This window comes from Prionailurus viverrinus, chromosome X, assembly GCF_022837055.1.
Source record: "Prionailurus viverrinus isolate Anna chromosome X, UM_Priviv_1.0, whole genome shotgun sequence".
NCBI classification, from domain to species: domain Eukaryota; kingdom Metazoa; phylum Chordata; class Mammalia; order Carnivora; family Felidae; genus Prionailurus; species Prionailurus viverrinus.
The window spans coordinates 51,157,637-51,229,725 of NC_062579.1; the positions used below are offsets into that span (position 1 = coordinate 51,157,637).

The 72,089-nt window shown below is 45.3% G+C and overlaps 1 protein-coding gene across 1 annotated transcript; it reads left to right on the forward strand.

Moving 5' to 3' along the window:
- The first annotated feature begins 25,164 nt into the window (after positions 1-25,164).
- On the forward strand, positions 25,165-52,757 carry NALF2 (NALCN channel auxiliary factor 2). Its single transcript, XM_047845071.1, has 3 exons — positions 25,165-26,980; positions 51,661-51,832; positions 52,232-52,757. Exons 1-3 carry the CDS (start codon positions 26,120-26,122, stop codon positions 52,615-52,617), a joined length of 1,419 nt encoding a protein of 472 aa, XP_047701027.1. The 5' UTR covers positions 25,165-26,119; the 3' UTR covers positions 52,618-52,757.
- The last annotated feature ends 19,332 nt before the right edge of the window (positions 52,758-72,089 follow it).

Consider the following 72,089-nt stretch of genomic DNA (forward strand, 5'->3'; position numbering starts at 1 on the left):
ATGAATGGATAAGAAAAACGGAAAATGTGGTATGTATACACACAGACACAGACACAGACACACACACACACACACACACACACTGGAATTTTACACAGCCATAAAAAAAGGACGAGATCATACCATTTGAGACAACATGGGTAGACCTAGAAGGTATGATAAATGAAATAAGTCATACTGAGAAACAAAAATACCATATGATTTCACTCATAAGTGAACTCTAAAAAACAAATGAATAAACAAAAAGCAGAATCAGACCTATAAATACAGGAACAAACTGATGGTTGCTAGAGGGGAAAGAGGTAGAAGGTTGGGCAAAATGAGCAAAGAAAAGTGGGAGATACAGGCTTCCAGTTATTGAGTGAATATTGAGTTAACTATTAACTATTAACTATTGAGTTAATAGTGATATATTGGGACAGATGGTAGCTACAATTGTGGTAATAATGTATAAACTTGATTCACTATGTTGTACACCTGAAACTAATGTAACATTGTGTGTGAACTATACTGAAGAGAAAGAGAGAGAGAGAAAATACATGGGGCTTATTTGGATCTTGATTTGAATACACTAATGGTAAAATAAATTTTACTAGACAATCAAGGAAATTTGAACACTGGAAATTAATTTTTAGGTGCCATATGGTATATTTCTTTTGCTTTTTTAAAGCCATATCTTTTAGGGCTAATATTAAAATACATATGAACGAAATTATATGATGCCCCAGATTTGCTTCAAAGTAATCCAGTGTTGGTAATGTTGGAGGCAATGGGTAGAGAATATAGATGAAATGGTTTTGGTCCAAAGTTAATCATTGTTGAGTCCCCAAGAATATATCACCAAGCTTCATTAAAATATTCCAATTTTGTTTTAAATTCTCTATAATAAAAAGTAAAAAAAAAAGGTATCTAGTCTTTCATACCAGACATGACAGTATTGACTCATTTATCCCTGCTCTCCTTGCTGTAATTATAAATCCTAGAAACAGCACAAAATGAAAACAAAAGTGAATTCTGAAAAGTGGAAATAAGAGAGCAATCTGGTTAAAGACCCAAGGACTTGAGGAAAGGTACATCACCAACACATTCCCCACCCAACACTTAACTCAGGCCTATCAATAACTGACCCCCAACCTAGCAACACAAGGTGGTCCAGGTAGGTTCATTTCTCTCCCAGATGGAACAAGAATCCCAATGACAACCCCAGGTGAGCTTGCTGCCAAGCATTGGCAGCAATGGCAAGGGGGATCAATGAAGATCACTTCTGAAAATAAGTGACCAGAGCAAGCCTTCTCTTTTCATACCAGGTCCAAGACTCTCTGCCCACCCCTAACACAGAGAGATACTAGGTGGCCAGAAAGAAACAGCTAGGGGTATTCCACCATAACAAGTGACCTAGACCTGGAAACTCTTTTGCCTCCTTTGTGCTGAGACTCCTCTGTCTCAACCAGAGACATGGGGCATGGCAGTTCAGGGGCAACAAGGAGGAAAATCCCATTGCAACAAGCTGTCTGGGCCTAAAAGCACTCTTACTCTCCCACAGGCAGGGATATCTTGCCACAGGTAGCATCTTGTCAGAAATCAATCTTCTTCCCCAACAGAACCAGAGACTTCCCTCTACAATAAGCAGTAGGAAGCACCAGTGGCAAGGGGGATCCCACCACAACAAGTGGTTAGACCAGGAAGCTTTCTTCATCCCTGTGGGTAGAGAATTCCTTTGCCCATCTAGATGAACCAGGAAGTCTGACATGGGAAAATACTTCTACCTGCTCAGAGTCCATGAGAACCCAAGAAACACCAGGTAAACCAAGCAGATGAAAAGAGAATAACAAGGCAATGAAAATTAAATTACTGTTGGAACCAGAGCCTACAAAAGTAGGCCAGAACCTGTGTGCTATACCTAAACAGGATGACTGCCTGCTAAAATAGAAGATGTAAAGAGGACCCAGAGTCTCTTAACATAATAGCCAAAATGTCCACGATGTAATAAAAAAATGATTTGGCCTTTATGAAAGAGTATACACAAGTGGCAAATAAGCACATCAAAAGATGTTCAACTTTATCAGTCATTAAAGAAATACTAATTAAAAGCAAAATGCAATATCACTACACACCCATCAGAATGGCAAAAAATAGTGACCAAATCAAATGCAAGAATGCAGAGAAACTGGATCACTCATATATTGCTGGTGGGAATGTAAAATAATAAAAAAAACCACTCTGGAAAGTACATCAGCAATTTCTTTAAAAAAAATCATACAATGGCCATATGACCCAGCAATTGTCCTCTTGGGCATTTATCCAAGACAAATAAATTACATTTATACAAAAACCTACACACATATGTTCACAGCATGTTTACTCACAGTAGCCAAAACTAGAAACAATTCAGATATACTTCATCAAGTAATGGTTAAACAAACTGTGATACATCTATACCATGAATTACTATTCAACAATAAGAAGGAACAAACTATTGATAAACACAACTACTTCAATGACTCCAGGGAATTAGGTTGGATGACAACAGCTAACCCTGCAAGTTTAAACACCGTGTGATTTCATTTATACAGCATTTTTGAAATGACACAATTATAGAGATAGAAAACAGATTAGCAGTTGCCAGGAATTAGGAAGAGGTATGGAAGCAGGAGGGAGGTGGGTATGGTTATAAAAGGGCAAATAAGGGGTACCTGGGTGGCTCAGTTGGTTTAAGTGTCAGACTCTTGGTTTTGGCTCAGGTCATGATCTCACAGTTTGTGGGTTTGAGCCCCATATTGGGCTCTGTGCTGAAAGTATGGACCCTGCGTGGGATTCTCTGTCTGCTTTTCTCTCTACCTCTCCTTGTGCACAGATGCCCTTTCTCTCTATCTCAAAAATAAATAAATAGACATTTTCTTAAAGGGAAAATGAGGGATCTTGTGTTGATGGAATTGTTGTGTCTTACCTATGGTGCTGGATACATGAACTTACATATGCACTAAAACTACCTAGAATTAAACACATACACACACATACAGATAGTCAAACAGGTAGACACAGATGAGTACAAGTAAAACTGGGGATCTGAATAAATTAGTGGATTATAGCAATGCTAATATCTGGGTTATGATATTGTATTGTAGTTTATCAAGCTGACACCCTTGGGGGAAACTGGGTAGAAGGTACATGAAATCTTTCTGTATTTCTTACAATCGTATGTTAACCTACAATTATCTCAAAATAAGCTTAATTTTAAAATAACCATAATTAATGTGGTATATTCATACAATGGAATATTACTCAGCAATAAAAATGAACGAGGAGATCAATTTCCAGAATGACAGTGTGAGGAATGTTATGAGCCCTCTTCTCAGGGAAACCATTTCACTGCTGAAAAGTATTTTAAAAACAATCATTTAAGTCACTGGAAATTGTTCTAAGGGTATACACCAAATGGAGAAATATCTATTTTTTAAAAGTTGTAACAGTGAAAGTCTGTGGCATTTCAGCCATATTGAGTACTCCCTTATCAACATCCCAGCTCCTATACGAGTCATGTGCAGCCAAGACAAGCCTTCCTCTCCATATGGTTCCCAGTCTGGCACTGTAGTTTCACCTTTGGAGGAACAGACCACAAACATCTCTCATCCCTCCAAGATTCATGATGCAGAAGCTCTATTTGGGGCAAACACTGCCAAGAGGATGAGTATCCCTTCCCCAACCCAACCTCTACTGATAAGGCAGAGTCTTTACTCCAGATATGCTATGCTGAGAAATTTGGAATTCAAATATCCCTGTTTTAGCTTGTTTATAGGGTAAATGGTAAAGTTAGAATGAGCTACTGTCCCATCTGTAAGCCCTACTCATAGAGCAATAGTGCCACTCTGGAAAAATCAGACCACTGCCCCCGCCCCCAATTCCTGTATAATGGTACAGAGGTTTTGCCCAGGGGAGAGACATACCACAAGAACATAGAAGTCCATAGCTCTCTCCAAGGAAACTGACATTTGGAACAGAGTGTGGGGAAGTTCATGTCTGACAGTGTTGTTGAAAACAATGGGAATCTTGATGGTGAGCAACTAAAAGAAGGCTAGTAGCTGCGGAATACTAAAAGCAACAAGCCAAATGATATACCATCTAGAAGTTTAACAGAGATACACAAGGAAAGAAACAGCTAAGAAGAGTATACCCGGCAATTGGTAGCCACAAAGATTGATAACACCTTGCTCCTGCAAAGGGAGTCTACATTTATTAGACCAGACCATGGATCAATTTATGCCCTAGGGCATCATCAAAATAGCAGAGCAATCAGATAGCAATTTGTTGAGGCTAACAACTCTTTGGGATACCAATAGAGGCAGACCAGCCCAGGCACTTGAGGAGACTGTGAACTTGCCCAAGGCTATGCCTCTGAAGAGTAACATAACAGGTGGCATACTGCCAGGGAAATAGATGCTACTGAAACAGTCCAGTCAAGTCACTAAACCATAACCAATAAAACAAGCAAAAATAATAATAAAATAGTGAGCCCCAGGAGAAGAGGGCAATCAGTATCCAGGACTGCTACCATATATTATCTAAAATATCCATTTTTCAAAAATATTATAAGATGTGCAAACAACAAGAAAGTATGACCCATAAACGAGAAATAAAGCAGGCTATACAAATTGCCTTTAGGGAGGCCCAGATGTCAGATTTAGTAGACATTTCAAAACAGCTATTATAGGTATGTTCAAAGAACTAAAGGAAACTATGATTTAAAAAGTAAGGTAAGCTATGATGACAATGTCCCATCAAATAGAAAATATCAACAGAGATAGGAATTTTTTTTAAAGAACCAATGGGCATTCTGGGGTTTAAAAATATAATGAATGGAATACAAAAATTCACTATAGGGGTTCAAGAGTAATTGGAGCTGGTAGTAAAACGAATTTATGAACTGGAGATAAATCATTAGAGATTATACAATCTGTAAAACAGAGAGAAAAAAGAAAGAATAAAAGTTAACAGAACCCAAGGGTAATGTGAGATACCATTAAGTGTGCCAACATACATATAATGGGAGTACAAGAAGGAGAGCAAAGAAAGAAGCAGAAATATACCCAGACAGAGACAATGACTGAGAACTTTCCAAATTTGACTAAAAACATTGACCTACACATTCAAGAATCTCTACAAAGTTCAAGTAGGATAAAGACAAAGAGATCTACACCACACTCATCAGACTCAAAATGTTGAATGACAACGTCTAGGAGAAAATCTTAAAAGCAACAAGAGAAAAACAAATCATCACATGCAAGGGGCCCCTTGTATCTGACTTCTAATAAATAACAATGAAGACTAGAAGGCAGTGACATGACATATTCAAAGTACTGAAAGCAAAGGTAAATATCAATCAAGAAATTTATATCCAGCAAAACTATTTTTTAATGAAGAAAAAAATAAGACATCCTCAGTTTGTCAGTTACTCTAAATGTAAACTTGAAGTTATTGTATGAGAGCAATTCCACTGTTAGGTATATATCCAAGAGAAATTTTTTTAAAATGTGTCTACACAAAGATTTATACATGAATATTCATAGAAACATTATTCATATTATCTAAAAGGTGGAAACAACCCCAACCTCCATCAACAGATGAAAGGTTAAACAAATGTTCTAGGGGCGCCTGGGTGGCTCAGTCAGTTAAGCGTCCGACTTCGGCTCAGGTCATGATCTTGCAGCCCGTGAGTTCGAGCCCCACATTGGGCTCTGTGCTGACAGCTCAGAGCATGGAGCCTTCCTCAGATTCTGTGTCTCCCTCTCTCTCTGACCCTCCTCTGTTCATGCTCTGTCTCTCTCTGTCTCAAAAATAAATAAACATTTAAAAAAATGTTCTATAACCATACAACGGAATACTATTTAGCCATAAAAAGGAATGAAGTACTGATACATCCTACAACATGGATGAACCTTGAAAACATTATACTAAGTGGAAAAATTCAGTCACAATAAAAACACACATTTTATATTTCCATTTATATGAAAGATCCCCAATAGGCAAATCTATAAACATATAAACTAGATTAATGGTTTAGTGCTGGGGGGAAGGGGCAGTGGGGACCTGAAGTGTGGCAGCTATGGGGTGCAGTGTTTCTTTTTGGGCTAATGAAAATGCCCTAACATCAGTTGTGGTGATGGTTGTACAACTCTGTGAGAAGACTAAAAGCCAGTGAATTATACACTTATATGAGTAAATTGTATGGTAAGTGAGTTATATCTCCATTAAGCTCTTACTAAAAAAGGGAATAAAATATCTGATACACATAGCAACATACAGAATATAGAGTACATTATATAAACAAAAGAAGTAGAACCTCAAAGAGTATATACTGTGTTACTCCATTTATATAAGATTCTAGAACAAGAAAACTAATCTATAGTAACAGAAAACATATTCATGGTTGCCTGTAGGAGCCAAAGATTAATTGAAAGTGGAAATGAAAAATCATTCAAAGTGATGGAAATGTTTTCTATCTCAATGGTGGTGGTGGTCAAAATATGGTATATACATTCACAAAAATTCATTGAGTTGGATATTTAGGACAGGTGCATTTCACTGTATCTAAATTTTATTTCAATAAAGAGAGACAGTATAGGAAACAGGAGAAAGAAATAGAGGAGGGACAGAAAGAGAGAGTGGAGAGAGCAGATATAGGAGCTTTTTATAAATTAGTATCTATAGATTTGACATATGGTAGAATATAAAGATCAGGAAGAGGAAGAGATCCAAAACAACAAAAGGTGATATTCTGCAAGAGTATCACTGACTTTAAAGCCAGATATATGTGTAAAAGGTTCCTCCAAGATCTACCTGTGGGAACCTGTAGCAATCATCTCACCTCTCAGAGACTTGGTTTATTCATCATAAAAAACAATAATAGTGATCCCTCTTTCACAAGGTTTTTATGAGGATTAATGAAATAATACATGTAAAATACCTAGAGGGCTTGATTATTATAACTCTAGATTTCTAACTTTGCCCCTGGATAGGTCAAGCTCTGCCTCTAAAATAAGATAAAGGTCTCAGATACAGGAAGGAGTTGTACAAGGGATACCCAAAGAAAGAATCCAAAAAGTGAGGATGAGCAGCATCTTTCCAGAGTAATGAGGGATGAACTTGGAGCCTAGGATAAACGTTGCTAGATTTACTTCTAGGAACCCTCTCCTCACCCAATTCTGAAGCTGGGAGGTGGGATGCTGGTTGTATCTTTACACTGCCAGCTCATACTCAGAGAGGCATAAACGCTCCAAACCGGTCTTCTTATCTCTGCCTAGATGGTCAGGCTAGGCCTTGCACTGGTTTTATGGCTCTGTAGGTAAAGTGGTACTCTCTCAGACAGCAATGTGACATTTCCCTGAGGTCTGCGGGGGAGCTATATCTTTTACATCAGATAAAGGGCCTGCTTCCTTTTCCATCCATGCCCTAATGCCCAAAGGTGTGTAGAGCCCAGAGTGTGGGAGATAAGCTAATACACATTTCTCTCAACTCATGCCTGAGAAGCCCTAGGCCACCTCTGGGCCAGAGCTACCTAGCAAAAAACAATAGAGGTTGAGCCATGGCTTCTGGGTTAACTTTAAAGCACACTTGGGAAGGATCATATTCAGAGACTTTGAGATGCGTGCTTGGGGACCTTAGGGGCCTTCAGGCTGGTGATTATAAGGCTGAGCATGCTCTGAGAGAAATCATTCCATTCCCAGTGTCTTAAACACGTTTCTTTCCTGTTATGTTTCCACCTCCCTAGAAGAGCTCTGAGGTGGGGAGTCTGGATACAAGCTAAAGTGGGTGGCAGCCCCTTCCATTCATGGCCTAAACCACTCCAGTACCAGGATTTGGCCAAGTTGTGTCCTGCCCCTGTCCAAAGAGACATCCATGTTCCCAGAAGCACTGCAGAGAAGGCTAGGGGTGGCTCTAAAATACTATGGGAAGTGGCCAGTAATTTGGAGGTCTGATAGCCTTTTTTTCACAAGTCACCTCAGGTGAGGAAAAATAACCTCAGTTATCTTTGTGGGGGCAGCAGAGGCCAATTTACAAAACACTTATCCTACACTCCTGGGATAGAATCTGTTTGTGTTTGTGCATGGAGTCATATCCAGGGTCAGCTCGATCCCAGGCAGCATCACATCCCTGCAGGCCAGTATAGACCTGACTCAATGTAGGGAGTAAAGGAAGTCCAAAAAGCAAAAGTCAAAGATGAGGAAAGGCTCCAGGGCAGTGGGACAGCCTTGGAAACCCCAAATGCCAAAATAAGTAAGTCCAAAGCATGGTAAGGGAGGAGGGCAGATATTTGTACATAATTTAGTTCAGTTTTTACTATGTGCACAGATATCTCTCTTTCCCTAACTGACTTTTACATGGAAACAGTCTTCCCGCACTTTTCATATGCTACTCTCAGCTCTCATAACCTAGAACTCCTGCTCAGAAATACTGCCTCAAATTATCTCCCAGATCATTCTGGCAATGGCTTTTCCCCATGTCCACCATACTGGCCTCTCTGGCCTGGAAGAACTACCTTCTTACTTTTATAGTCCATAAATTGAGGGTACCAAATTCAGGGATTCTAGGGAGAGTTTCACCCTTCTCCTGGGTATACCAAAAAGGATAAGTCATTGGTCATTTCTTGGGGAAGAGGGCAAGTATGGTAACCAGTGCTCGCTTGGTTAGTTACTAAACTCAGAAGACGTTGGCCATCTATATTCCACAAATGAACTGAAAGTCAGAGCACTCCTAAAAGGTCATTACTGGGGGATTCCAGAAGCAAGCTCAGACTTCAGAACAGAAAGGAATAATCTGTTAATTGACATATCAAAGCCCAAGATAGCAACCACTCAGGAGGACACCGAGATAATAAAATAAACAGACCCACTTATGAATCTAGACCAACCTGTGAAGGTGCTGAACTTCCCTAAGGTATACCCTAGGCAAGCCTCGTGCTTTTCCTCCTAAACAGCCAGACCATGAGTCAGACTCAGACCAACCTCAAGAGATCTACTGGCTTCTTTACTAAAGGCCTAGGTATTCAGCCTCCTTTCCTTTCCTCTCTAAAGCTGTCCTTGGCATTCATCCCTTTGGGTGGGGCACAGCTGTTCTTTGGGCTGGCTAAAGACTGAGATAAAGTCATCATGGCACTCCTCCAAAAATAAATCTAATGACAATCCTCTATTGATGACCACCAAAGCAAAACAAAACAGAAGTAACAATAGCAACACATTGCTCTTACTAGATTTGGCAAATTGTTACAGTGAAATGAACATAAAATATCAGACTCTATCTCCTAAAGTCTCCAGGTAGAGGAGACTGAGATTGAAGAGAAGACTGAGATTGGAGAGGTTGTGCTCTATCTCCTGACTCCCTTCTGAGATGACCACTAGAAGCTCTGTGAGGCTTTTTCCCTCTATATTCCTTTTTTAATGTTTATTTATTGGGGGGGGGAGGGGCAGAGAGAGACATAGAGAGAATCCCAAGCAGGCTCCACACTGTCAGCACAGAGCCCAAACTCACAAACCATGAGATCATGACCTGAGCCAAAATCAGGAGTTAGATGGTCAACTGACTGAGCCACCCAGGCACCCCTCCCTCTGTCTTCCTTATCTAGAGGGTGGAGATCACTTCCTCCCAACACTCTACCCACTCACAAATACATTTCTCCCAACTCATGCCTAAGATGCCCGCTTTCTCCGCAGGGGTGATCTGTATCTCAGGATATTTGCCCCTGGACCACAAGTCTCTGCTATACACAGAAATTGTCCCCTCTGGGAATTTCTTACGAGCAGAGAACCAGACTTAATAATCTGCTAACAAATGTGTTTCAAACAACTGAACAGAATAGAAAGACACCATGAAAGAAGAAAAGGAGAATGCTTACCTTGTCCTACAAAGCATAGTTCAGGGTGGGCTAAAATGTACTGAGGACCAGGTATGAGGCACTTTAGAGCCATCATGACATTTTATCTACACAACAGACAATGAAGTAGCTACTTTTCCCATTTCACTGACAGGAAAACTGAGAGGTTCTAACCACTTGTGCTCACTAGGCTAGGATGCAAACCCAGGCCTGCCTGACTCCAAAGTCTGTGCTGTTATCACTACCAATGTCCTGCTTCCTGAAGAGGGTGGGAGCCATAGACTAGAGTCCATAAAGTCAGCTAAAAGAGGCAACTTCTAGATCATTGCAGCATGTCCCAAACCTCAGGAAATGAACCATAATCTCTCCAGGGTATAGGACAGCTACAGAGCCAAAGTGCAGCATATGCCAGGGTGTGGGCCCCCACCCAGAAGCAGTGCAGAAAGAAGTTGAGGGAGGGACTGAGGAAGAAGCCCAAGTCTAGGCAACCCAGGCTTTCCTTGGGTCAAAGTCTCAGGTCATGCATGGACCAGCATTCAAAGTGACTGAGACTCTACTGCTCAGTTGGTTCTGCTGCTTTAAGACCTCCACTTGGTTCCCTTCTATATCCAGCTCTGCAGTGGCAGAGAATGAGGCAGACAGTGACTTGATATTAAGCTGTGGAGGGTGGAGGCCCTCCCTTCCTTGTCCCCTGGTCCTACCTTTTACCTTTCACTAGGCAACTCCCTGTGGCAGATGAGGCAGGAAGCTGCAGAGAGGGGCTTTCTGGCCTTCACAAGCAATCTGCACCAGATCCCAGACCAGTAGCCTTTTGGCCAAGGCGTTTCCCAGCCTAGGGGGTGGCTCCAAAGAGGATCTGAAGAGCAGTCCTGAAGGGGCCCATCTGCCCACTGGCAAATGGAAAATCTACCTTTGTCTCTATAGGTAGGTCTCTTGTTGACCCATAAGAAAAGTACCTAGTGAATAAAGAAACCACTTCCCTTGTTAGGAGAAACCAATTGCACTAAAAAGAGAGTCTTCATGGGAGAAGCTCTGATCAACTCCCAACTCTGGCCCATTGAATCTTCCTTTCCCCTTAAGATCCTAGGTCTCACTCTAACCTTACCACTGTCACTCCCTTGGTAAAACAGAACACAGAGTCTGCCAGATTGGAGCAAAGAAGACCTTGGGAAGGAAGGCATCTCACTCCTAGGACCTCCACAGAGGGCCACAGAGTAGGGCTGTGCCTCTTTCTCATCACCCGTTGTCACAGTATTTGCACAAAGAACTTCCTGAAACACTCTGGGGGAAGCACAAGTCAACACCAGAAACCCAAATAGCCCAGATTCCACAACACACATCTCTGAGCCAATAATGGCTAACTCTTCACTGGGACTCACTCATGTCTGTACTACATCCGGGCTCCAAAATGGCATAGGCCTGGCTCCTTCCCTCTCTGGTTCTGGTCTGTGTTCACAGAGAGGGCACTTCGTATCTCCAACCTCAGTGAGCAAGTGTTTGAGGGCTGGGTTCCCTCCCCAGACAATACTGCAGAAACCTGAATCCCAGACTTGCTAGAGGCCTCCTTTTCAGCCATGGTTTCCTCTCTGATTAATATATTTCTTGTGGGGAGCCTGGGTGGCTCAGGCAGGTAAGCCCGGCTCTTGGCTTTCCCTCAGGTCATGATCTCATGGTTTGTGGATTCAAGCCCTGCATCAGGCCCCCCACAGACAGTGTGAAGCCCGCTTGGAATTCTCTCTTTCTCTATGTCTCTCTCTGTCTCTCTCTGTCTCTCTGTCTCTCTCTCTCCCTCTCTCCCTCTCTCCCTCTCTCCCCCTCTCCCTCTCCCTCTCTCCTCCCCCCACTCATGCTCTCTCACACTCTCTTAAAATAAAATAAACTTAAGAAAAATAAATTTCTTTCTCAGGTGATTCTCAGAACTCCATTGTGATTGATATCATTTACTATCACACAGTTCAGGTGAAAGCAAACCCCATACATTGAGAGGCATGGCTTTGACCTATACAGACTCCACAGTCTGACGCTTCAGTTTTAGCAGACTCTTAATATCCAAATACCAAGAGTAGCCCACATACAGTATAACAGATGGCACCTCAATTCTCTATATTGTGAAATGTGGGGACTAGCACTTAGCCCAAAATAATAACCTTTAGAACTCTTTGGATAGAGCTATGGCAGCATATTTTTATCCTTGCTATGAGAAGCATGAGGAAATCGGTTTTGGTTTCATTTTGGCTTGTTTTTGGGTTTTTTTGTTTATTTTTTTAACTCTAAAGACAATTTATTTTAATTAAACCAACAGCCTTAAATTAGCTTTAGTACCAAATATTATCCCAGATTCACATGAACTTGAAAAAAACATTTAGGTTAGCTTCTGAGTTTTGGAATGCCCAATTCTTACAAGTTTGAAGTCTTGCCTTCAAACTAACAAAATAGAGTTCTTACACAAATGAATTTTAATGGAGGAGGAGCCAAGATGGCATAACAGCAGGAAGCTTTTTGTGTGTCTTATGTCCATGAAATACAGCCAGACCAACACTAAACCATCCTGCACACCTAGAAAACTGATTTGAGGATTAACACAACAATCTGTACAACTTGAACCACAGAATTCAGCAGGTACGTGGCAAAGAAAGGTGAACTTGGGAGAGAGAAGCAGCAGCAGGCAGGGAGCCGCTTTTGCGGGTGGTCAGAGAACAGAGACCGGGGGGAGAATATGGGAAAAAAAACCCTCCCCAAAAGCAACTGGAGAGAAAGTGGAAAATTAGAAACAGCCACAGGGACTAAACTAAAAAGGAAGAAAGGAGAAAGGAGAGGGTTTAAGTTCCATTAAGACTGTAAACAAGGAGAGCACAGAGTCTGCAACTCCACAGCTCGATACCTGGTGGCACTCTGGTAGGAAGGGCAAATCCCCAGAAGCAGAGTGGGGTCCGGGAGGTTCTTGGGCCACATGGGGAAAAGCGGTTCCACTGCTGGAAGGACATTTGGTAGAAACTGTTGAGGCCACCTGGTCCCAGCAGACCCCAGAGAACGGCCACATTCGCTGGTACTGGAACAAGGTCTGACTGGTGTCAGATGTGTGTTGTGATTTTCCATAATCCTGAAACGCTGCTGCTACACTATCTCATGAACTTTTTCTGGGGTGGGCTGGCACCTGGCCGCAGTCTCGGGGCACTGGCAGCAGCAGGATCCAGCAAGTATTCCTGGGTGCAGCCAACATTTGGTCATTGCTTGGTGAGACTCTCCTGCAGAGGGGTTGGAACAGGCCAAAGCCACAGTCCTTCAGAAGTAAGGGGCTTGGGAAAACAGCCGCATCTGAGACAAAACTCAGGACAGAGGTACTGCCTGGGGCTTGGTCACAGACAGGAAAATGCGGGGAGTGGACAAAAGCTGAAGACAGAGGACAGGTGTGCGATTGCTGACCAGGAAGAACAGAGTTCCTATACTAGAGACTGGGTAGCTGGATGACGCCATTTTCACCACTCCCACGCATGCGAAGACACACCTACAAGCGCCTAAGCAGCGCCATCTAGTGGCGAACGAAGCCATTACACTAAGCCCCACCCAACTGAACCAACCTCGCTCTTCAAGAAGACAAGTCTTACCACCCGCTTAGTTCATGGACTATAAAGCGATCCACAGTCTGACTTCTAGGGGAAAACGGAGTAATTTCAGTCCTATTTCAATCTGTTACCAGGTCCATCTATTCAATTTTCTTTCTTTTTTTCCTCTTTTTCACTTCTTTTCTTTTTCTTAAATACAAAAGGAAAATATTCATTTTATTTTCAATTTTTCTTAAAAATAATTTTCCTTACTTTTTTATTATATTTTTTACTTTTGTGTAAATTTTTTCAAATTCTATTTTACTTCCATCATTTTGTTTTAGTCTACTTCAGTGTATATACTTTTTCAAATTTTCAATTTCCTTTTTTTCTTTTTCTTTTTTCTCTTTTTCGTTTCTTTTCTTTTTCTAGAATAAAGATAAAAACTTCATTTTTATTTTCAATTTCTATTAAAATTATTTTTTGTTATTTTTCTTACTACGTTTTTTACTTTTATGTATTTTTTTTCAAATTCTATTTTACTTCCATCATTTTATTTTAGTCCACTATGGTGTATTGACTTTTTCAAATTTTCAAACGATTTCCTTTTTTTTTCTTTTGTCTCCTTTTTCCTTCTTTTCATTTTCTTGAATACAGAAAGAGAAAAAATTCATTTTTATTTTTAATTTTTATTAACAATATTTTTCTTTAATGTTTTCTACTATACTTTTTACTTTTGTGTAAATTTTTTCAAATTCTATTTTACTCCCATCATTTCATTTTAGTCTACTTCAATGTATTTATTTTTCCAAATTCTCAAACGATTCCCTCTGTTTTTCCCTTTTTTCTCTAATCTATCAAACCACTTTCAACACCCAGACAAAAACACACCTAGAATCTAGCATCATCTATTCTATTTGTGTGTGTATGTGTTTTTAATTTTTAATATTTTTTTAAACTTAATTTTTTTAATTTCAATTTTTCTACCTCGTTAATTCCTTTTCTCCCTTGAAAATGACTAAATGAAGGCATTCACCCCAAAAGAAAGAGCATGAAGAAACGACAGCCAGGGATTTAACCAACACAGATAAAAGCAAGATGTCTGAACCAGAATTTAGAGTCATGATAATAAGAATACTAACTGGAGTCGAAAATAGATTAGAATCCCTCTCTGTGGAGATAAAAGAAGTAAAAACTATTCAGGATGAAATAAAAATGCTATAACTGAGCTGCAATCATGGATGGATGCTGCGGTGGCAAGGATGGATGAGGCAGAACAGAGAACCAGTGATATAGAGGACAAACTTATGGAGAATAATGAAGCAGAAAAAAAGAGGGGGATTAAGGCAAAAGAGCGCAATTTAAGAATTAGAGAAATCAGTGACTCATTAAAAAGGAACAATATCAGAATCACAAGGGTCCCAGAAGAGGAAGAGAGAGAAATAGGGGTAGAAGGGTTATGTGAGAAAATCATAGTGGATAGTCACAGACATCAAAATCCAGGAAGCACAGAGGACCCCCATTAGATTCAACAAAAACCTACCATCAACAAGGCATATCATAGTCAAATTCACAAAATACTCAGGCAAGGAGAGAATCATGAAAGCAGCAAGGGAAAAAAAGTCCCTAACACACAAGGGAAGACAGATCAGGTTTTCAGCAGACCTATCCACAGAAACTTGGCAGGCCTGAAAGGAGTGGTGGGATATATTCAATGTGCTGAATCAGAAAAATATGCAGCTAAGAATTATTTATCCAGCATGGCTATCATTCAAAATAGAAGGAGAAATAAAAAAGTTTCCCAGAAAAACAAAAATTAAAGGAGTTTGTGACCACTAAACCAGCCCTGCAAGAAATTTTAAGGGGGATTTTCTGAGGGGAGAAAAGATAAAAATATAAATACATACATACATACATACATACCAAAAGCAATAAAGATTAGAAGGGACCAGAGAACACCACCAGAAACTCCAACTCTACAAGCATCATAATGGCAAAAAATTCATATCTTTCAGTACTCACTCTAAATGGCAATGGACTCAATGCTCCAATCAAAAGACATAGGCTAACAGAATGGATAAGAAAACCAGATCCATCTATATGCTGTTTACAAGAGACCCACTTTAGACCTAAAGACACCTTCAGATTGAAAATTAAGGGGATGTAGAACCATCTATCATGCTAGTGGTCAAAAAAGAAAGCCAGAGTAGCCATACTTATATCAGACAATCTAGACTTTAAAATAAAGACTGTATAAAGAGATGCAGAAGGGCACTATATCATAATCAAGGGGTCTATCCACCAAGAAGACCTAACAATGGTAAACATTTATGTGTCAAATATGGAAGCACCCAAATATATAAATCAATTAATCATAAACATAAGGAAGTTCATGAATACCATAATAGTAGGAGACTTCAACACCCCACTCACAGCAATGGACAGATCATCTCATCAAAAAATCGACAAGGAAACAATGGCTTTGAGTGAGACACTGGACCAGATGGACTTAGATATATTTAGAACATTTCATCCTAAAGCAGCAGAATATACATTCTTCTCCAGTGCACATGGAATGTTCTCCAGAATAGACCATATACTGGAACACAAATCAGCCATAAGCAAGCACAAAAAGATCAAGATCATGCCGTGCTTATTTTCAGACCACAACTCCATGAAACTCAAAATCAACCACAAGAAAAAATTTGGAAAGGTAACAAATACCTGGAGACTGAAGAACATCCTACTAAAGAATAAATGGGCTAACCAAGCAGTTAAAGAGGAAATTAAAAAGTATATGGAAGTCAATGAAAATGACAACACTACAACCCAAAACCTCTGAGATGCAGCAAAGGCAGTCATAAGAGGAAAGTATATAGCAATCCAGGCATTTCAAAGAGGGAAGAAAGATCTCAGATAGACAACCTACCCTTACACCTTAAGGTGCTGGAAAAAGAACAGCAAATAAAACCCCAAATCAGCAGAAGACAGGAAATAATAAAAATTAGAGCAGAAATCAATGCTATCAAAACCAAAAAAAAAAAAAAAAAACCAGTAGAACAGATCAATGAAACCAGAAGCTGGTTCTTTGAAGAATTAACAAAATTGATAAACCACTAGCCAGTTTGATCAAAAAGAAAGAGGAAAGGACCCAAATAAATAAAATCAAGAATGAAAGAGGAGAGATCACAACCAACACAGCAGAAATAAAAACAATAACAAGAGAATATTATGAGCAATTATATGCCAATAAAATGGGCAATCTGGAAGAAATAGACAAATTCCTAGAAACAAACACACAACCAAAACCGAAACAGGAAGAGATAGAAAATTTGAACAGACCCATAACCAGTAAAGAAATCAAACTAGTAATCAAAAATCTCCCAAAAAACAAGATTCCAGGGCCAGGCGGCTTTCCAGGGGAATTCTACCAAATATTTAAGGAAGAGTTCACACCTATTCTCTTGAAACTGTTCCAAAACATAGAAATGGAAAGAAAACTTCCAAACTCTTTCTATGAAGCCAGCATTACCTTGATTCCAAAACCAGATAGAGACCCCACTAAAAAGGAAACCCCACTAAAAAGGAGAACTATAGACCAATTTCCCTGATGAACATGGATGCAAAAATCCTTAACAAGATATTAGCCAACCAGATACAACAATACATTACAAAAATTATTCACCACAACCAAGTAGGATTTATATCTGGGATGCGGGGCTGGTTCAATATCCTCAAAACAATTAACATGATTCATCACATCAATAAAAGAAAGGACAAGGACCATATGATCCTCTCAATAGATGCAGAGAAAGCATTTGACAAAATACAACATCATTCCTTGATAAAAAAAAAGTCTTTAAGAAAGTAGGGATAGAAGGATCATACCTTGAGATCATAAAAGCCATGTAGGAAAGACCCAACGCTAATACCATCCTCAATGGGGAAAATCTGAGAGCTTTGCCCCTAAGGTCAGGAACACGACAGAGATGTCCACTCTTGCCACTGTTATTCAACATAGTATTAGAAGTCTTAGCCTCAGCAATCAGACAACACAAAGAAATAACAAGCATCCAAATTGGCCAGGAGCAGATCAAACTTTCACTCTTCGCAGATGACATGATACTCTGTATGGAAAACCCAAAAGATTCCACCAAAAAACTTCTAGAACTGATCCATGAATTCAGCAATGTTGCAGGATATAAAATCAACGCACAGAAATCGGTTTCATTCCTATACACCAATAATGAAGCAACAGAAAGAAATCAAGGAATCAATCCCATTCACAGTTGCACCAAAAACCATAAAATACCTAGGAATAAATCTAGCCAAAGAGGTGAAAAATGTAGGCACTGAAAACTATAAAAAGCTTATGAAAGAAATTGAAGAAGACACAAAAAAAAAATGGAAAAAAAAAGTCCATGCTCCTGTATAGGAAGAACAAATACTGCTAAAATGTCAATAGTACCCAAAGCAATCTACATATTCAATGCAATCCCTATCAAAGTAACACCAGCATTCTTCACAGAGCTAGAACAAATAATCCTAAAATTTGTATGGAAACAGAAAAGACCCCGAATAGCCAAAGCAATCTTGAAAAAGAAAACCAAAGCAGGAGGCATCACAATCCCGGACTTCAAGCTATACTACAAAGCTGTAATCATCAAGACCGTATGGTACTGGCACAAGAATAGACACTGAGATCAATGGAACAGAATAGAGAACCCAGAAATGGACCCACCAACGTATGGCCAACTAATCTTTGACAAAGCAGGAAAGAATATCCGATGGAATAAAGACAGTCTCTTCAGCAAGTGGTGCTGGGAAAACTGGACAGCAACATGCAGAAGAATGAACCTGGACCACTTTCTTAAACCATACACAAAAATAAACTCAAAATGGATGAAAGACCTAAATGTGAGACAAGCAGCCATCAAAATCCTCGAGGAGAAAGCAGGCAAAAACCCCTTTGATTCTTGGCGGCAGCAACTTCTCACTCAACACATCTCCAGAGGCAAGGGCAACAAAAGCAAAAATGAACTACTGGGACCTCATCAAAATAAAAAGCTTCTGCACAGCAAAGGAAACAATTAGAAACACTAAAAGGCAACTGACAGAATGGGAGAAGATATCTGAAAACGACATATCAGATAAAGGGTTAGTATCCAAAATCTATAAAGAACTTAGCAAATTCAACACCCAAAAAACAAATAATCCAGTGAAGAAATGGGCAAAAGACATGAATAGACACTTCTCCAAAGAAGACATCCAGATGGCCAACTGACACATGAAAAAATGCTCAACTTCACTCATCATCAGGGAAATACAAATCAAAACCACAATGAGATACCACCTCACACCTGTTAGAATGGCTAACATTAACAACTCAGGCAACAACAGATGTTGGCAAGGATGCAGAGAAAGAGTATCTCTTTTGCATTGTTGGTGGGAATGCAAGCTGGTGCAGCCACTCTGGAAAACAGTATGGAGGTTCGTCAAGAAACTAAAAATAGAACTACCCTACAACCCAGCAATTGCACCACTAGGCATTTATGCAAGGGATACAGGTGTGCTGTTTCAAAAGGACACATGCACCCCATGTTTATAGCAGCACTATCAACAATAGCCAAAGTATGGAAAGAGCCCAAATGTCCATCGATGGATGAATGGATAAAGAAGATGGGGTATGCATATATAATGGAGTATTACTCGGCAATCAGAAAGAATGAAGTCTTGCTATTCACAACTACGTGGATGGAATTAGAGGGTATTATGCTAAGCAAAATTAGTCAGAGAAGGACAAATATCATATAACATCACTCATATGAGGACTTTAAGAAACAAAACAGATGAGCATAAGGGAAGGGAAGCAAAAATAATAAAAAACAGGGAGGGGGACAAAAACATAAGAGACTCTTAAATATGGGAAACAAACAGAGGGTTACTAGAGGGGTTGTGGGAGGGGGAATTGGCTAAATATGTAAGGAGCATTAAGGAATCTACTCCTGAAATCATTGTTGCACTATATGCTAACTAACTTCGATGTAAATTAAAAAATAAATAAAATAGGGCCCTCTATCTCTCTGCCCTATTTGCCAACTCATCCACCACTGACAAATAATCAAGCAAGCTGCAAATGCTATCTGATGCTCAAATCTAAGTAATTACCCATAATCACTAATGCTGTTCTAAGGTGAGCATGAACTCTTGTATTCAAATTCTGCTTTAGCCACTTGCTAGCTGTGTGGCTTTAGATAAATGCCTTAATCTGTCTGTCCCTCACTTTCTTCATCTGGAAGATGGAGAAAATAACATTTCGTACCTCACAGAATTGTTGCATAGACAATTAATGGACTTAATATATGTCAATGCTTAGAACAGTACCTGGTACATACTAAGCACTATGTAAGCATTTTTATTGTTATTGATTCTCTCTCCCATCCCCCAACTTAATCACTTGACACCACCCTGCTTGCTATAATCTTCTTGGCTCTAAACCCTAACTTCAATGACTACTTCTGATCCTTCCACTCTGGGGGCTCTTTCCTGGGTCTCTTTACCTCTAGACCAATTAAGCCTAGGTCCTTCAGCTGTTCCTCATATGATATGGCTTCAGGTGCACCAGCCTAGTGACCTACCTTTGGACACTCTGTACTTAGCCAATGTATCCCTGTTTAAATGGGTTGTCCAGAATGGAGCACAGAGCTCTAGGTAGGATGTGACAAGTATAGAGAAGGGCATAACCATCTTTTCTCTTGTTCTAGTTCTATACTTCTCTTAATGCAGCCTAAAATCTAATTACCTCTTTTGGCAGCATCATCACTCTGTTGGCTTGTATTGACTTTGCAATCAAATCAAGGTCTTTTTCACATGTGCTGTTGTTAAACCAGGCAGGTCTCTTCTATCCTGTGCTAGAGGAACAAACCAGCTGTAGTTGCTTAGAGGAAGTCAAGTGTAGCAGTCAAAGCCCGGTACATTAGTGGTTTAGTATAAAGGAAAAGTAGTCCAGGCAAGCAGTTGGTGGTTGGGGTTCATGGTAGATGCTACCAGTTGTTTGCCCTATAAGGATTTCCTTCTTCCTTACTCAAAGAATCCCAAGTTTGCTCAGAGCATTAGTGTGCCCAGCTAAAAGTAGTGGACTTTCTGGCTTCCTTTGCAGTTGGGAGTGTCTCTATGACACAGTTCTAGTCAAAGAGATGTAGGTAGATGTCACTGGGGAGAGTGTTCATCCTGAACAAAAAGCCAAAGCCTCTCTAGAATGTTTTTTGTCCTTAGTCTTCTTTCCCTGTGGCTCTTTCCCCTTCTTCCTGTCTATGATACAGACATGAGACCCAGAGCTATAGCAGGTGTCTTGTGACCATGAGACAAAAAGCAAGCCTATCCTAAGGACAGTGGAGATGAAAAGCCAGGGCCTTGATGGCATTGTTGAACTGCCATACTAGCCCTGGACCATGTATTCAGGGAATTTTTGTTGCATAAGACAAATAAACCTCTATCTTAAATAGCCATTAATGTAGAGTTGTCTATTATCTGCAGTGAAAAGCACACCTAACTGACATAGTGTTACAATATTGGAAAACTTGGGATCCAAATGGAGGGCTAACATGAATACAAGAACTTAGACATTTAGAAATAAAAGTGTGCAGTTGGGGTCAGAGGAGTCCATCAGTAGGCCATCAGGTCTTAGCCACTGAACGGGGGCTTGGGGTCAGGACCTTCTCCCTCGATGGTGGACTAAAAGAACATACTGGGCCTAGGACTTGATAGGGAACTGGTGGTCAGGCAGGGTCTCTGACTGGAGTACTCAGACACAGGACATGAGACAGAAGGCCAGGGATCAGAACTGCACAATGAGACAGAGGCTCCGTGGAAACTTGAGATAAGACTCAGATTGGTGGCAAAGGGGCTACTTGATACAAGGTGAGGTTACTTCAATCCTTCCTGTCTTAAGACAGGTGTAGCCTGCAGGTCAGAGGAAAAGTACTCCAACTATAAAGGGAGAAGGGGGAAAGAGGATGGGATCCAGGCAGAGCCTGACAAGTTTTAGTTCAAGCTGTGCTTTAGCCATCCTGGCACTCTTCTTATAGGTTATTAGATTTAGCTTTAATTACGAGTCCTTGTTTCCATCTTTTTCCCATGAACTTTTAAGATCTGAGCTTAACAGCATATTCTCTGTGTAACCATATTCGTCTCTTTAAGTGGCTGTCACTTTTTCTTCTTCCTAATTGTCAGAATTTCACTGTGGAAAACCTTCCCTTCCTTCTTCTACTCCAAGTCGTCTTCCCCCTACCAGGTTTGGGGACACTGTATCACTCTTCCTGGGCAGTCTGGGTCCCATCAGAAGTGACCCACCCTTATCCTCTGGCTCTGCTAACCTGGAGCAGGTGGAGAAAAAGGACTGGGAGGAGGAAGGCTGGCCAGGGCTCACCAGTTCTGGGGAGCAGCAGTCCCCCTCCACACCTGGCTTTTCTACTCCAGGGGCCTGATTAGAAGCCACAATCCCAATTTCTTGTGTCATCTAGAGGGAGAAAATGAGAGCTTCCTCTGACCGCTGGTATGCTACTACTTCTCCTTTGTGTGCAGCAGGTACTGTGTAGGTAAGTTATTGTTACATTGTGCTCCTGTGATAATGGACCTTTGTGAGACACTTTTGGCCCTGTGTGCGCTGGGAGAGGGCGGGAGTCTTGCCTGAGTGACTTCTCACAGAAAGCTCCAGAGGTGCTCAGAGCTGATAGCCTAAACCTGGCAAGCTGCTCTTTCATTGGCATTCAAGGGTGTCCATCACTGTGGCCCTGCCAATCAGCTCAGAACCAGGCATCTGTAAGCGATTAGCCTTCTTTGTTAAACAGAACACTGAACCCTCCAAGGACTAAACAAAGAATGGCTCTGGAAAGACAGTTCTTAGGGAGGCAGGGGCAGTCGTGCCCATGGCACTAACTCAAACCCTTTGGTTTCATCTTCCTTCAGGCCCTACTTTCGTCCTTATATCTAGGCCAGTCCTAGGTCCTTTAATTTCTGTCATTTCCCTCCTATGTGTATTTCTTCTTTACTCCTACTGCTGGTGTCTTTGTTTAGCCCTTAATACCTCTCATCTGAACCATTAACCAGTCTGCTAACCAGTTTACCTGTCTCAAGTCTCCCCCTGCCCCAACCCAATGTCTATCCTACAGCCAAATGAATCTTCTAAAAATACAAATCTTACTGTGTCACCTCCTGCTGAAAACCTTTCAGCCTCTTCTGTGGCTCTTAGTACCCTTGGGATAAAGTCCAAACTACTTAGCATGGCACCCAGGGCTCTTCATGATTTGTCTCCTGCCAAATCCTCAGCCTCGTTTTTGGCAGTGCTCCCATTTCACACCTATTCACAATGAACTACTTTGCAGATTTCTGAACATGCCATTCTTGGCTTTGCTCCTGGGCCTTTACACATGACATTCCCTCTGCCTGGGACATCCTTCACACACCACTTTCTGTCCTATCTGTCCAGCCAATTCCTACTCATCTCTTAAGACTTCAACTAAACTCCTTCAGCCCAAGACACATATTTTACTCATGCCCATATCTCTGATGCCTAGTACAGCATCTGTAACATAACAGATCCTCAAAAGATGTTTGCCAAATGAATGAATGAATGAATGGCCTCAACTCATATGCCCGTGTGCAAAGTTGTCTCTGAGGGAAGTTGACAGAGTGAATCAGTCCTTTCCCTTATGGGATCGAAACTTCTCCTTCCTCCCACTCATATTTATCTTTATTGCACTCAGTTGCAATTTCTTCTTTAAAATGTCTGTATCCCAGGACACCTGGGTGCTCAGTCAGTTAAGCGTCTGACTCTTGATTTCAGCTCAAGTCATGATCTCATGGTTGGTGTGTTTGAGCCCCACATTGGGCTCCAAGCTGGCAGTACAGAGCCTGCTTGGGATATTCTCTCTCTCTTTCAAAATAAATAAACTTAAAAAAAAACTAAATAAATAAAATGTCTGCTCTCTAATTCAACTGTGAGAGCATCTCAAGGATGGGGACATGTCTGATCCACTAGTCTCCTGCCTAGTCCCCAACATAGTACTTGGAACATTATGAATGAATAGGCTTCCCAAATGCCTGATAGTTTTGTCCTTTGTCTCTCATATGCCTCTATTCTCTTCCTCACAAGCTCTCACCACCAATACAGCCAAACTGTCACACTATGGCTTCACAACCATACAGGGTCCCTTCTCATCCCTGAAACAGTCCTCTTAAATGGAATGCCCTTCCCACCCAGCCAAATCCTGCTACTTCTTTAGAACAAGCTCAAATTTTCACTCTTCTGGAAACCTTTCATGCATCCACCCCAGCCCACCCTGAGTAGTGCTAATGATTCCCACCTATCTCATTTAGCCCTTGGCATTTCCTCATGTTACTCAGGAGAAAACCAAGACTCAGAGAAAGAAAAGATTCTCTCAAGGACACACCTCATGTTCAGTGGTAGAACTATTACTTGAACCCAAGTCTCCAGTCCATGAATCCTTCCACTAACCAACATACATTGTTTCCTCATGTAGACTGTAATTTCCTTTAAGGTAGGACTGTGTCTTCCACTCCTTCATATTTCCAGGGATTTACTTGAATGTTAAGAGAGCTCTAGAGCCAGACTGCCTGGGTTTCTGTCTTGGCTTCATCAGTTACTAACTATGTGGCCTTAGGCAACTGACCCTCTCTAAACTTCAGCTTCCCCCATAGGTAAATGAAGATAACAGTAGTGCCTATCTTATTAAGATTGTTGTGAAGATTAAATGAAATAATTCATCTAAGGTACTTTGAGCAGTGACCTAGCACCTAGTATACGCTCAATAAAGGCAATTTTCTTTATTGTTGTTATTCTTTATATTAACACAAATTTACTGGCAATGGCTGATTAAAATTTTGAATGGGGGAGTTACTGGGAGTGGAAGGTTGTGAGAAAAGGAAGTAGACAATAGGACCAGTCTGTGATTTGGTGGAATCCAAACAAGGTTAGTGGCGCGGCAGGACGTTTGTACGTCTGAGTTCCTAGTGCCATGTGACTCTGTGAGGGCCCCAAGCACATGGTTCCATCCGGGAGGCGCAGCTTCTCTAACTCTCTCTCAAGCTTTTCTCAGCAGCCTGTAGGGGGAGCCAGGAAGCTAGGAAGGGGGAGAGGCTGCTGTAAATCTTAGTAAGGGCAGAAACGACACCCTATCTCTACTACCCATCTTAGCCCACCGTCTTGCCCCCTCCAGGGCGCTCTCCCAGACCTGTCCTCTGTGGCGGCAGAGCTGGGAGCTGTCCTTCAGCACCAGGGGCCGCCTCGGGCAGGGAGTTAGGGACACGGGACTGGTTCGATCCGCAGCCGCCTCCAGCATCGCCTAGTCACGGGGACGGGAGACGCGACCCAGGAAGGCAGCGAGACGCTAAGGAGAAGCCTCTAGCCTCCTGCCACCAAGAATCACCCTCAGAAGTCCCCTAGCCCTCGGGGGTTGGGGGGGGGGTGGCGGAGAGTGAGCAGCCGCCCTGGGGAGGGAGGCTGGCGCCCAGGTGGGCGGGGGAGGGAGAGCGCCGGGGCCTGGGACTCAGCGTGTGGCGTGTGCACGCGGGGAGCGGGCGGATGAACGGAGGCGCTGAAGTGAATGGAGTTGGGGGTGGACTGGAAACATCCCCAAACAGCACAGGCTGCGGCCGGCGGGGGCTGGGGAGCGGGGGGGGGCGGTGAGTCCTGAGGCGCAGGCGCAGTCGGGGCCCCAGTCCCGCTCCCTCCTCCTCTCAGTGCCTCTTTCTCCGCCCCGCTCCCCCGCACCCCCAACACACTCGCACTCTGGCTCTCAAGGTGTTCTCCGCACAGCGGAAGATGGCGACAGACTGAGGGGGCATGGCCAGCGGGAGCCACGGGGCCGTGCCGCTTGGCGGCCGCCACAGCGGTGCTAACGGGAGACGGAAGCGAGAGGCGCACTAAGTGAAGCCCCGTGTCGGCGTCCGGTGCCTGTGGCGCCGCCAGGAGCCAGGTGGCCCGCCCGAGCCAGAACTCTGGGAGCAGCAGGCGCGGAGCCGGAGCGGAGCCGGCCCGGGACCGGCCCGGGCGAACGGCCAGAGCGCGAGCGAAGCCCGAAGGGCCGGGCAGTGGGCCGGCCGGCAGGCCTAGGAGGGCGCAAGCGAGGCAGGGAGCGGCGCGGAGCAGGCAGCAGGCGGGCGGGCGGACGAGCGGGCGGGAGCGGCGCGGCGCGGCGCGGGGCGAGCGAGCGGAGCGCGGTGGCTGGGCCCGCACGGCGGCGCTGAGGGGCGCAGAGCTGCGCTGAGCGGAGACGGCCAGAACAGAGTGCGAGCCGGGCGGCCGCCGGCGCGGAGTGGAGTGGCGCGGAGCCGAGGGCAGCTGAGGGGCCCGACACTATGAGGAGTGCGGCGCCGCCGCCGCAGCCGCCACCGCCCCAGTGCCCCGCACCGCCCCCCGCCGGGACACCGGGCAGTGCCTAGCGGGCCGGGCGGCGGCGCCCAGACTGCGAGCGAGGGAGCACGGGAGGAGCGCGGGGACGGCACGAGAGCACCCCGCGACTCTGGCCTTGAGCGGGGCCCCGGGCCGGTGGCCTGCCTCACCATGCAACCTCCGAGGTAGAACCTGGACGGCGCCAAGGAGCGCGAAGCGGCGCGCAGCCCGCTCGCCCGCCAGTGACGGCCGTCCGGCCGCGCGCCTACCTGATCCCTCCAGCCCGGACCCCCCTGAAATATGTTCAGGGGCGCTTGGATGTGGCCCGGGAAAGACGCCGCCGCGCTGACTATCTGCTGCTGCTGCTGCTGCTGGGCTCCCAGGCCAAGCGACAAACCTTGCGCTGACTCTGAGCGGGCGCAGCGATGGCGACTGTCCCTGGCGTCCCTGCTCTTCTTCACCGTGCTGCTCGCTGACCATCTGTGGCTGTGCGCGGGGGCCCGGCCCCGGGCCAGGGAGCTGAGCAGCGCCATGCGGCCGCCCTGGGGGACCGGCCGGGAGCGGCAGCCGATGCCTCCTCGCGCGGTGCTGCCCCTGCGGCCGCCGCCGCCCGGCGAGCCCAGCGCATCCCCGGGCACTTGCGGCCCCCAATACAGCAACCTGACCAAAGCTGCCCCCGCTGCCGGTCCCAGGCCGGACTGCGGTGGCGTCCCAGAGCCCACGGGGCTGGACGCAGCTTGCACCAAATTGCAATCTTTGCAGAGACTTTTTGAACCGACTACTCCAGCCCCCCCACTGCGGCCCCCTGACTCCCCTTCCCGTGCCCCGGCCGAGTTCCCCTCCGCCAAAAAAAACTTGCTCAAAGGCCACTTTCGGAACTTCACTCTCTCCTTTTGCGACACCTACACGGTCTGGGACTTGCTGCTGGGCATGGACCGCCCCGACAGCCTGGACTGCAGCCTGGACACCCTGCTGGGGGACCTTCTGGCCGTGGTGGCCAGCCCAGGCTCCGGGGCCTGGGAGGTGTGTAGCAACTGTATCGAGGCGTACCAGCGGCTCGACCGACATGCTCAGGAAAAATATGACGAGTTCGACCTCGTGCTGCATAAATACTTACAGGCAGAAGAGTACTCAATCCGGTCCTGCACGAAAGGCTGTAAGGTAGGGACTGGCGTCCGCGGGCACACCACCTACCTCGGCGGCGGGAGCGGTGGCGGTGGGACCCGGAGAAAAAAGGAGGTCTCCGCCTTCACCTCTTCCCATCACCCCCACCGTTCACAGTAGAGCACTAAGAATGCTACCTTGGGACCCTCCCCAGAGAAGGGGCCTCAGGGATTCAGGTCAGTTAACCACCTGGCCAACTTCTATTAATTCCGGGTTTGGGCACCTTCGGATTGGGGCTTCCTGGTGCCCCGCCCCCGCATGAGGAGGGAGGGGTCACAGACAAAGGGGTGGAAAGAGGGATCTGGCTCCCCAGTCTTCATTCTCAGCCAGTGGTGTCCCCTTCCTTACCTCGGCCGGAATTGAATGTCCTGGGACTGACTGGTGCAGGGGGAAGGCCAAAAGTGGAAGGAGAAATATTTGCCAACCTAAACCTCACCCTCTGGCCCCTGCCAATGGGTGAGAGGAGAGGCATTCCTGCTGGTGGGGCACCAGGCTCTATTGACCTTATATGACCTGAGGTGGAGCCCAGGGTTGCCTGTCTTGTCCCAAGGAGGGAACCTGCCAGGTCCTTGTCCCTGATAAAAGGAGTTGGGAACAGGGCACAGCAGCTTGTGGGAAGGCCACTGGAGGCTGGTGCATTACAAAACTCCTAGTGCCTTCCCAGTACACTGGGGTAGCAGTGGAGGGGAAGCTGGCTGTCTGGCTGCTAGGAACAGGCATCCAGAGGAGAGGGGAGGCCGCAGCAGAATGGGCCTGCCTAGGGCAGAGCTGGGTATGGAGAAACTTCTTGACCCTCAGCAGGGTCATTCTGGACAAGAGGTGCATGGCGGCTGTAAGCATTTTGGGATGTGGTGCTACTGCCCTGTTTGCTCAGCCTGGCCAGGTGGCCTGCCTTGGGGAGAGAAGAGAGCAGCAAGGTCAAAGGGTCAAGTGAGGAGGAGACCAGGTGGGGTGGTGGCCTCACTCATCCTGGAGCTAGGGGCCAAGAGCTGGAGAGGGAGACAGTGACTCCTATCCTCACTTGTCTCCCTCTGAGGCCTTGGGGAGGGGCAGAAAGTGCCCCCTTTCCATGAAATGTGACCCCCATGGACTTCTTCAGGGTTCCATGCTCTTCGTGAGCTTCTTAAGGATTGGGCAGGGGATTGGGGAGAAAAGGGGCAGCTCCTTGCTCCTGACTTCACTTTCTCCTCCTTTTTCCTGTTCTCGTAACCTAGCAGTCTCCCTCCCGCCTCCCTCTGCCTCAGCTGACTCACTGCCTCACTCACACTACCAAATGAGATATTCCACTTCTTAAAGGTGTACAGACAGATAGACAAACACACACTTCCATACACCACCACCACCACCCCAGGCAAAGTCATACAGAGATATAGAGAGATTGTCGCACCCACAAACAGTGCCATAGAAGCAGACACCGTGTCCCCCACAGGCGTGTCTCCCCACGATGTCAGAGACACACAGGTGGAAGAACTGTCATATGAAGAAGGACATGTTTTGTCATGTAGACACACACCCTCGATGTCAGTAACAGATATACACTCGGTGAGAGCAGAGGGATGTGGTCCACTAGCAGACAGAATAATAAAGGATGTTTATCTTTGTGGCCCTCCCTCCAATCCCATGGCCCCAATCATTTTTCTTCTCTTCTGTCACCAGGATGCCTGAGAGACCACACCACAACTTTCCCATGGGTTTATTTTTCCTATATTATAGTTGCCTTCAAGCTCTGTCTGATGCCACACTAAATAATGATCCCTCATATTACTTATTTTTACCAAGCAGTTTGATGTAGGAGAAAGGATGTTCTGGATTCAGGAGGCCTTATCACCTCCGCCACTTGTTAGCAGTGTGACCTTGGGCATGTCACTTCACTTCTCTGAGCTTCCATTTCCTCATGTGTAAAACGGGGACCCTAATCCTCACTCTGCCTACATCCTCAGTCTTTTGTGAGATTTAAGTGGGAAGAGATAGCTGATAGTGTTTTGTAATAATAATGTAACATCTGACATTGATGTTGTGCTTAGGGTTTTACCCTCACTCGCATATATTATGAGATCACAACTGCCCAGGAGGATGGCAATACCAGCACCATTATCCCCATTTCACAGATGAGGAAACTGAGGTGCAGGGGGAATCCAGCAGTTTGTGTGAGGTCACTTAGCTGATGCGTAGGAGTGCCAAGCCTCCAACCTACATGTTCTGCAGAGGAGCACAGGCATGCTTTTGCCGTAGCCTCCCATCAGGTTCCCCTTGGCTGAAGCCCTCCCTGCTCTCCTTTGTCTCCTTGTCACTGTCACTCTCTTGCTCTCCCTCTCAAGTGAACTCTGCCTGCTCTCCTGCTGCCAGATGTGCTGGGAGAAGGGCAGTGCCAGCTTTATCCTAGTCTTTCCCCCTCGTCTTCAGCGCTGTCTCCCTCAGCTGAGGCATAGGCCCCCAGGACTCTGGATTGCAGCTGCATTATGGGCACTGAGGGAGAAGGCAGCCCTGCTCTGCTCCTACCTGCAGCCCCTCTCTCTTCACCCCACCATTCCACCTCTATCCCAGTCCTTTTTGCCAATTCCCAAGCCTGCCCCTAGGCTCCAAGCCCTCCTGTCCAGCCCCTGCCCCAAAGGGGATCCTTTGGAGATGATGCCCCATCCTCAAAGCTTCTCCTGGGTAGAGAGCCTGTAGCCCAGGCCAGGGTGAAGAAGCTTCCTCTACTTCTGGAAACCAAGCTTGGAACCCCTGGTCCAGGGCCAGGTAACCGCCCCATTCCTGGGGCCCTGTCCTGAGTGTCTCAGTCAGATCTTTCCGGGGCAGCCCCAGAAACCCTGTTCTCTTTTTCGGCAACATTCTGCCCCTGTTTTGGGCCATGCAGGCCCCCACGAATCATACCTGTCCTCACTGCTGCCTGTGACACCTCCCAATTTAGTACCAGCTGGAACATTTCCTTAATGTGCGACTGACTTCCTCTCGCACAGTAGGGGATGTTAACTTAGGCAGGCCGCTGCCCACCCCCACCCCGACCTCTCCCAACCTCAGGCCGGTGCTCCACCCCTCCCTCATCTCCTTGTGCACACACCCTCCCCCTAAGCTCTTAGCTCCCCCTCCCCTTGGCCCTCACTCCCAGCCCTTCCCGTGGTTACTGGACAGCCACCTCACTCCCCCATAGGTCTCCCCCGTCCCAACCCTGCCAGGCCGCTGCCTGCTGCTGATTGCCTTTTCCCCCACCTCTGCCCCTTTCCTACTCAAAATTCAGGACGTTGCGACTACGGGGAGTGGTGGAAATGAAAACAAAACCCTGGCTTCTTCTTTCATAATTCTCATCCAAGAAGGGAAAGAATCCCAAGAGGACAATTAGCTCTCTTACAAGCCATAGGGCCACATAAGTAAAGGTTGGTGCCAAGGAAGGATGTGATAGTTCTACTCTATTCTGGATAGGCTTGAACCCACCTGGCAAACTGTGTGTGTTTCATTCTGGATCTCACACTGAGCAGGTCGGGAGGGGGCTGGAACCTGAGTTCTCCTGGACAGAGTTGAAGCAGCTGTTTCAACAGGCGAAAAGGAGACTCAGGAGGATATGGTCTCTGACTTCCAACCTCAGAAGAGCTGTCACGGTGCAAAGGAGGCATGTCCTGCTTAGCACCCCCCCCCCCCCCCCCCCGCCAGGGACTTTGTAGTGAGAAAGTCCTGGGTTCCAACTCAGCTCTTTTACTTATTACCTGTGTGACCTTGAGCTAGGGACTTCAACTCTCTGAGCCTCACTCATCTCATCTGTAAAATGGAGTGAATTCATCATAACAGCCCTGTGAGGTCATCATTAATGAGAAGTCTGCACAGTACCTAGGCCTGGCACATCAGAGTTGCCCAGTTAACAGCTTTTTTCCTTCCAAAGAGGGAACAGACTGCCTTCGAAGGAAATGACCTCCTGCTCCCAGTAAATGTCTGGCCTGATTCAGGCAGACTCCTGGAGGAAATGCCATGGAGATGACTCTAACTCCAGATTATGGGGGGGAGTTGGACAGGTGACCTCTGAGGTCTGTTTCAGTCCAGAGTTTAGGCCCGTGAGCAGATCCTGCTCCCTGAACAGGAGCCTCGGATGGGAAGGGCCAGAGAGAGGGGCCTGACACACAGAGGAGGGGACTGCCAGAGCCAGCACCTTGCCTTCTGCCCATACCCATTGGGGCCTTGCTCTTCCTCCACTCTGGCTGGCAGCTGTTTCTGCCTCACTGCCTTCCTTTCTCCTCCCACCTGCCACAGCTTTCCTGCCAAGCAGGACTCCTGGGCTGACACTGATACTGAGAGCAGAGAGCTCAGGTCACTGGGCAAAGGGCAGATGCCCCAAGTTGGCCAGTGGTCCCTGTTGTCACTCGAGGTTACATGCTAGGAGTGCCCCACAGTCGGCCTCCCTGACCCAGGGTTCTTGAAGGCAGAGAGGAATCCCTGGTCCATGCTGGGGGTGGGGGGAGGGAGAGACAGTTAAGAAGGGGCCTCCTGGGAACCATGGGAAAGCCTCCGCTGGGGAGGAGTCTCTAAATCCACAGAAGCTCATTGCCCAGGAATGTGAGCATTGGGCTTCTGGGAAGAGAAGGGCCAGAGAAGAGGCAATGTGCATAGCTCAGACAGGGATATAGTGGATTCGACGTGGGAGTAGGAAAGTGACCTCATGCTGCCCACACCTCTCCAGACCCCTTCACCCCCATCCTGACCTACCCCCACCCCCACATTCTTCTCAAATTTTAGCCCACACCCAACCCACATACCAATGGCCACACAACCTTTCCAATCTCTTAGAAGATCATGCCAGAGCATTCACAAGCTGCACCCACACCTCACTTTCTTATCCCTACCCCTACACCTACACTCATCCAACCCCCACTTCTCCCAGCAGTTACGTCCATCCCCTCACCCCATCTCCCCTCCCACCCCACTCCCCTCATCACCCACCTCTACCACACACCCCTCCCAACTTTTACCCCATGTTCTTCCCCTCTCTGGCTCCTTGCCCTAACCACTCCCTCCTGCCACCCTGCACTGTACCTCTTTCCCTTGATAACCTCCATGCCCCCTCACCCCTTGCATCTCTCACACCCCATTCACACTTCACCTCCCTTATCCCCATCCGCTCTCCTGCACCCCCTTCCATCTTCTGGCCCCCTCTTCTGTCTTCTCCCTCCCTCCTCCTCTCCCTTTCTGCTTTCATGTCCTCCCTGCCTTCCTGCTCCCTGCTCAGGGTAGACATGTGTATGTGTGACATGCACACACACTTAGACACACACTCACTTGGACACACAATCTTCTTCATGGATACTTCCCATCCTTCCCACAGGCTGGTGCCTGACTACTATAGTCACCATAGCAACGGGAACCTCCAGGAAGGATTCGCTGGTATCTCCTGAAGGTGGGGGTGGGGGGAGCTAGGTGGAGGAAGGGAGCCCAGCAGCCTCCCACCTAGTCTCATGGTCTGCTGGAAAAGTCTGCTGAACACAGTGGAGGTGGGGTGAGGAAAGGGAAGACGGTGGGCGGGACTGAGGATAAAGGAGGGTCAAGGACCTCAGAACACATCACTAGCCTGAGAGGGTGCTTCTAAGTCATATAGGTGCCTGTCGTCTCCTCCCTAGGCATTGGTACCTCAGGGAAAGGACACACCCACCCCTCCGTGTGTAGGTGGGTATGTAGGAGGACATCTCAGGCTCAAGGGTGGGAGTTTGCCCTAGAAAATCTTCTCCCTCAGGGCAGTTCTTTTGTGTTCCCACCCTCTGAGGCTGTTTACCTGCTGTCTGCCCAGGCAGACTGGGCATCAAACGTGCCTTCCACCCCCACCTCAGCTCTTGTCTCAGTTTCATGCACATCCCAGCTGCAGGTGTTTGCTAGAAAGCCAGGGGCACCTTCTGATGGGGTCTAGACAAATATGGGCTTCCAGAAGTACCATTCTCCAATGCTGACCCGGGAGGTCTCTGGAGAATGGGTATGTTGTGTTCCTGTGATTAGAGGCACGTACACCAAAGCTTATGCCAGTGGCCAGGGATGTGGGATCAGACTTTTCTCCCTAGGCATAAGAGGGGGTTCAGAACAGCCTGAATTTTTGACACCTTGAGCCAGGTAGGTGCTTAGAGGGGAGAGCAGGGGCACAGGCAAGCTGCAGCTGGCCCTGGGGAGGGAAGGAGTTACTACAGACTAATAGGGGCTGCCAGGACCAAAGCTCCTGCTCAAATGGATTCTGGAGAAGGGAGCTGGAACCTGAGCCACAAGTCTCTGGGCTAGAAGGCTAGGCAGACTGGTGCCAAAGCAGAAAGGGATAAGAAAGGGAAAGGGGGCTTTTGAGTGCCTGGGAGATTACAGGGGCTTTATAGGTGTCCATAAACACATTTAAATCCTGACAGTCATCCTAGCTGGTGGGTACTATCATTATCCCTACTTTACAAATGAGACAACTGAGGCTCAGTGAAGGGAAGTGACCCACCCATGCCACACAGCCCAAAGGTGGGGGGACTGGGATACATAATCAGGTCTGTCTGTTCTTTCCCCAGAGCACACAAGTATAAAGAAAATGTTAATGGTGTCCTTCAGCTGTCAGATACAATGCCCAGCTGGCTACTGAGAGTCTGGGCTGCAAAGCCACACTGACCTCAGAGGAAGTCCAACAAGGCCTCTTGGCAGCTTGGGGTACCCTGGAGTCACTCAAATGCAAAGTGGGGATCCACCAAAATCCTCTTGGCTTGGTACCCCAGTCTCTTGTCCTTGGGACCCAGCAACAATCACCAGTACCCTCTTGGGATAGTGACAGAGGATGGGTGCCAGGAAGGGAGGTGTTTGCTGCCTTCTTTTTCCGTGGGCTCTACAAAAGAGGTGGGAAGCACTGGGCTCCCCTTGCCTGGAGGGAAGGTATTCCCTACATTCTCAGCCTCACCCACTAGAAAGACCAACCAGTGCAGGAGAGGAGAAGGTCCTCCTCAACAGGCCTGGTGCAGGCCTGAGCCCCACCCAGCACCTGCTGGGAGAGCTGGTAGGGGAAACAGTGAGACCTTGTCACCCCAGAGCCTGATGACGCCTGTCCTGAGCTTTGGACACCTAGTTCCCTTGCCAGTGTTTTGGTGAGCCCTGGCCTGGGATGGCTAGGCTTCTCTGGGGGAGTAGAAGGAAGTGCCAACTCACCAAGTGCTGCTGCAGAGAGACATGTAGTGGTATGGGGGTTACCATTGTTTCCTGTCTTCTTATTTGGTTTTCAGCAGATAGCATGGCCACCTGGCAGATCTGTAAAAGGTGAATGTATCTGCTTAGGGTTAAACTCAACTAGAACTTCTAACACCAAGTGAAGCTTCCAGAATTATAGACTCAGAGTCTTGCAAAAATACCCCTTTTTCCAATTACCAAAGACATGCTCTTTGAGAAATTTTGAAAATAGAAGTACAATAGGTAAAAGGACCCAGAGACACTCCTAATGTTATAGTGTATCTCCTCCTAATAGGTCTTTTTCTGGCATATATATTTTTTTAGTTTTTCCATTATAGTAAAATATACATAAGATAAAATTTACCATATTAACCACTTTTAAGTGTACAATCCAGTGACATTAATTACATTTGCAATGTTGTACAATAATCACCACTACCCATTTCTAAAACATTTTTATTCTCCTAAGCAGAAGCTCTATAGCCATTAAACAATAACTTTCCATACCTCCCTTCCCCAGCCCCCAGTAGCCTCTATCCTATGTTCTGGCTCTGTGAATTTGACTATTCTCAGTACCTCATCTACGTGGAATCATACACTATTTGTCCTTTTGTGTCTGGCTTATTTCATTTAACATAATGTTTTCAAGGTTCATCCATGTTGTAGCATGTGTCATTCCTTTTTATAGTCAAATAATATTTTATTCTCTGGATATACCATATTTTGTTTATCCATTCATGTCTATGAGTACTTGGGTTGTTTCCACCTTTGGGTAATTATGAATAAAGCTGCCATGGACACTCATGGACAAGTGTTTGTGTGGACATATGTTTTCATTTCCTTTCATCTTTTGGCTACTGTGACTAATGTTGTTAAGAACATTGGTGTACAAGTATCTGTTTGAATCCTTGCTTGCAATTCTTTGGGGTATATACCTAGATGTGGACCTGTTGGATCACATAATTCTATATTTACCTTTTTGAGGAATCACCACACTGTTTTCCACAGCAGCTGCACCATTTTACATTCTTCTCAGCCGTGCACAAAGGTTCTAATTTCTCCACATCCTTCCCAGCGCCTATTATTTTCCATTTTTTGAGAATAGCCATCCTAATAGATAGAAGTATCTATTTTTACATAGTTGAAATCATAGTTGTTCACCCTGCTCTTTTAAAGTTACTGTTAAAGTTATGCCAAGTATCTTTCCATGTAATTAAATATTGGAAAACATCATTCTTGATGTTTTCAATATTCTATCACAGGAATATAGTGCAACTTATTTAACTAGGCTCCTATTGTGAGATATTTACTTTACTTCCAACTTTTACTATTACAATTAATGCTGTGATGAATATCTTTGTTCACAAATCCCTGTCAGATCTATGATTCCTTTTTTTAATAAATGCTATGTCAATCATTTCTTTATTTCTCTACTTTGCTGAGTTTCTTAAATCACAAAATAATGCATACTCATGGACCAAATCTAAAAATACAGAGGTTTATGCCCTGAGGTCATTGATGTTAACAATTCCGTGTGTATCCTTCTGCCCCTCTCTCTGAGCTTACATAAACATTTGCACACCAAATGACTTTTTCTTTCCTTTGTTTTGCATACAAATGGGAGCATAAACATTAATTCTGCAGGATGAACATTTGGGACTAGTCTAACACAATCAAAGAGTCCTACTCTTTTCAAGGCTCTTGACATACAAAATTTCTGTCTTACCAATTTCTTTCCAGAAGGGTTATATCCATATCTAGTTTATATCCTTGCCACAAGTGTGGGACTAATTTACCACCCTTTTCCAGTATTGAGTATCATATTTTTAAAGCTTTACTAAGTTGGGGTTGAAAAAATGGCAGAGCATTGGCTTTTAATTTGCATTCCTTAGGTCAAAAATTTGTTTTTCTTCTTTGTAGGCCATTTGTATTGCCCATTTTGTGAATTGTCTGTTTATATCTTGTGTGTTTCTTTTATTGATTTATATGTACTCTTTTATATGTATGAATAGTTTTAACCTTTTTCTGATCACATTTGTGTCAGTTGTTTTTTTCATTTGTTATTTCAATCTTAGAGCTGAAAGGAGGGAATGGAAAGAAAAGAACTATCCCAGGCCCTTAATTCTTACATCTACCTTGGGAAGTGCAAAAATATGTATCCCTGTTTTACATAGGAGAAGACAGGTTCAGAGAGGTTAAGTAAACTAGCTCAAGGTCATTCAGCTAGTAAGAGTTGGAGCTGGGATTTGAGTCCAGGTCAAATCCAGGGATTTGATTGCCAGAAGGCAATGGTACTGCCCAATCTGTGCCAGTACAATTAAACTATAGGTAAAGCTTTGTGCTAGTTGCCTTGCCAACATAATTTATAGAAAGGTAAGGATAGGTGCTTTTATTATCTCCATTTTGCAGGTGAGGAAAATGTAGATCAGGGAATTTAAGTCACTTGCTTGAGGTTTCATAACTGGTAAGAGCAGACCTGGGATTTGACTGCAGGACTGAGTTTAAAGATGTTTGACCCTGTCTTCTCCTCATACATGCTGCCTCCCTAGGGATCATCATCTTGGATCCAAACTAAGGCCCAGAGAGGGAAAGTACTTTGCTCATAGCCACATAGCAAATTAGTGGCTGAGTCCCTGCCTCCTTGCAGGTGACTTGTCCAAGTTCACAAAGCTAGTACTGGCAGAGCCAGAGTCTGAACCTAGCTTTAGCTAACTCTCCATCTGACTTAAGCAAAGGCTTTGCAGTGAAGAACATTTATGGGGCAACCTGGGTAGGAGAGATTAGGTAGAGTGCCCTGAGGCCTTTCTGAAGGAATGGACTCTTGCATTGGAATCTTCCAAGGCAAAACTGTTCCAGAAGCCCCTAAATGATAGGACCCGTGACAGGACAGCTAGTGTCCATAGCCAAGAAAACCTTTCTACAAGGAGACAGCCTTCCCTTCACCTGCTGCCAAAGATTAAAGCAGAAATAGTGAGCCTTCAGCTGTGGGTAGGAAGCTGGTGGGTTTGGATGAAACAAAGCAGTAGTTGCTTCTTCTCAACATCTCCATCTCCTAAGTTGTGTGTTTGTGTGTGTGTTTAGAGGAAAGTGGGAAGGGAGTGCTTTGATGGGAGAGTGGAAATGGTCATTCGTAGCCCCTAGTACCCAAACATTCTTCCCTTCACATCCCCTTACAAAGAAAACCTTATTCATACAAGAAATGGGCTGCATACACTGACTTTAATTTTTTTTCAAATTTTTAAAATGTTTTTAATGTTTATTTATTTTTTGAGAGAGAGAGAGAGAGACAGTGCAAGCAGGGAAAGGACAGACAGAGAGGGAGACACAGAATCCAAAGCTGGCTCCAGGCTGTGAGCTGTCAGCACAGAGCCCGATGTGGGGCTCGAACTCATGAACTGCAAGATCAAGACCTGAGCTGAAGTCAGTGGCTTAACCGACTTAGCCACCCAGGTGCCCCTAAATACACTGACTTTGGAAAATCACTCTCACATCCAGTCCTAGAGATCTTTCCCCAACTTGACCTGAAATTCTATCAAAAAGATTTAAGTAACCAGCTAATTATTTTAATTGTAATAGTGAAATGGAGAGGTACCAGCCAAGGGGCAATACGGGATATAAGAGCTTGGGCACTAAAGTCCAGGTAAATCTGGCTTTGAAATCTGTCTTCTCCATAAAATAATTGCTGAGATCTTGAACATTTTCTTTCACTCTCTTAGAACCTCACTTTCTTCACACTTGAAATTACAAAACAGGGTCATTGTGATGCTTAACTGACCTACAACATGCTAACCTCTTAAGACTACAGTGCCTATGAGATGGAAAATGCTCATGAAATGGTAGCCACCATTATTATTATTCACTGTGACCTTTGGCAAGTTATGTACACTCTCTGGTCCTTCCTATTTCACCTGTAAATATGTCTCCACCTCAGGGGGTAGTTGTGAGGATTCAAGGAGTTAATAAATGTCAGTTGCTTAGAACAGAGCCTGACATATAGCAAGCACTTAACAAATGGCAGCTAGTTATTATTCTTACCTTAATTAGATGTGTTTAATCCAAATGACTGTTTAATACCCAATTGAGATTGACAATACCAAGATGGACTGCTTAAGAGATGGGAAAGGTAATTTGGGAGCAGGTGAAGTGTCTGGCATGGGAGTGGGAGGTTAGGAGCCAGAAGGCAACTGGAGAGATTCTAGAAGTGAGGGCACAAAGACATGCTTAGGTTGAGGAAGAAAGAGGCAGAGATGGAAGGACTCCAAAGCCTTGATTCACCTCATCCCTAGAGACCAAACACAGCTGACAGATCCTTTTATCAGGTCTCTGTTCTCCTCAGCCTCTCATCTGTCTATCAAGGTACTGCATTTGGGGAATGAAGAAGGCAGGGTCAGGAAGCTGGTTTCACAATGATCCCTGCAGAAGGCTAGAGATTGCTTTCTGGGCCTGGGCCCAGGACTAGCAGTGTGTGGCAAACACCTGTGCCTGGGAGGGGGCAGTGGGATTTTATGCTGCATATGTCTGTGTGCAGCTCAAAGGAAGCAACAGCTGTCACTGTCACACTGGCAACATTCCTGTGGTGGCCTGCATAGCCATTGGGCACAGAAGCCCCCAAAGCTCCTTTCCTCTCACATTAGTTCCTCTCTTTGGCTATAGGACCACTCATTAGTTCTGTTGGCCTGTTAAGCTTACATGGCCCAACCTCATGGCCCAGGCAGTGGTAATGGAGTAGATGACCCAGGACTGGGTAGTACAGGACCTGGGGCTTTGGGCCTGAGTCTGGTGAGGTTGGTCAGATTAAGTCTTGGAGATTTTTGTTTTATTGTTAAGAAACCTGTATAAGCTACATATGTATACTCATTCTTCAGAATGAGTGTTACAGAAATTCTCTTACCTTTTTCTTCTAATATTTATCTCTACATTTCTAGTGATATGCCAGTTCTGCTATTTCTTGACTTTTCTGTTTTAAATATCAGTGTGTGTATATGTGTATGAAAGATATGTATAATTTGTCTTTTAAATGCTAAATATAGATCTCAATGCTTAAAATTAAAACAGAAGCCTTCTGCTCAACCCTAGAGCCTCACTCTTTAGACTTAAATATTTTCAAATCTCTTAGCTGTTTTTTCTGATATTTACCCCCACAGTTCAAAATGGCATGCCAATGCTATTTCTTGATTTTTTTCTGTTTTAAATATCTATTGACTTTATTAGAGGCAGATTTGCTCTCTTACTATCAGCAGCACTGTATGTGTACACATACTTCCCCTCCCTTCATACATCCAATATTGGCATATCACAACTTCTGACTTTAAGAGTATTCCTTTTTTACATCATTAGGACTATAAATATTGTTCACAGCTGAGTCATGTAGAATACTGGATTACATTTTCTTCCTTGGTCAACTTGTTTTCTTGGAGTTAATATTTGCCTCTTTTTTCTATTTGCTTAGTTTTCTAGGACTTTTTGCTAATGCATCTCCAATTTCCCCATCAGAGCTGTAAACACTAAGGGCAATGCACAGATAATTAAGATAAAATCCCTGTCCTCAGGTAGCCTACAGTTTCAAGGATTTAATTTATACAGATGTCTTACCAGAAGGCTTGGGCTCCTTTCAGGGACTTTGATCTAGGCTATGTCTTTGATCCCACACTCCAGGCAGGCCTATCTCTTTCCATCTCTCTCAGCTGAATTTGGATTCACACAGTGAATTTGGATTCACAGTCCTCCGGAGAGCAAATGTGGTTTTAGTCTGCATTAACAGAAACAGAGCTTCCAGGCCAGGAGGGCTGATACTTCTATTTGATTGTGTTGATAAACTCTATTTGGGTATTGGGTTCAGTTGCAAGGGACACAGAAAAATAGGAACTCATCTGAATATGAAGAACCAGGATAGAAGAGAGAACTAGAAACCACATCCTATGAAATAATTGAAAAAACTGGGAGTATTTGGCTTCTTAGAAGAGTAGTCTACACATAGCTATCTCCATTTTTCTTCCTTCACATTCCCTTTTAAATTGGCTTCAGTCTGGTTTCTGCCCCCAGTGATCCCCTGAAACTGCTCTCACCATGATGGGACTGCCAGCATGTTTCTGTCTGAATCCTTATCTGCTGACCACTCCTTCATCTTGGAAACTCTCTCCTCCCCTAATTTTCAGAAAAAAAAGAGCCACTCTCTTCTGTTTCTCCTCTAATCTTTTAAGCTACTCCCCTATCTTCATCAGATTCTCTTCCTCCACCTTCCCCTTAAATGTTAGTGATTTCCAGGGATCCACTGTTGGTTCTTTTCTCTCTGTGCTCACTCTCCCTAAGCAATAGCATCCACTTCTTTGGCTTTCACTATTGCTTTATCAGTCAGGGTGAGCTACATTATGCTGTGATAACACACAACTCCTAAACATCTGAGGCTTAGCACAACAGTTATTTCTTGCTCACCATACATGTCTGAAACAGGTCAGCAGGGATCATCTGCTCATGATAGTCACCAAGAGACCCAGGCTAGTGGAGGACAGGAGCTTCTCAATACTGTTTCCATAGTCAACAGCAGAGGGAAGAGAATGGCAAATCATATACCAACTCTTAGAGCTTCTCCCCAAAAATGATCCATGTGACTTCAACTCACATTTCATTGGTCAAAGTAAGTCATATGGTCATGCTTATCTTCAAAGGGTGGGGGAAAGTACAGTCCTACCATGTTTCTAATGATTAACCCTATCCCTTGGTGATTTGTCTCTAGCCCAGATCTTCCTTCTGAGCTCAGACCATTATATCCAACTGGCTCCTGGACATTTATACCTACCTAACCCACATATACTTCAAAGTCAATATGGCCAAAAACTTTTTTTTTTATATTTATTTTTTTAAATGATTGTTTTATTTATTTTTGAGAGAGAGAGGGGGAGACAGAGAATATGAAGCAGGCTCTGTGCTGACAGCAGAGATGACAGCCCTCTAATGCAGGGCTTGAACTCATAAACCATGAGATCATGACCCAAGTCACAGTTGGTTGCTTAACCAACTAAGCCACCCAGGTGCCCCATTATGGCCAAAAACTTAATTCATCTTTTGCACCCCCAAATCTACCTCTCTTCCTGATTTCCCTTCTTTAATGAAAGAAACTACTATTCATCCTGACACTCAAGCCAGAAACCTGGTAGTCATCCTGGACCCCTCCCTCTCCCTCATTCCCTACCCCCATAAGTTATCTTGTTGGTTCTACCTCCTTGACATCTCTTCTCATCCACCCCTTCTCTCCACTTCTTAATTGTGCTGCTACTGCCTTAGTTGAGGTCCCCATCATCTCTCACTAAGATTATTGCAAAAGTTTCCTAACTGGTCTCCCTACCTTCAGTCTTGATGCCTACACTCCATCATCCATACTTTCAGATACAGTCTGTAAAGTTAGCCACAGAAGTGATGATAAGTGATCTTTTAAAAAGCAATTATTTAAAACTCATTAAAAGCTTTCAGTTCCCTATAAGATGAAGTCCACATCCTCCTCAGCATCCGGAACATATCATAATATGGGCATGGCCTTCCTCTGCAGCCTCACCTCCTATTACATCTCCCTTTGCAGCCTCTAATTATGCTAAACTACCTACAGTGTCTGAACCCAGCACTATTTCACACCTCCAGACCTTTATACCTACTGATTCCTTTGCTTGAAATACACTTATCCCTGCCCTATTCCACCTAGTGAACTTGTACTAATTTTTTCCAAGACCCAATTCAAGCCTCTCCCACATGGAGATGTTTTCATGTCCCCAGCATTCAAAACAGTTGATCACTCCTCCCTCTATGCTAACACTGTACCAAGCACATACTACTTACTTATCACAGTGACTTATAATGATTGGTTCACATTGTTGTCTCTCCTTCTTCTTAAAGATAGCAATCTTATCTTCATCATCTGTAGCCCCTCCCCCCCATCACAGCGCCAGATAGTCAGAAGACGTTCAGAAAGTGATCACTGCACGAACAAATGAATGGGAAGACCTGATTCAGGGAAGTTTACAAATAACTTCAGGACTATCAAAGAGGATAGGAAGCTGATTATAGAGCTAGTAGGAGCCATGAGTAAAGCCACAGAGAGGGCATTAGCTCAAAAGAAGGAAGAACTTCTTTTACTGTTAGAGTTGTCTGAAGATATGGGCTGCTCTGGGAGAGAGTAAGAGCCCTGTGACAATAGTGTTTGGCAGTGATGTTGGAATGGAAATTCCAATAGCAGACAGGGAAGTGTCGTGATGACTCTCACAGTCACTTCCATTCTGGAGTGGTCATAAACCTGCCTCTTCTGCTCATGTAATTGATATGGATCACCTAGGCTCCTTAAGAGCTGCCCCTGCATTAGGAACACCACTTTTCACTAACCAGGCTGCTCCTGGCCAAGCCAGGCCCACCCAGCCATTGGCCTTTGAGCAGATGGCCTAGGAAGCTTGGATGTGTGAGGTCCTTCTGGAACTGCAGTGGCTTTAAGTTCTTACCCACCTCTCATCCATCTCACCTGCCTTTCTTCCAAGCTAGGTCAGGCCACTTTGACCCATGACTGCTCATTCTCTGAAGCAGGAAAGCTGTTGCTTATTTTTATATCCACTTAAGTAAAGCCATATTATCCACCTGGATTTGCCCTGTCATGCCTCTAATCCCAGTCTGACTCTGCCAATCCCAGTGACTACAGCTGTCTCCAGAGTTATGTCCATGATCTCCTTCCCCCAAACTGGAGACTGACTTTGACCTTATCCTTTTCAGATCCAATTCTTTGAAAGCCCAGAATCAGGAATAGGAGCACATGGCTCTTTTCAGACTCTGCCCAAGGAGGTACCTCACACAATTCTAAGTGTGCTGATGGATGTGGTGCAAAGAGGCAAGGGGTTAGTTGTCAGAGTACCCATTTTAATCTTGGCTTTGTAGTTGATTGCCTGCATGCCTCTGACTTCCTAAGCCAATCCCTTTTACTGGGCCTCAGTTTCCCCTTAGGTAAAATCTGGGGGTAGGGTGGTTACTTGTTTGCAGTGGACAGTGGATTTCATCCCCAAGTCCAGCCCAGATTGCTGCTCTGTCTCCATGGGCTCTGCAGCGGCAGCTCCTGGCCAAGGGTCCCAGAAGTACATTAAGAAAACAAGCAACCATAAAAAGAAGGTCTGTAGGGAGGATTTGGATGGGGAAACAGGCCCTAGGGACATTAGCAAGTTGGAATCCAGGAAGGAAATTGCCGACTTTCTGGTTGGCAAGAACAGAAGCTCTCCTCTCTGGATGGTTTTCCAGCTCTTAAACCAAGGAGTCCAGGATGCCTCCTCTTTTTAAACCCTCTGGCCTTGAGTCTTGACTTTGGTCTGTGTGCCTACCTACTCACTTTTGTGCATTCACACAGCACCCTGGGGGCCAGGAGAAGTCAGATACGTCTTTCCAAAGGAGCATAGTGATGAGAAGGCCCTGGTCAGGGCTGCAAGCCAGGAAGCAGGAAGGTAAGGCTTTCCAGGTTCTCCTGGTCCTCCCTAAACTGGCCGCTCCAGAGCCCAGAAGGGGTTGGGATCCCCCTCATCTTTCCCGCTCCCATTTCAAGAGTTCTTTAGCAGCCCAGCTGGGAGGAGGGGCGGGATAGCCTTCCCAGCTTCCTTTTTGGGTTAATTGGTGTTCCCTCTAGTTACCTCCTGCTTCCTTACCCTCCCAGTTCCCATAGCAACTTGGCTGCAACAGCCAGAACTTGAGTGAGCCCAGAGGTGGCCTGACTGAGGTGGGAAAGGGAGATTCTTTAGGAAAAGGAGGGCACTTTCAGGTCAGGTCTTCCAACCCCACCCATCCTCTGCTGCTACCTAGAGGGTCCAGGATGGTTAAGCTCAGAGGACAGGACATGATGAAAAAGGCTTTTCTGCCAGGGCTGGAGTCTGAAGAGCCTGAAAGCCCAGAGCCAGGCTGGTTCTCTCTTCCCCTGCCCATGCATATGGGCACAAGGGTGTGCCCTGCCCCTGCATATGGAATTTGCAGTTATTGGTAGGATTGTCCAGTCATTGGTAGGCTATTGGTAGGATAATCCTGGAGTTGGAGTCAAGAAACCAGATTCAAATTTTCTCCCTCTGCCAGTATTTTATGTGACTATAAACAAGTCATTCCCCTTTTCCTGGGCCTCAGTTTCCTCATCTATGAAATGCAAGTAGAGGGGCTAAACTGATAGTTCCCTGCATATTAAAATTACATAGGGTATTTTGAAAAACTACATGTGTGTGGGTCCCACCCACAAGGAATCTGACTTAGTTGGTCTGGAGTGAATTTTTTAAAGACCCTCCGAGTGATTCTAACATGCAGCCAGCGTTGAGAGACTAGAGCAAAAGACCTCCAAGGGTCTCCCAACTGACTGTTGTCTGGTTCTGAGACATTTCTTCCTTTTCCTTACATGCCCCACCTCCAGCAAGCCCCACAGCTTCCCTAACCCTGGATGTCTTGGCTCTTCCCCATCCTTATGGATGAGTATTGAGGCTGCCCCCGTGACTGCCCAAACAACCCGGTGGCCTCTGGCTCAGTCCTCACACTGATGAGTCAGGGCAAGCTACTTAGGCCCGGTGAGGGGAAAGGGCTGCAGAAACTGAGGCAGGCTTGCTGCCCAGGTGGTAGCCCTGAGAGCCAGACTTTTCACTGGAGAAGGACCCCAGACCACCTCTGAAGCAGGTGAGTCAGCAGTGGCCTCAGCTGGCCCTCTGTGAGGCCAAGAAATTGGATTACCTCTCAGCTCCTGTTTGCTCTTCCTCCATTCCCCTCATTAGTTCCTTGCCTGTTCCTGCCTAACCACCCACAGACCTGGTGTCCTCCTCAGGCAATCTGCTCACCCACTTGTTGCCATGGTGACCCAGGCTTGGGGTATGGGGCTTGAGGGAGGGTCTTCTAATTAATTAGAAAGACCACACTCCCACTGTCAGGCCACCCCTCTCCCAACCCCTGCCTCCCCCTCTCCCTCCCAGAGCATACAGGTGAGTGCCCAGCCACCATAGCCTGTTATTAGGCTAATCACAGTTGCCTGGGAGGAGGGCTGCAACTCCAATTGGGCCTCCTCACCTAGGAACAGAAATATTTTTTTTAAATATAATTTATTGTCAAATTGGTTTCCATACAACACCCAGTGCTCATCCCAACAAGTGCCCTCCTCCCTGCCCATCACCCACTTTCCCCTTTCCCCCACCCTACCCCCATCTACCCAAAGTTTGTTCTCAGTCCTTAAGAGTCTCTTATGGTTTGCCTCCCTCCCTCTCTGTAACTTGTTTCCCCTTCCCCTCCCCCATGGTCTTCTCTTAAGTTTCTCAAGACCCACATATGAGTGAAATCATATGGTATCTGTCTTTCTCTGCCTGGCTTATTTCACTTAGCATAATACCCTCCAGTTAGGAGCAGAAATATTGAGCTGAAAGAGCCCAGGGAGAATCCTACAGAGACAGAGACCTCTGTACTCAGTCGGTGGAAGAAGGGGCAATTGCACATACTTTGGGGTGAGGATTGAGGAGGATCCTGGGTCCAAGCTGCTGAGATTGGGGCAATGGCTATGGGCAGAGCTTCACCTTTGCACTTGGTCCCAAAGATGGAGGGTGTTCTCTGAGGCACTAGGGCCCTTAGCTGTGGGGATTTCCTTTCCTTTCTTGCCTTGCATTTGTTTATTTTACCCTCCTTCTGCTTTCTTGTATCCCCATCTTCCTTACCCAACTTTATTCCCCTTCTCTCTCTTACCCTCATCTTTGTTACTTCATCTTTCTTACCCCTCCTCTTCACAGCCCCCTCTCTTATGTCCCCACCCTCTTATCCCCATGCTCTTTCTTATGTTTCATTTTCTCTCACCCTTATTGCATCCCTTTACCTCTCTTACCCTCCATCTCTTATTCCTCTGCTGTTTCTCCCCAGGCATACCCCCATCACCACCATTTCTTACTCTCCAACTACCCACTCTTTCTCACCCTCTCTTTCTTACACACTCCTGCCTTGTACCCCCTTACCTCACTGCCACTCTCTTCTATCCTTTAACCCGCACTCTTACCCCTCCACCTCTCTCTTACCCTGCCTCTTACCTGCACTTGATCTTTTACATCCTTATTTCACTCCCTTCTCATTCCTTTGCACGTAACTTTCACCCCCAAAATTTCACTTTTAAAGGTTTATATAAATAAAATTTAGCACAGGTGTGCAAGAGACATGTGTACAAAGCATTGTTTATAACAATAAAAACTTGGAAATAAATGTCCATCCACAGGAGGTTGGCACCCTTCCCATGCATTTACTTACCTCCATATTTCCACTTAAGCTGTTGCCTCAGCCTGGAATGCCCTTTTGTCTCACCTCTACCGATCCCATCTAAAATCCTACTTTGAGGGGCACCTGGGTGGCTCAGTCAGTTAAGTGTCTGACTTCGGCTCAGGTCATGATCTCACAGTTTGTGAGTTCAAGCCCCGCATCGGGCTCTGTGCTGACAGCTCAGCTGCTTCAGATTCTGTGTCTCCCTCTCTCTCTGCCCCTGCCCTGCTTGTGCTTTGTATATCTCTCAAAAATAAATAAACATTAAATTTTTTTTTAAATCCTACTTTCAGTTCTAGGTCAGCTGTTATCTTCTCACTGATTGCTTTCCCAACTTTTCTATTTGATTCCCTCCAATGACCAGTGGTTTACCTCTCCTACAGTATAGATCATATGCCATAGATTCAAATTAGATGCATCCATCGATGAAACTGGAATTTCTTTGAGAGTAGGGACATGTCCTCATTGACTTGTCCCGTTCATTCAATAAACAGACCTTTTTATGTATATTGTGCTACAGACACAGTGGTCAATAAGTACACAATGGTCAATAAGACAAACCCATGTCTGCTCTCATGCATCTCACATTTTAGTGAAGTTGTCTGAGAAAAACAAAACAAGGATGCAGACAAAATCATACTTGTGGTGAAGAAACAGTTAAGAAAAAGAGGGAATAATGAGAAGGCATCTTCTAGCTAGAGGGGTTAGGGAGACACTCTTTGAGGAGGTGACATTTGAACTGAGGCCTGAAAGATGAGAAGGACCTAGTCATGCCAAAAGTGGGAGGAAGAACATACCAGGCCAAGAGAACAGTATGAGCCAAGGCCCCAAGGTGGAAAGAAGTAGGACATGCATTTTTTTCTTTTCAAGGAAAAGAAAGAAAACCTATGCATGTGGAGCATGATGAGCTTGAAGGGAGAGATAGGAAATGAGGTTGGAAAGCCAGATGGGAGCCAAGTTTTGCAGGGGCTTGAAGTCTGTGGTCAAAAGTTTGGATTTTATTCTAAATGCATTGAAGGGTTTGAAGCAAGGGAGTAATATGATCTGGTGACATTTTGAGATCACTCTTACTCCTGTGTGAACAGTGGATTGGAAAAATAAAGAGTAGAGGTGGGGAGGCCACACAGGAGACTGTTGTACAGGTGACAGACAACAGTGACCTGCACGAAGTTTTGGACGTGGAGTAAGAATGGGCATGTCTGCATCCCCAAAGGCAAGGGATTTAAAGGAAAAATGAATTACTGGGACCTTATGAAAAAAAAAAAACTTCTGCACAGCAAAGGAAACAACCAACAAAACGAAAAGGCAACCAACGGAATGGGAAAAGATATTTGCAAATGACATATCGGACAAAGGGCTAGTATCCAAAATCTATAAAGACCTCACCAAACTCCACACCCGAAAAACAAATAACCCAGTGAAGAAATGGGCAGAAAACATGAATAGACACTTCTCTAAAGAAGACATCCGGATGGCCAACAGGCACATGAAAAGATGCTCAACGTCGCTCCTCATCAGGGAAATACAAATCAAAACCACACTCAGATATCACCTCATGCCAGTCAGAGTGGCCAAAATGAACATATCAGGAGACTATAGATGCTGGCGAGGATGTGGAGAAACGGGAACCCTCTTGCACTGTTGGTGGGAATGCAAATTGGTGCAGCCACTCTGGAAAGCAGTGTGGAGGTTCCTCAGAAAATTAAAAATAGACCTACCCTATGACCCAGCAATAGCACTGCTAGGAATTTACCCAAGGGATACAGGAGTACTGATGCATAGGGCCACTTGTACCCCAATGTTTATAGCAGCACTCTCAACAATAGCCAAATTATGGAAAGAGCCTAAATGTCCATCAACTGATGAATGGATAAAGAAATTGTGGTTTATATACACAATGGAGTACTACATGGCAATGAGAAAGAACGAAATATGGCCCTTTGTAGCAACGTGGATGGAACTGGAGAGTGTGATGCTAAGTGAAATAAGCCATACAGAGAAAGACAGATACCATATGTTTTCACTCTTATGTGGATCCTGAGAAACTTAACAGAAACCCATGGGGGAGGGGAAGGAAAAAAAAATTAGGTTAGAGTGGGAGAGAGCCAAAGCATAGAGAACAAAACTGAGAACAAACTGAGGGTTGATGGGGGGTGGGAGGGAGGGGAGGGCAGGTGATGGGTATTGAGGAGGGCACCTTTTGGGATGAGCACTGGGTGTTGTATGGAAACCAATTTGACAATAAATTTCATATATTGAAAAAAAAATAAAGTTCAAAAGCCAAAATAAAAATAAAAAAATAAAAATAAAAAAAGAATGGGCATGTCTGCATGTGGGGATGCAGGGAAAGAGAGGAATAAGGCTGACACCTAGGTTTCTGGATTGAATACCTGGGTAGATGGCCATGGAACTTCATTGAAATGTTCAAAACTTGGGAGTGAGGGGTAAAAAAAATGCAAGAACTTCATGTTAAGACTTAGAGCATGTTAAATGTGAGATGCCAGCAAGTTATCAAAGTATCAAACAACACTTTGGGGTGCCTGAGTGGCTCAATCAGTTAAGCGCCCAACTTTGGCTCAGGTCATGATCTTGCAGTCCGTGAGTTGGAGCCCCACGTCTGGCTCTGTGCTGACAGCCCAGAGCCTGGAGCCTGCTTCAGATTCTATGTCTCCTTCTCTCTCTGCCCCTCCCATGCTTTGTCTCTCTGTCTCTCAAAAATGAATAAATGTTAAAAAACATTTTTTTAAGTATCAAACAACACTTTGTTTCTCAGGGGGTCGATTTGCTACTATAACCCACTACTACCTACCACCACCACCCATCACCACCCTCTGCTTTAGAAAAGGCTGTTGTGGGGACACATTGTGAAAGTCCATGTCCATGGTAAAGTTATTTGTATTTCCCTGTAAATGTTTAAAGCTCGTGTAAGAAGCACTGACCATGTTGCGCATAGTGTGATTGAAAGGCTTCTGCCAGCAGAGTGACCAGGACCCTTGTTCAAAATGCAGAGTCCTAAGCCCACCTTAGTCTTCTTGAAGCTGAATTGGAGGAAGTCATCTGCATATTGAACAAGTGCCCCAGGAGTTTCTGAGGTCCGTTGAAATCAAAGAACCATTGCTATGAGAAACAATCATGAGAAGGTGCCCCTGAAGATATGAGGAGGATGTGAGCAGGGTAACCCCATCCATGAGAGCTGCCTGGGCATCCTGTTAAAATGCAAGTGCTGAAGTGGTGGGTTTGGGGTGGGGTCCGGGATTCTGCACTTCTCACAAGATCCTAGGTGATGGTGATGCTGCTGGTCCAGGTCCACACTTCCAGTAGCAAAAAGCTATATCAGTGGTTCTCAATGGGAGATGATTTTGCGTGATCCCCAGGGGACATTTGACAATGGCCAGATATATTTTTTGTTGTCACAAAAATGGGGGGGATTAACTGACAACTACTGGGTAGCGTCAAGGAATGCTGCTCAGTATCCTATTATGCACAGGATAGCCCCCCTCAAAAAAGTATCCAGTCCATGGGTGTTTACCCAAAGAAAATGAAAACACTAATTTGAAAAAGTATATGCATCTGTATGTTTATTGCAGCACTGTTTACAATAGCCAAGGTATAGAAGCAGCTTAAGTGTCTATCGATAGATAAATGGATAAAGAAGACAGGTGTGTGTGTGTGTGTGTGTGTGTGTGTGTGTGTGTAATATAAAAGAATGAAAATAAAAGTCATAAGGGGCACCTGGGTGGCTCAGTTGGTTAAGCATCTGACTTCAGCTCAAGTCATGATCTCACAGTTCATGGGTTCAAGCCCCGCATTGGGCTCTGTGCTGACAGCTCAGAGCCTGGAGCCTGCTTTGGATTCTGTGTCTCCCTCTCTCTGCCCTTCCCCTGCTCATGCTCTGTCTCTCTCACTCTCTCTCTCTCTCTCTCTCTCTCTCTCAAAAATGAATAAATATTAAAAGAATGAGATTGTGCCATTTGAGACAACATGGATGGACCTAGAATGTACTATGCTAAGTGAAATCAGAGTGAGACAAATACCACATTCATTTTCACTTATATGTAGAATATAAAAAACAAAACAAATGAATAAACAAATGAACAGCAATATCAGACCTAGAAATACAGAGAACAAACTGATGGTTGCCACAGCAGAGGGAATGAAGAGACAGGTAAAATGAGTGAATGGGAGTGGGAGATACAGGCTTCCAGTTGTGGAACGAATAAGTCCCAGGAATGAAAGGCACAGCACAGGGAGTAAAGTCAATGGTATTATACTAGTGTTGTATGGTGATGGATGGGAACTACAGTTGTGGTGATAGAGCATAGAGTTGTTGAGGTACTAAGTTGTACACCTGAAACTAATGTAACATGGTATGCCAACTATACTTCAATTGAATTAATCAATTAATTAATTATAAAATATTTTAGAATTGTCCAGTCCAAAGTGTCAGTAGTGTCACTGTTGAAAAACTCTGGGCTTATTGATAGCCAAACAGTATACAGCAGGGAACCTTTCCTAGCTAGGACCCAGTGCCTGGTAGGAATGGGATAGATGAGGAACAGGAAGTATACTGTGGAATGAAACTGCAAAGCAAGGTTTCCAAAAGAAAGGTGGCATCTGCTCCACACCAGGGCTGAAGCCAACAGGACAGAGCATGGATTAACTAGGGCTTGAAAGCACATGTGGTGCCTGGTAAGGCAGATTCCTGTTTATTTAAAATAACCCCTCACATTTGTATCACACTTTAGAGTTTACAAAACATTTTCATATGTGTCATATTATTTGATGCACATAACAACCTAATGAGGTAGAGGAAGGATTATTATGTCCATCTCTTTCTTGAATTTAGAAACTTAACACCATCAGCCAAAGGAATGTTTGCTGAATTGGACAGAAACAAAATTTACCTCACTGTCAGTGACTTCAGACAAGCCAGGATAGCTCCTTGGCTTGACTACAAGAGCAGGGTTGGATGGGATGATTGGTAACGCCCTTTCCAGCTCTGACACAGGAGTAGTTTTGTGATTTTACCAATGAGAAAATTGTAAGTCTTGGAGGCCTGCAGATTAGGGGACTTGGGAGTTTGGACTATGAGATGAGAGATTTTAATGTAGCATGTAGTGGTCTTGACCCAAACCCTTCTTCTTCTCCACATCTTGGATCCTGGGGATGGGTGGGTGGGCAATTACACTCCTCCTTCATCCCTTTCCTTTGAGGTAGGAAGGGGCTGGTGCCTGGGCTGACACTCTTTCCTCTCCCCACAGGCTGTCTACAAGGCCTGGCTGTGCTCAGAATACTTCAGCGTGACCCAGCAGGAATGCCAGCGCTGGGTGCCCTGCAAGCAATACTGCCTGGAGGTGCAGACCCGGTGCCCCTTTATACTCCCTGACAATGAGGAAATGGTGTACGGAGGGCTTCCTGGCTTTATCTGTACAGGTAAAGGCAGAAAACTGGGAAGGAGGGAGAAGGCCAGGGGCCTAGGGCAGGTACCAGGTTGGGGGTGTGGGAGCAGGGAGGACAACAGGGAAGTCAGATTAGAAGAAGGTTAGTGCCTTGAAGACTTGACAGTGAGGTCCCCAGGTTGGGATAGGGTCAAGAGGAATAGAGCACAGGGGCCATCTCTATCAACAACATGCCCTGGCCAAGGAGTCATCCCAGAGAAACCATCTCAGGTCCCTGGGAGAGAAGTGTCCGGAAAGGGTAGGTGCTGAGGGGTCAGGGGAAAGGAGTCTTGGGCAGGGCTACCAGAGCACTCCCAGCTTTGAAAATCTCCTCTCTAGGAAAGCCATCTGTCCCCTTAGCACCCCACCACACACCTTCCTTATCCATTGGCAGGGTTGCTGGATACTTCGCCAAAGCGGCTGGAAACCAAGTGCTGTGACGTGAAGTGGGTCTCCTGTGAGTCGGAGAAGAAGAAGTTCAAGGAGACTGAGGCCCCCAAAACCCACCACCAGCAATTCCACCACTCCTATTTCCACCACTACCACCAACAGTACCACCACTACCATCCCCGCCATGACCCTCCAGGCCACATCAGCCACAAGCCCTCCATGCTGCCGGTCTCTGGGGGCTCCCGCCTCAGCCCCAGCAGGATCCGGCTGTATGTCCTTGTTCTCATGCTCCTCCATACCATGGTGTCCTTCTCCAGTAGCCAGGGTGGTGGAGGACTGGGGCTGGAGGCACTGCCTACCCTAGATGAGGGCCTGACTCGGGAAGAGTGACAGCAGGGAGGGAGGACAGACCTCCACCACACACTGACAGCAGCTCCAGCCCCCCAGGGGGAGGGGGAGGGGCTCCTCCCATGGGAGGTATAGGACCAGGTGGGGGGCGGGGGGAAATGGGGGGCCACACATCACCCCCAGCCTACCCCTACCCCAAAAGCAGCTCCGACAGAATGGCCAGAGGGCCCCAGGGAGCTGCAAAACTCATCCGGGAGTAAAAGGCAGGAGCAGCAGATGCCCCCCCTCAGGTCCCCATCTATGGGGCTTAGCAAAAAAAGGGGGGGAGTGGGGCTAGAAGTACCCACTCCTGCTGAGAACCCTGACCCCAGGGAAGGAGGCTACTCACCCAGCCTTGGCCCTGCAGGGAATGTTGGGGGGCACAGAGGGGAGAAGCTCTTTCCCCCCTCCACATTCCTTTTGTTGCCACGATCCTTAATTCCCTCCTGCCCATACCCCTACAGGCAATGGCAGACGGTGCAGTGGCCCTCCTCCCACTCCAGTGCACCTTGCCCCATGTGGGGCCACCACAGGGAAGTGCCAGGCTGGGAGATGAGGTGCGCACAGTCGCAACTAGGCCGGGGCCCCAGTTAAGCTGTGCCCCACCACTGTAGGCAGTGAGGGGTAGTAATGGGGTACAGAGTGGTGAGAGAGAGTAGAGATAGGGAAGAGGGAGAGGAGAGAACAGGACAGGAGGGGAGAGGAGAGATGAGATGTGGGCAGAGGGTTTAGAGAGATGGCTGAATGGTCTATAGTCACCTGGCTTTGGAAAGAAGGACGATCAGTGTTGAGGCAGGCTCGAGGACACCTCCCCAAATCAGAAAGGGTTGCATAGAGTCCTGTGGGGAAAGAGCACAGGAACCCAGTTGTTGGGCCTCAAAACAGAAGTCTGAGAGCACATGGTCAGACTGCCACTGTCTGAAGGGCCATTATCTTACAGAAGGTGCACATACTTCCAAGGGCCATTCTTGCCCTGGAGATCTTGGCCTTGAGGCCAAAGATGTTTCCATTTCTGATCTCCATAGGGAGGAGGGACTTAAGTCCAAGTGGGTCAGGCCTGGCCTGGGTCCCCATACACACTCATTTTGTCCTAGCCCAGGCCTCCATGAAGGAGAACTTGGTGGCATTGCCCCAGGGCTTTCCAGAGATGAGACTCCCCCATCCCCACCCTGTCCCCATCCCCAGCCTACCAAAGAGTATTCATCCCTTCCCATCCCTGACCCCATGGGTTACTATCTGAACTGTGGAACAACCAAACTCTTCCTCACCCTGTAGAGGGTCCTCTGATCCAGCCACCCCTGCCTGCCCCTTCCTGAAGAAAGGCCAGAGACAGGCTAGGGGACCCACTGAATAAAGATAATGTGCTATTGTCTCTTGACTGAGACATTTGAGTTATTTAGTCAGGCTAGAGGGCTAGACAAGAAAAGAAGCATCGAGAGGCCCTTGGAGGCTGTTAGCCTTGTGCTGATCTCCAGAGAGTCGGAGGCTACATCGCCCGGGACCTCTAAAAGCCAAAAGGAGCAGACAAGAAAGGGCACCAGAACTGTGTTCCTGCAATGGGCCAAGTGGCATTCGGTACCAGAAAGGCTTGTGTCCTAGGCTGTGATGCCAATGAGTTAAGGGGACGACTGGGCCTAGAGCTGCATTAGGTGAAACCAAGAAGTGGTTGGCAGGGGATAGATGGGAGACCTTCTAGTAGAGAGGGAATCATTTAAGGACCTCTGCTGGGTCCCAGAGAGGCTTTGTGAGACCGGGGAGTCCTTCCCTGCTGGTTTTCTCATTTCTCACAGCCTGTTTCCCTCCCCCAACCCCTGTGCCCCACCCACACACTCCCCTGTTTGGCCCTCAGCACTTCAGGCCTAGCCACATACCCCATCCCTAGAGTGCTCTTTTCAGCTGGGGAGGGGAAGAGGTGCTGGCTCCTTTCCAGAGACGCTTATGTAAATGTGAGAGACCCTAGGTACAGCCTTCTAACTCCTGCATCCTCAGGAGGGGAAAAGGGACTGGGAAGTAAAGGGGACCTTAGGGCCCCAAAGAATGGACCCTTGGAGACTCCCATCCTCTCTTCCCCCTCACCAAGTGCCCAGGAGACCCCTGGCTCAGACCAGCCCAGGGCCTTGCCCAGTGGCAGGGAAAAGGGGCACCGCACTCCACCTCAAAGTCATTTGACTGTCCCTGTCCACCTCACCACCCAGATCTTCCACCACCCCTCCAGCTGCCCCTGCCCTCCGTCACAGGCAGCAGAGCTGGGCAGCTTTCTTATGCCATTTTCTACACTGTGCTTCATGAGTAGAACTCTCTTGCACTAGTTCCTATGACTGAGTCTCCAAGCTGGATTCCTAGTAGCCCCCCCACCCCAACCGTCCCTTCCTCCCTCACCTGGCTATGATTCAGTTGTTCCCCTTCCCCTGCCTCTGTGTTTCGGTGAGAGTCTCTGTATGTGTATTGCTTTCTGTTTTGTTGCATTGTAGAGCAGAGGCCTCTCTGTTCTTGTTTAACCCCATAAAGAAATAAATGGTAAGACTTGATGATAACCCTCCCTTTATGGTTTTGTTCTGTGGAGTCAAGCACTGTGAGAGGAAAAAGTCTGTGTTGGAGAAGGGGTAGGACCAAAGGACATTGACCCTGTGCACTGCTCCTTGTTCAAGTCTCAGGAAAAAAAAAAAAGAGGAAACTCTGTAACAGGCCATTCAGGTGAGGAATCACAAACTTAAACTTCTGCAGAGATCAGTGAGTGAGGTGAACCACGTTGTCGTGAAGTGCAGACTCCGCGGTTGTGAGCGGTGAGAAAGTCAGGGTGCACACAGTCTGCAGGGGCAGCTCAAGCCCAGGGTTGTCTTGTGGGAATGTGGGCCCAATTATGCCTGGTCTCATGCTTTTTTTTTTTTTTTTTTACATGAAGCCCTCTAATTTCTAAATGTTGGCTCAAGTTTGAAGAAAGCAAACTCATGTGTGAGCTAAACACATCTGCAGGCCCCACCTGGCCTGGGGATTACTAGTTTTCCACATTGGTTCCAGCCTTTGGTTGTTAAGTCTACCAAGTTCATCTCTCCTCTGCTGCTTTACTAGGCCCATGTACCCAGCGCAGAAGTGAAAGGCACTCTAGGAGAGCGGCAGACAGAGCCCTCCACCCCTACCATCTTTTCACATAAACAGGGGAAGGAAGGGCATGTGTGCGAAGGGAATCTGGCATCCTCGCCCAGTTGCTGAATTCCTTTGCCAAGAAAATGCAAGTTCCCCCAATTCCCCCAAAAGCAGCATAGCATGGAGGTTAGGATATGGTCTCTGGAGCCAAGAGTGTGTGAGTGCAAAGTTGACCACCACCATCTCCTACTTGTACAGCTTTGCACAAGTTCCTTGACTTCTTCAAGCCTTGGTGACCTCATCTATCAAAAGGCTTATTGTGAGAATTACGTGGTATACGTAAAGCACTTTGCACAACAGCCGGCATGGAAGGAGCCGCAAGAATATTGATCGTTATTATTGTCATTACGCATTTCTCTTTCCTTCACCTTCACTTACAATGGTCACCGAGTTTTGTCAATTCTACCTCTGTCATGTGTCAGATCCTTCCCATCCTTTCCGCCCCCCTCCCACTCAGCCACCTCAGGTCTGCAGTAGCTCTTGCCTGGACCACTGCAATGACCTACCAACTAATCTCTTGTCCAGTCACTCCAACTCCAATCCACCCTCCCTAGCACAGTATGCTCAGGAGGCACTCAGGAGGCACTCCATAAACATTTCGTGAAAGAACTGCTGCCTTAAAGTACACATCTAATCTTCCTAAAGTGAACAGATCACACCTGTGATCAAAACATCAGATGGCTCCACATTACCTGTCTAATCAAGAGTGAGCTTCTGGGGCACCTGGGTGGCTCCATTGGTTAAGTGTCCGACTTCGGCTCAGGTCATGATCTCACGGTTCGTGGATTTGAGCCCCGTGTCGGGCTCTGTACTGAACTCTTGCTCAGGGCCTGGAGCCTACTCCGGCCTGCTCTGTGTCTCCTCTCTCTGCCCCTCCCCCGCTCACACTCTGTCTCACTCTGTCTCTCAAAAATAAATGTAGTAAAAAATTTTTTTCAAAAAAAAAGTGAGCTTCTTAGCAGGACTTTCAAGGATCTTTGTATTCTGATCCGATCCCACCACTCTGATCTTGCCCTATAGACTATCCCACACTCATGTCCTCAGCCACATTTCCCTGCTGGCAGTTCACTGAATGAGCTCGTGCCTTCTTATCTCCTACCTTTTGCTCACACCGTTTCTTCTGCCTTGAATGCCTTCTCTCCATCTCTGTCACTTCCTCACCTAGTTTTCATAGTCCAGCTCAAATGCCACCTCTGCTATGAAGGTATCCACATTGCCCCTCTCCCAAGCTGAGCATGATCTGCACTCCTAGAACACTTTGCACACTTTGCACCTTAATCATGGTACTTATCACACCCTGCCTCTATTCAACGTGGTCCTTCATTCATTGAAAACATACCTAGTGAGCAATTACTATATGTCAGGCACTGTGCTCGATGCTGAGAATATAGCAGTAAAGGACCTCACATTATAGATCCACAGGATAACATGATGCTATGTGTTTGGCAACCATGATATGCTCACCATAACATTTGAGTTTTTCTCTCACCACATGTCAATGAGGACAGCCCAGTTATCTTGGCCTTGGGCATAGGAAACAAAAAAAGGTGAGAGACTGGAGAGAGCTACAAACCCACAGTGCTAAGGGAGTCAAGGGCACAATGGCCCTGCCAAGGAAATACAAGCATACTTCAGAGATATTGTGCTTTTCAGTTCCAGACCAGCACAGTAAAACCAGTCAAATGGATTTTTTGGTTTCCCAGTGTGTATAAACGTGATGTTTACACCACACTGTAGTCTATTAAGTGTGCAGTAGCATTATGTCTAAAAAAATGTCCATACCTTAATGAAAAAATACTTCATTAGTAAAAAAAAAAAAAAAACAACTGCTAACCATCCTCTAAGCTTTCAGAGAGTTGTAACTACTGACCACAGATCACCATAACAAATATAATAATGAAAACGTTTTAAATATTGTGAGAATTACCAAAATGTCACATACAGACATGAAGTGAGAGAATGCTGGTTGAAAAAAAAAATGGTGCTGATAGACTTCTACCATACAGGGTTGCCACAAACCATCTATTTGTTAAAAAACAAAACAGAACCAAAAACCCCACAGTATCTGCAAAGTGCAATAAAGCAAGGCATGATAAAACAAGGTATGCCGCTCTGAGCTCCCCCTTTGCCCTGGGCCCAGGTCCTGGTACTCTCCCTCAGGCTGACTGCAGACAGCCTCAGTCTCTTCCGACCTCAGCATATGCTAGGAGGTGGGGAGGCAGTTCAACAGAATCACCTGGAGAGCTTTTGCTGTGGCCCCACCAGCAGAGATTCAGATTTAATTGGGTCGGGGTCCCAGCCTCAGTATTGTTTAACGGACTCCACAAAAGATTCTAATGTGCAGCCAGGCTTACCAATCACAGGATGAATAGAAGGCTGGGCCTACATGAAGTCCTTGTTATTCGAGGACAAGTGGTGCTAGAAAAAGGACATTTACAAAGAACCCACTCGAAGTAGGGACCAACACTTCACAGTAGAGTACGGGAAAGGGGGCAAAGGGTTTCAACAGGACTCTATCTTGAGAAATGAAATTGAAAATGTGGCAAATACTTTTGTGTTTTGAAATATGTAAATAATTGCACATATGCACTAATTCTTAAAATGAACAAAGAATGAATCAAGCACTGGGGGGGATAATATAATTTCCTGACCAGAGTGCATGGGAACACAATAGTGCCTCTCACCACATCATCATAAACAGTTTTGTTTTTCCAAAATTAGAGAGCTTCTTCAATTATCCCAAGGACCTCTTATAATCCTCTGAGAGTTGAATCGTTTGCTTTGAAGCCTGGATCCTGTCATTACCCAGGTCAATTTTCTCTTCTGCCAGTGGTAACTGGTCCATCTCTGGCAACTCACCATTTGTCAAGGGCTTCATATGACTTTAATGAGGATCTTCGACATCACTTTCATTGACTTCATGAAACCCTGAATCTTTTTCAAGACCTGCAGTTTCACTCTGAAATTTATTTGCATTTGTGTAATACTAAGCATTAACAAGAGGTTGAAAAGACCTGAGCATAAGTATAGATAAATAGTATGAGGGTGTGAAATGGGGAAAGGACTCTATGCAGGGCTCAAAATTGTGAATATTTTGTGCTATGGCAACTTTGTCTTTCATAAAGCCCCTTTCCCTTTTGGAGTTTTAATATGCTTATCTCTAAAATGAAGGAATAGGATTAGATGTTACAAAGATTAAATTAACCTCAGTGAAGTAATATATGTGAAAGCATTGAGTACAGTTCCTAGCACAGAGGAGGAGCTTATAATTCCTGCTTTCATTCCCTCTCAAAACATTTTTAGAAGACACTGAGGGACAAACAAGGAAAAAGGGAGAAGTGCATTAGAGTAACTAGAAAGAAGACCCAGAACTGCTGCCCCAGGCCCAAGTTTCGGTCTTACTGCCATTCTCTGGTCACTTTCTCTGTGGAGGGTCACAGATCTACTCACTAAACAGTGAACACCTAGTAGACTACCTGCTTAGGGGTGTAGGGCAGGAATTCAAGGATCACTCACAGTCAGAGAATCTTCCCTCAAGAAGCTCCTGTGTTGGTTAGTAAGAAGAAACATGAATAGAAATCCCTTAAATTACTAGAATCTGACAATTTCTCCTACCTCCATTGTCACCACCTACACCAGGCCACCAACTCTCTCTCTCTCTCTCTCCTGGACCACTTCAGTGGCCTTCTAACTGGTCTCCCTGCTTCTCAATCTTGTTCCCCTGCCACAGTCCACCCAGAGCTATCTTTATTTCTTTTTTAAGTTTATTTATTTTTGAGAGAGAGAGAGAGAGAACGAGCAGGGGAGGGGCAGAGAGGGGGACAGAGGATCTGAAGCAGGTTCTGTGATGACAGCAGAGAACCCAATGTGGGGCTCAAACTCACAAACTGTGAGATCATGACCTAAGCTGAAGTCAGAAGCTGAACCGACTGAGCCACCCAGGAACCCCGCCCCGAGCTATCTTTTAAAAATGCAAATCAGATCATGTCTCTCCCCTGCTAAAACCCTCCATTAGCTTCCCATCACCATAAGGATAAAATCCGAACTCCTTAACATGGCCCACAGGGCCTTTCACGACCTGTCAGTCTCACCCACTACACTTTCACTATCCTCCAGCAACTATGCCTTATTTCTTTTCTTGTGATATTATACTAGGCTTGTTCCTATCTTAAGACCTTTGTACATACCCTTCCTCAATCTGAGATGTTCTTCTGCCAGAGTTTTGCAAGGCTGACTCCTCTTCACTCTCCTTCAGAGATCATCAGATCTCAGCTCACATGTAACTTTCTGTGAAAGGCCTTTCCTGATTACTCTAGGTATGATAGTGCCCTTCTTATCCCACTCTATCATGCCACCCTGCTTTTTATATGATCTAGAGCTGATAAATATTTGAAATGATCTTGTTTATATATTGGCTTTCTTATTCATTGCCCCGCTCCTCATTTGAATGCAACCTCTGGGCAGACAAGGATCTCTTCTGTCTGTTCCCTGTTTCCCCAGTGCCTTAGTTAAAGGTTCATTGAGTAAATGGATGTGGAGGCCAGTGAGTGATCCAGTTGGGCAGGAGTGAGTGTTGGTAGGGTGTGTGGCATAGATAGCAGGAGATGAAGCTTGAAAGATAACCTGAGATCAAAACATGGAAGGCCTTAAAGGTCAAGCCAGGGAATGTGGGCTTTATACTGAGACCCCTTGGGCGCCAGGAAAGTGTTTTTAAGAGGAATATCATCAGCTGACCTGGAGTAAGATTCATCTCGTGCCACGTGCCAGATGGAATGGTGGGTGAAGTGAATGGAGGGTCTGGTTTAAGAGCCCGTCAACTACTGTGTACCCCACCTTCCCCACTCTGGGGCCCGGTTCCACTCAGCTCCCCCTCCCTTTGGGGCCACTCAAGAGCCCTGACTGCCATTCCGCGCCACCTGCCGCTGGGTGGCGCTGTGGCTCCTCCTACCCGAGCTGGAGGCGCGAGGGAGGCCGAGGAGCAGCCAATCTGAGCCTGGCGCGGGGATCCGTCGGCGCCTGCAGAGTGGGCTCTCCCTAGTCCACCTCTTTCTCCCACTTCCACGCTTCCCGAGTACAGGCCCGTCGCCGCTCCCCGACCCCTACCTCCCACTCCAGCCCGCCTTTGGCCTGCTTTCCTCCGCCTCTGGCGGTCTTTGGCTTTCGACCCACCAGGCCAAAGTGGGGCCGAAGACGGGTACCCGCCGGGGTGCAGGAGCGGCTGGGGCTGGGTGGTGCCCTCCCTTTGCAGCCCCTTCAGGTTTCGATCCTCCCTGGTCCCTGGGATGAGACAGAGCTTCCACAGCTGCCACCCTGGGCCGCCCCACCACCGGCCCCAGCCAGGCCTGCACTAAAGGTCTGGGCAGCCTTTTGATAAAAAGGGGCTAGAGTCATTGAGCCAATTTACTGTTTATGTTAATAGCCCTGCCTCTCCTCTCAGCCCCTGGCACCAGAAGCAGTTCTCTGGGACTCCTCCACCCCACTACTATATGACCCAGATATCCTATATGTCTGTGTATATTCTACATCCTAAACCCATCCCTCCATCCTCACTGCTATTGTCTGCCCCCAGTCTCATTACCTACCAAGTAGCCTCCAGCTTTCAGCCTCCTGCCCTTGCAGCCCAGACTTCCTCGCACTCAGCCAGGAGCCTCTTGGAGCAGTGGCCTGGCATCCTGCCCCTGTAATGGTTCCTGTTGCTTGGAAAAGTTGAAAGCTGGCGTTCAAGACCCTCCACACTCTTACCTCACTCTTTTGGCCTGGCCTCAACTCACATCCAGAGTAAAAAGCCTATCCCCGGTAGGCTGCCCTGAGTAGAGAAGGAGCTACAACAGGAACTAAACACAGTGGGAGGCTCTCTGGGACTCTGTACAGGGCTGCCTAGGCATCTATCTGAATAGTGGTTACTCACCATCATACTGTCACATTAGAGATATACAGAGAACACAGTGTCTGCCTCCCCTAGAACACAGGAACACGTCTGTGTCTATTCCTTTGCCCTCTCCCTTTGTTTCCCCTGTCCCCTAGATCTGTTGTGTTCTCCTCCCATCTCTCTGTTCCCCTTTCCATTTATGTTGTCCACTCCCCTATGACCCTCCTGCTGGTATGTGAAGCTCATTCTCAACCAGGACATGACATCCTTTCACAAAGTGGTTGATGACATGAAAACTAGGTTTCTCTGTAATGTTAAGTCTTGCTTTCAATGCATTTTTTTCCCTTGAGGAGCCTAATATTTACAGACCTTACGCTATAGGTAGCTCTTGAGGAGCAAAGATTTGAGACTATATTAAATGTAGCCTATTGAACCCAACACAGAAACATGTAAATTAACATGGAAAAGCATACAAGGGAACAGGAAAATTGGCATAGGCAGATTTATTGGCAAAGAAAGCACTCATGGTTAATTTCAGGCTGTTCTGTGCCCTTGGACTCCAGGAAGCCATGCCCAGGGTTAGATAAGTATCATTCATTGTCTTAGAAGAGGACTGGTAGGCGAAAGAGCTTGGGATCAAAAACATAACGCTGAGAAGGGTGGGATACAAGGAGACAGCTCGTCTTCCCTGACTGCATCCCAGGGTAGCTGCTTCTGGGAAATGACAGTTTCCTGTCCCCCAAACAAGCCTTACTGCTAAGAATATCCTCTTCCATTTGTACTGCACGTGTATACACAGTGTCTTCTGCTCCTCACAATAATCCTGTGTTATAGGAATTATTAGCTTGGGTTTACAGATGAAGGAACTGAGGATCAAAAAGGCCAAAAGGCACCCCCCCCCAAAAATAAAAACCATTACAAAAAATGCAGAACAAAAAGCCAAGACTAGAAGCCAAGAATTCTAACTCCAAAACAGTGCTAGCACGTTTTCACCCACAGTTCCATGATTTGTTGAAGACCCAAAGCTAGGCCAACTGGCCCTAGCCCTGTACCCTCACTCTGTTCCCAGGAGGGACTGAAAACACAGGCAGTGTGACTGAAGCAGAGGAGAAAGGGCTTTCACCTGGCTCCTGTGCTGTGCTGACACCTGACCTGGGTTTGAATGATGGCAGGGGGAGACTCAGGCAATGTTGAGGTTTAAAGGACCAGCTGAGCAACAGGCAGCCTCATGCAGATACCTTCTGAAGCTGAGGTTTCCAACCAGAGACTTCCAGAGACATTTTGTTTGGCTTGGCAGTGTTGGTCTGTGCGGCGCTTAAATTTCTCTTAGGTTTCCTCAAGAGATTTAATATGAGTGTTTTAAAAGTTCAGAGAATAGTCATAAAGAACATGGCCTGAGTTTGCATCCTGACCCTGCTACTTGTTCTGTGTGACTCTGGGAAAGTTACTTAAACTCTCTGTGCCTCGCTTTGCCCATTTGTAAAATAGAGATAAACAATCGTACTCTACATCAGAGAGATACAAAGAATATTGCATTGTGATATCTAAAGCATTTAGAACAGTGCCTGACACACAATAAGTGCTATGTGTGTGTTTACTATTATTATTACTAGTGTTGTATATAAATTGAGAAGAGTTCACATAAAATCTATATCCCTAGCATCTTAAAAATTTATAAGATCTAGGGGGCCCCTGGCTGGCTCAGTCAGCAGAGCATGAGACTCTTGATCTTGAAGTCATGAGTTCAAGCCCCACGGTGGGTATAAGGCTTACTTTAAAATATAAATAAATAAAAATTCAGAAGATCTGATAGTACTAGGCCCCTATTGCCAGCTGGAACGAAATCTGCCCTCTATAGATGGAGTATGCTTTCTCCAGGTCAGCCCCACCCCCACAATTCCCCATCTGGTTTGTAAGACTGAAGCTAAGTGTTCAATTGCCATTTATTATCTTACACGCTGCTTGTTTCATGAATTTCCAACGTCTGCCTGGTTTCTAAAACCAGTCTGTCATTTGACCACTGCTTAAATGGTTCAAGGGGCAAAACATGTCACCAAATAGGAATCATTAGCCAAGTGGACATTGTTAACCAATGGGGTTTAAAAGCCTACCAGGCCTTTGCCTGCTTTCTTCACATCCCAGAATGGTACTTTGTTGCACCAGCTTGAAGTTCAAGGAAAGCAGCAAAGTGATAAAAGAAGGCAAAGTTAGGCTTCTAAAGCATTCCAGAGCATTCCCTCCTGCAGCCTCACGGTTGGATTTAAAATCTGGCTCAAGAACTCAGCAGTAAGATATACCCACACCTCTGCCAAATCATACATGTTCAAGAGTAGTTATTGCAGCATTGTAAATGATAGAAATGATTAGGAGGAACCCAAATGTCATCCATAAAAGACTGGTTAAATAAATTTTGATACAATGTGATACTATTCAGCCATTAAAAGAACATGAAGAGCATTGTGTGCAGGATACTTTCATGTCTGTGGGAGGTGAACAGAAAACAGAAACACACACAAACTTGTATCTGTTTGTCTTTGTATAGATACCTCTTGAAGGATATATAAATATAGTAAAGGCATAACATATCTGTGGAAGGATATATGCATCAAGAAACTGGCCACCGTGGTTGTCTTCGGGGAAAGATATTACGAGACTAGGGAAGGAAGGAGATATACTTTTTTTTTCACTATATACTTTTGTATTCCTTTTAAATTTTGCACCATGAAACTGATTTACAAATTTTCATTTTAAGAAATTCTGCAGTGGATACCAAAGGAAAACAATAACAACAAACAAAACTAATTCCAGAGTCTCTCAAAAGGCAACCTGAACCATCAGCCAGTCCAGGACAGCTGCACAGAAACAACCTGGCACCTGTAGTTCCCAAACCCTTGCTTAGTAAGCTGCTTCTCAAAGTTATCTCCACAGTCACCATTCCATGTCCAAGAGTACTCGAATCAGTTTCACTCTGGTCCTTCTTGCCCAGGCCACTTCCTCTACTCTGGTCAGCTTGGCTTTGCTCAACCTCTAAAAAAAATTCTGGTTTGGGATGCCTCTTTGGCACCCAGAAGTGAAACCTTCTGTAGATTGCAGCTGGAGCTTGGCAGGAGTGATACACGAAAAAACCAGGATGTAAGCTATCCTTCTCCAAAAGTGCTTCTCCCAGTCATCTGGGAGGAAGCTCTGAAGTGATCAGTACCTGTGTGTCTGAGTAGGGCACCCTCCCAGCCAAGGCCCACCTCCTTTACCTGACTGTAAGGTCCCCAATTCAATCCAAGAGACTTATTTTTTTTAAACCCTATGCAAAGCCCTGGGCCAGGTGTAAAGTTCCCAAGGTATCAGGGACACAAGATAAAGGAGACAGAGTGCCCACCTTCTAGGGATACACAGTCTAGATTCTGAAAAAATCTGAGTTGGAAGGAATATGGAGAGATAACAGAGGTCATAGCTTTCACCCAGAGTCCTGTGGGGGCCCTTGGACTTTATAGAGGAACTTTAGGAGTTCTACAAACATCAGATGTGTTGGCAGATTTCAGACAGCAACCAAGAGCTATGACCCTTCATTGCAAACCATTGATTTGATCAAAATTGTCCCATAATTCTTACTGATTTACTTTATAATAAAATTCATGACATAAATTTGAACTTAATAAACACATTTCTATTAACAGAGCACTTGCTTTTATCTGTTTTATGTAATAAGGTTCTGTTTAAGATTTCACTAAGAGGTGGAGGGTTCAGCTGTTTCAGAAGGTTCTCCTTACTTGACAAAGGAGGAAACAGACCCAGAGAAAGGAGTGGACTTATCCAAGGTCATACAGCCTGACAGAAGTAGAGCCTGGTCCAAAAGCAGGGCCCACTGCCAACAAGTACTAGGCCATGCCCCCTATACCTCTTAAGTAGTGATACAAAATCTAAATGAAGAATTGTGTTGGGTTAGGAGCATCCTTCCATGTGGGATCTTAGCAGGGCTGGAATAGACATCCCAGGACACTTCAGAGCTCAATCAGCCCAGCAAACCATCATTTTCTCCATCATATGACCTTCTTGTGGGGCCTGAGCTTTCAATAGGCTTCAGGTCTAGGCCTTTTTTCTGCCAGAGGTACCACCCTTCTGCTGCTCTATTCTCTGGAGCATCCTGGTATTTCCTGAAGCCAGGGCCTGGGCTAGGAAAGCCAGACTTTATTACTTGCTCAACACAGCTTGACTCCCAAAAGCTGGATCTAAGCTCTGAGCCTCTTGCTTGCCCTTCCTGGGGACTTAACTCCCTTGCCTTGTTCCCACTCATTTTGCCCCCTCCTTTCCAGGTGTTCACTTGCTTGAACACTCACTTGCTGGCAGACCTTCTTGTGGGCCCTTCCCCTTAGTCACCACTCCCCCTGAAACCACTACTGCTGCCTCAGACCTCTTGCCTTTTATCTTGCCCCAGAAGCTGAGTGAGCCCTCCAGTCCCTTAATTGTTCAGGTTGCTCTTTTCTGAACTCACTCCAATTGAGCTCCATAAATTGAAGATAATTGGACTGTCTCACTCAGCTTATGAGCCCCTGGGGCAGTGTCTTCTTAGTCTGGTACAACCCTGCCCAGAAATGGTGGAGGCGGGAGGGAGAGGGGCACAGAGGAGGCCAGCCTGGGAGTCTGGCTCAGACCCCTGGGGAGAAGGCATAGGGTCACTGCACAGACATCCCTCCACTGGCTAAGTTTTGCAGCCTCGATCTCCTCTGCCTGGCCTAGTCCTCACAGGTCAACAACTGTGTGAGGAGCCATTCTTTATCCACCAACAATGCGGGCAGCAATTATGTGGTGTATTTTTTCAAATAGTGAAGAAGTTCTAAGATTCTGGATAAAAGACCCTTATTTAGGGGCACCTCAGTGAGTCACCAGTAAAGAGGTAGGGGCCTGTGGGGAGAAACTCAGACTGAGGAGAATCCTGGGTAACTTGCCCCTTGGTGTACCTGCTCTATCCTACACAATAACATCTTCCCAAAGAAGTTTATGCGGCCACCCATCTTGGGTACTGCTAGGAAGGTTGAGTTTAGCCATATCCTATGTATCCAGATAGATGGATATAATTGCTGCTGTAAGGAATGGTTAGAGTAAGGAGTGAGTGGCTAAAGCAATAATGTTTCATCGCAGACTCAGGATTTCCTCTTTGCCTACCATCTTATGATGTCCCATTGCCCTAGGACTGCAGTGGGCAGGACACATCCTGGAGCAGCTCTTTGACCATTCTTTTTTTTTTTTTTTAATTTTTTTTTTCAATGTTTTTATTTTTGGGACAGAGAGAGACAGAGCATGAACGGGGGAGGGGCAGAGAGAGAGGGAGACACAGAATCGGAAACAGGCTCCAGGCTCCGAGCCATCAGCCCAGAGCCTGACGCGGGGCTCGAACTCACGGACCGCGAGATCGTGACCTGGCTGAAGTCGGACGCTTAACCGACTGCGCCACCCAGGCGCCCCTTCCATTCTTTTTTTTTTAAGATTTATTTATTTATTTTTGAGAGAGAGAAGGGGGTGGGAAGACAGAGAATCCCAAGCAGGCTCCGTGCTGTCAGTGCAGAGCTGGACATGGGGTTGGAACTCAAGAACCATGAGAACCTGAGCTGAAATCAAGAGTTGGACACTTAACCCATTGAGCCACCTAGGTGTCCCTTTTGGTAATTCTTCCTGAGCATGGGAGATGCTCTCTCCCTACTACCACCGGGGCCATGCTCCACAGGCTCCCTACCATCCACTTCCCACTATACCAAAAGCTCCCATCATTGCCCATCAATACTCCTAAAGGCAGTTGAGCCTGCCATCATACCCTCAAAGCCTGGCATGGAGCCTGGCACAAAGCAAATTTTGTTGAAGAAATGAATTAATTAACAAATGCAATAATTACGGTCTGAATGCTTCCATGCTTTAGACCTCTACAGAATCTACCCCTTTTCTTCCTTTGTGGGTGTAATATCATACCATTCCCTCATGGGAGGTTACAAAGGGAGGTCATATTGTCTGTCCTCTTGCCTCTGGTTGGGACTGCATTCAAATGCTCCTAGACAGAAGGTTTTTAATACTTCCACGAAATGAGACTGAAAGGGAAGCAGCTGGGCAGTAGTTGAAAGAGCACTCAAACTTGGAATCAGAAGATCTGTTGTGAGATCTGCTATTGCACTCACTAGCTAGAACCTAAATTGAAAGAGAGGAAACAAGGCTGGAAATAGAAAGGGCTTTGCATGGCACCCCAGAAAGCATTTGGACGTCCATTCATTCAACAAAACTTTACTATACCTACTTACTATGTCCCAGGTACTATTCTTTTTTTTTAAGTTTTTACTTATTTATTTTGAGAGAGAAAGAGAGAGTGCATGTGCACACAGGGGAGAAGGGGAGGGGCAAGGAGAGAGAGAGAGAGAGAGAGAGAGAGAGAGAGAATCTTAAGCTGGCTTCACACACGGTGCAGAGCCTGACATGAAACTTCATCCCACAACCCTGGGATCGTGACCTGAGCCAAAACCCAGTGTTTGATGCTCAACCGACTGAGCCCCCTACGTGCCCATCGCAGGTACTATTCTAAAGGATTTTCATCACTCCGGCTGCTGGATGAAGTAATCATTGAGGAGCAAGACTCCAGACAGGGAGACAAGTTAGGAGGCTATAGCATCACTAGTCATGGTAAGAGATAAAGACCTGAATGAAGGCAGTAGCAATGGACAAAAGGAGCTGCACTGGAGAGCTATTTAGGGAGTAGAATTGATAGAACTTGATGATATGAGGGTTGAGGCAGAGAGGACACTCTAGATAAACACACCCAAGTTTCTGTTGTGAGAGTCTGAGTGGATAATGATGTAACTAATAAAGATGAGAAACACTAGGCTCTGGTTTAATACTTTGATAGAAAAGGATTCAGCAAGATAGTGAGCTTGTTTTGGAGCATGTGAAATTTGAAGGGGGGAGGAAGAAAAGGAGGAGGAGAGACCCAATAGATGGTTGGATATATAGGTCTAGAGCTTAGCCAAGAGGCTTGATTGGACTGAGAGTTTTGGGAGTCCTCAGTATAAGGCTATCTACGGAGAAGGTATAGAGAGAGAAACGATGAGGGCTAAGGACAGGACTTTCAAACCTGCCAACTTTTATAATACATCTGAAAAGCAGTGAGAACTGAGAAGAAGCAGCCAGAGAGGTAGGAGGTGAGACAGGGAAGAATCATGAGAGCCAGGGTAGGTTTTCAAAAGGTAGAAGTGGTTAGCACAGATAGTGTGGAGAGGAGTTCCAATAAAAGAAAGATCTGGACATGTTCCTATGGATTATATTCTGACTCTTTTCCATGCAGTTAGTAGAGTGGCAGGAACCTGATAACTGTAGTTTGAGGAGTAACTAACAGATAAGGAAATGGAGACAATAAATTAGACCACTCTTTCAAGAAGCTTATCTGAGATCAAACAAATTTAGATGGTAGCTGAAGGAAAATACAAGACTCAGAAAGTTTGTAGGTGAGAGAGACTTGATTGTGTGTGTGTGTGTGTGTGTGTGTGTGCATGCACGTGCACACCCATGTGTGTGTATGAAGAAACCAACACGGGTTGACAATTCAATTATGAAGAAGGCATGAATATAGGATCCAGAACATATAAAGGAAAGGTTTGAGAATATAGTGAAGTTTGCTTACCTTACAGTGGCATTTCCAGAGCACACATTAGAATCCAGGCTATCACACTGCTGAGCTCCAGGGGTGCCATTCATATTAGGAATGTTGGGCCTGGTGAAGAAGAAAGTTAAAAGCAGCAGAAAGTTAAAAGCAGTATGGGAGTGAGAGAATAAGGGAATGTGACCATATGAGACTTCTGTGCTCCTCCTCATTCTTCTTGCTTCAGGTTTTCCTTTGGCTTCATGAAGAACTAATTAACAAACAGGTTTTGGATCTCACTCATTTCAGGTGGGTCTCTCTTCTAATGGCTTTTCCCTCACATTTCTCAATTCACCATTTCTCTTTAATTTTCCTCACACTTCTTGGTCACATACTCCTTACAATTTTCTTGGAGGTCCCAGCTTGAAAGAACACCATTGTGACCTGATTTCACCATGTCACCTTCCATTCAGAAGTCAGAGAGTCAACCTGGTCCCTCTATGGTAGTGGCCTGTATGCAGTTTCAGAAAGACTGTTAGGATCTTTTACCACAAGGCTCCAGTTGGGCATACTTTGCTGTAAACTTGATTTTTTTTTTAGGCAGAAGAGATGGGGTAGAAGTCTCTGAGAGAAGTGTAAAAAGACAAAAGGAAGCCCATGGCTAAAAATGTCACAGTTAAAAGAAGTTTTACCTTTGGCCTTCTGCACTACTTATTCACTGAATGTCAGTGACAGAATACAGACTCTGATGAAGGTTAGAAAATAGACTGCAAGAGAATGGGCATTTCCCATGTTAATTGGGCCTACAACAACCTTCTGCTCTGAGCTAGCTAATCCAAGCTCTATTTTATAAGGACTCCTATAATAGTACCCTTCCTCCAACCCATGCTTCACCTCACCACCGGAGTTGTTTAGTTCAGATGAGGGCACCCAGCTCTAACTCTGAGAAGGAATGAACAAATCATATTTTGCTTGGGGCTTGGTGTACACAGTGCACTTGTACTTACCCTTGGCATATACGCATACACCCATACCTACCCTTAGCTCCCTATGGAATTTTCCAAAGCAGTCAGTCCTCACTTAGACAAGGCAATAGGGCTAGGCAGAATTTCTCAAACCCAGGGGAGGAAAAACTGAGTGTTAACAGATTTTACCAGCATGTGATAGACAGAATTCTAGTATGGCCCCCCTACACAATGATCCACACATCCTTATATAATCCCCTCCCTCTAAGTGTGGGTGGGGCCATTAAATATGATGGGCTATCAATCCCATAATTACACTACCATATGGGAAAAGGGATGTTTCGGATGTAGTAAAGGTCCATATTCAGTTGATTTTGGGTAAATCAAAAGGAAGACTATCCTGGGTGGGCCTGACTTAATTGGGTGAGCCCTTAAAAGAGACAAGAAATGTCTTCAAAAAATGATGTTGCTGCATTTGGGTATTTGTAGGCCAAAAACATATTAAACTTGACCTACAATTTGTATATTTATATAAAAATTAACTCAAAGTGGACCATATATTTAAATATAAAATGTCAAATTATAAAGCTTTTAGAAGAAAACATAGGAGAAAATCTTTAGGACCTAGGAATTAGGGAAGAGATCTTAGATTTGACATGAAAAGCATGATCCATAAAAAAATTAATAAATTTGACTTCATTAAAATTAAAAATGTTTTCTGTGAAAGATCTTCTTAACAGGAAGAAAAGACAAGCTGTGGACTGGGAGAAAATATTTGCAACCATGTATCTGATAAAGCAGAGGTATCTAGAATGTATAATAAAGAACTCTCAGAACTCAACAGTAAAAAAGGAACAATCAGAAAAGAAGCCAAAGATATGAAGAGATATGTCACTGAAGAGAATATACAGACAGTAAGTAAGCACATAAAATGTTCCACATCATTAGCTGTTAGGGAATTGCTAATTAAAACTACCTATTCAAAATGCTAAAACAAACAAAAAATAGTGACACCACCAAATGCTGTTAAAGATTTGAGAAACTGAATCACTCATACATTGCTGGTAAGAATGTAAGATATTACAGTCACCCTGGAAAAGACTATGGCAGTCTCTTTAAAAACTATGCATGGGTACCTGGGTGGCTCATTCGGTTAAATGTTCAACTCTTGATTTCAGCTCAGGTCACAATCTCACAGTTAATGAGTCTGAGCCCCACATCAGGCTCTGTGCTGTCAGCACAGAGCCTTCTTGGGATTCTCTCTGACTCTCTCTCTCTGCCCTTCCCTAGCTTGTGCATGCACACGTGCTCTCTAAATAAACAAACAAACAAACATTAAAAAATAATGAAAATAAAAACTATGCATATATTTACCATATAACTCAGCTATTGCACTCTCGTACATTTATGCCAGGAAAAAATGGAAACCTGTGTTGACACAAAAATCTGCACATGATTGTTCATAACAATTTTATTTGTAATAGCCAGAACTGAAAACAATCAAAATGTCCCTCATAAGTTGAATGGTTAAACACACTGTGGTACATTTGTACCATAGACTACTACTCAACAATAAAAAAAAAAGGAATAAACTATTGATATACCCAACAGCTTGGATGGATCTCAAGGGTATTATGCTAAGCAAAAAAAAAAAAAAAAAGTGGGGGGGCCAGTCTCAAAAAAGTCACATGCTGTGTGTTATATAGCATTGTCAAATGTCAAATGACAAGATTATAGAGTTGGGGAGCCAGGGGTTAGAGATGGTGAGAGGGAAGAGGTAGATGTGACTATAAAGAAATAGCACAAGGGAGACATCTTTGATATGATGAAACAGTTCTGAATCTTGATTTCAGTGGTTGTTACACAAATATATATATATATATATATATAT

Coding starts and splice junctions, on each gene's coding strand:
- NALF2 (XM_047845071.1), top strand. CDS start 26,120: ATGTTCAGGGGCGCTTGGATGTGGCCCGGGAAAGACGCCGCCGCGCTG. Junction 26,981..51,660: donor CCTGCACGAAAGGCTGTAAG/GTAGGGACTGGC, acceptor CTCTCCCCACAG/GCTGTCTACAAGGCCTGGCT. Junction 51,833..52,231: donor TCCTGGCTTTATCTGTACAG/GTAAAGGCAGAA, acceptor ATCCATTGGCAG/GGTTGCTGGATACTTCGCCA.